The 68256-nt window shown below is 51.1% G+C and overlaps 5 protein-coding genes across 6 annotated transcripts in view; 3 read left to right on the forward strand and 2 right to left on the reverse strand.

Annotated features, from left to right (window-relative positions):
- Positions 1-314: 314 nt before the first annotated feature.
- On the forward strand, positions 315-20260 carry WDR82 (WD repeat domain 82). Its single transcript, XM_082639627.1, has 9 exons — positions 315-783; positions 4838-4935; positions 7696-7762; positions 13849-13948; positions 14357-14473; positions 14716-14871; positions 15689-15758; positions 16312-16454; positions 17451-20260. Exons 1-9 carry the CDS (start codon positions 623-625, stop codon positions 17478-17480), a joined length of 942 nt encoding a protein of 313 aa, XP_082495753.1. The 5' UTR covers positions 315-622; the 3' UTR covers positions 17481-20260.
- Positions 20261-22223: 1963 nt separating this feature from the next.
- PPM1M (protein phosphatase, Mg2+/Mn2+ dependent 1M) lies at positions 22224-26986 on the reverse strand. Of its 2 annotated transcripts, XM_082639220.1 has the most exons (10): positions 26735-26986; positions 25925-26048; positions 25518-25772; positions 24951-25063; positions 24499-24583; positions 24291-24409; positions 24063-24126; positions 23728-23835; positions 23467-23615; positions 22224-23119 (listed from the first exon to the last, which is right to left on the reverse strand). In XM_082639220.1, the coding sequence occupies exons 1-10, from the start codon at positions 26956-26958 to the stop codon at positions 22975-22977; spliced, it is 1386 nt and encodes a 461-aa protein (XP_082495346.1). In that variant the 5' UTR covers positions 26959-26986; the 3' UTR covers positions 22224-22974. The 2 variants fall into 2 exon arrangements, with proteins under 2 accessions (XP_082495346.1, XP_082495347.1); XM_082639221.1 differs by lacking the exon at positions 25518-25772.
- Positions 26987-35967: 8981 nt separating this feature from the next.
- On the forward strand, positions 35968-45623 carry TWF2 (twinfilin actin binding protein 2). Its single transcript, XM_082638495.1, has 9 exons — positions 35968-36154; positions 39871-39948; positions 42189-42367; positions 42781-42876; positions 43110-43214; positions 43363-43488; positions 44187-44337; positions 44454-44575; positions 45017-45623. The coding sequence occupies exons 1-9, from the start codon at positions 36130-36132 to the stop codon at positions 45182-45184; spliced, it is 1050 nt and encodes a 349-aa protein (XP_082494621.1). The 5' UTR covers positions 35968-36129; the 3' UTR covers positions 45185-45623.
- A 2559-nt stretch (positions 45624-48182) lies between these two features.
- TLR9 (toll like receptor 9) lies at positions 48183-53151 on the forward strand (the record flags this gene model as incomplete). The annotated part of the gene is made up of 3 exons (XM_082637698.1): positions 48183-48274; positions 48996-49065; positions 49947-53151. 3 exons carry the CDS (start codon positions 48183-48185, stop codon positions 53034-53036), a joined length of 3252 nt encoding a protein of 1083 aa, XP_082493824.1. The 3' UTR covers positions 53037-53151.
- A 5464-nt stretch (positions 53152-58615) lies between these two features.
- Positions 58616-68256, reverse strand: part of ALAS1 (5'-aminolevulinate synthase 1) — a 14686-nt gene continuing 5045 nt past the window's right edge. The window contains exons 4-11 of the mRNA XM_082637451.1: positions 67440-67589; positions 66818-67040; positions 65587-65771; positions 64558-64737; positions 63851-64015; positions 61033-61301; positions 60153-60315; positions 58616-58930 (exon numbers count right to left, since the gene is read on the reverse strand). Coding sequence (XP_082493577.1) covers positions 58770-58930; positions 60153-60315; positions 61033-61301; positions 63851-64015; positions 64558-64737; positions 65587-65771; positions 66818-67040; positions 67440-67589 — 1496 coding nt within the window. The 3' untranslated portion in view covers positions 58616-58769. The remainder of the gene's footprint in view (positions 58931-60152; positions 60316-61032; positions 61302-63850; positions 64016-64557; positions 64738-65586; positions 65772-66817; positions 67041-67439; positions 67590-68256) is intronic.

Consider the following 68256-nt stretch of genomic DNA (forward strand, 5'->3'; position numbering starts at 1 on the left):
GAGCGCAGCCCACCCCCGCAGTACCTGCTCTCGCTCTGCCTGCGGCCGGGGCGCCTCCAGGGGGCGCCCGCGTCTCTCGGGGGAGTTGCGACCCCGTACAAAGACCCGCGGCTCCCGGGAACCCGGGGCCTTGGGGCCCAAGGCGGGGAAGGACGTGGGAGTCCCCGCCCCTCCCGCCCCTCAGCGGGTCGGGGAATAGCCGCCTCTGGCCACCCAGCCACACCACTCCCCGCCGGCCGCGCTGACGTCACCGCCCCGCCTCCCCGCCTTGCTCCGCCGTTCCCGCCCCGCCCCCTTTCCCGGCTGGCGCCGCGGTGAGGCTCCTCGCCCTCAGCTTCTGCCTGTCGCCCCAAGATGGCGGACACAATGAACCGGTGCTGCGCCGGTTGGCCCTGAGGCGACCGTGAGGAGGACCGGTCTGCGAGACCCCATAGTCCCGGCAGAAGAGTGTTGCACAAGCAGGAAGAGGAAGAGGAGGAGGCGGCCCGACTGTCGGCCGCTCTGCAGCCCGCCGCCGGCGCGGCGCCGCGCCCGCCCCGCCCGGGTCGGCCCCTCGGCAGCCCGCCTGTTCGCCGGGCTCCGCCCCGGCTCTGCGCCGCCGCCGCCTCCAGCAGCCGCCGCCATGAAGCTGACCGACAGCGTGCTGCGGAGCTTCCGCGTCGCCAAGGTGTTCCGCGAGAACTCGGACAAGATTAACTGCTTCGACTTCAGCCCCAACGGCGAGACGGTCATCTCGAGCAGCGACGACGACTCCATCGTGCTCTATGACTGCCAGGAGGGCAAGTGAGTGCACCGGTGGCCTTGGGCCCGGGTCTGAGTCCCTCCCGCCCTCCCCGTCGTGGCCCTGCGCTCCCCCCGCGGCCCGCCCTCTACCCCGGTCTGGCCCGCGGCCTGTATTGCACACGCTCCTGCCAGGGCCGCGTCCCCTCCGAAGCCGTCCGGGAGACCTTTTTTTTTTTCTCTTAAAATAACGATAGCAATAACAGTAATCATATTTTTGTTTCGTCTGCCTTCGGTCTCCTCACAGAGAGCCTTAGCATCTCTGGCCAAACCACACCTTGACCTTGACCTTTAAATGCAGGGTCCGCCCTCCGCTGCCCCAGCTGGTAGCTTTTCCGCTCCTCTGACTCCGTCGAAGGTGCCTGTGGCCCCCGCGCAGAACCGCAGAGGCTGCTTTGCTGCTTCGTTCAGCAGCGGCAGCTCGCTCTCTCTGCCCTCTGCTCGGTGACCTCGATTCAGCCCTGGCACTTCACCCGTCCCCTGCCCCTCAGCTTCCCGCCGCCTTTTTGCCGGAAGGCCGCGTGGGTTGCAGTTGTTAGCTGTCAGGATTTATTTGTTGCCTCTTTGGGCCCCCTGACATTTCCTTTCTGGTCCAAATCATTCTCTTGCTCCCTCAGTCCCGATGCCCACGTTTATAGTTAACTTTTTACCTGCATCCGAAACTTTTCCTTTTTGCCAGACACACCTGGCTGTCGCATCCCAACCTGAATGTGAACCTCCTAGTAGAACAAAGAAAGCATCATCTAACAATTTCGTGTTTCTTCTTATACTTTTTTTAAAAATTATACGTTATGGTCCGCTTAGACTTATCATAATTCCGAGTCTGATCATGACATTTCTAGCTTGTCCCAAGTCCTCTGGAGACTCACCACACCTGTATCTCTGCAAAATCTTAAAAGCACAGCTTTTTGCCTTTTTCCCTGGGGACCTGTCAGCTTCCCCTCACCCCCGCCCCAGACTTGCTTTCTCCAAATCCTTGCTAAATTGTGATCTCCTTTTTGAATCTTTGGGTTTTTCTTTATCTTCTCCAGCTGTTCCTTTTGTCTGTTTTGTTTAAACCAGTGTCTTCTATAAACTTTCTTTTGGAACTTGTCTCTTCGTTTGTGAATTTGGTTATCTAAAGTAGTGCTATATTGTTCTGCCCAATTTTTTCCCATTTGGGCTGTGGAAAAAGTATTATGTAACTGGCTCTGGATCTGCTTGCGGTATGTGGAAGAGTGGCCTATAGTGGTGGTCCTGAGGGAAGAGAGAATTGTTAGCTGGACTGATGCTGAGAGATGTGAGTCAATGTTATTCATTTCATAGATGGGTTTTCGTCCAGGTCCGGCCACTTGCATTAGCCTGGAATAGAGAGTAACGTATAAAGCTAGGGTGGAGATTGGGGTTGTGGGGTCTTGGAGCTAGAAGTAAATTGAAGCTGACTTGCTTGAAATGTTTAGTGCTTGTGCACAGATTAGAACCTCTCCCTGGATGAATTTGAGGATGGAGATGTATATCCTCATTCAAAGAAAATGAAGGTTGTGGCAGCATTTCTTCACAGTTTGTCTTCAAATACTGCATAATTTCTGCGGTTAGTAGGAATGACATTGACTTGAAGGCTGTCTTGTTAAAAGTAAAATGTTAATTTTATAACATAATGCAGTTTATTCATTCATGTAGCATTTTTACATAATTACAAACTTGCAGAAAAGTTACATCATTGTTTCAAAGAACTCCCAGGAATAATTGGTTACATTTTGCTCTGTTTGCTTTGTCATTCTCTGTAGATACATACACACACACAGATATGTTTTTTCTTTCCCTGAACCATTAGAGAGTAATTTGGAGGTATCAAGCCCCTTTATCCTAAACACTTCAGCATGGATTTCCTAAGCACAAGGACGTTTTCTTAGGTAACCAGAGTACAGTTATCCAAATTAGGGAATTTAACATTGATACAATAGTATACAGCATGCTCTTTAAAATATTCGTATGGATTAATTGTGACCTTGTTTCATTGTGATCTGTGGTCAGAGAGCGACCTGATAGGAGACCTGGGTTCTAGTTTGGCCTTGTGACCAGGTATGTGACATTGGTCAGATCACTTCTCTGGCCTCTAGGAATCCGTGATCCTAAGTGGTAACGTGAAGAAAAAATTTGCCACTAGTGTAGGTCAAACCAACATTGGAAGAAAAGTAACATTTTCTTGGAAGGCACAGTATCTTTATTAGATGGTACTAATGTTGGGAGTTTGAAAATGGCTAAAACAAGATTCTTTACGCTTAATATTTTCCATGTGTACTGTTCACTTAAACTTTCTTTGTAATAGAGTTCATCCATTGAGTGATTAAAAAAATTTTTTTTAATTTTAATTTTTTGGCTGCACTGCATAGCATGTGGGATCTTAGTTCCCCAGCCAGGGATCGAACCTGCAGTCCCTGCATTGGAAGCACAGTCTTAACCACTGGGCCTCCAGGGAAGTCCCAAGTGTTTTTTTGTTTTGTTTTGTTTTGTTTAATTTGAAAGTATACAGAGGATATTATCTGTGGTAGGTGATGTGAATTATTCAGAGGGAAGGATTTAATATTATTTATTTGTACCTGATAACCAGAATCATAGTTTGTGCAGAGAAGCTTACCACAATATTCGTGAAAGAATGTTATGCATAAGCTCTGTAAGATCCTCTGAAATGGATGCATTAGGATCTTGCTTTCAAACTAGGAAATGATATGAGGTAAAAGATTTATGTTATTAAGAACAAAATCTCAGGTTAATATTATGGATATATTTGGATATGGATATATTTGAGACAAATAGGCCGTATATAAGTGGAACTGAAAATTTTCCTTTAACATTGGTTCTCCAGGCTCTGTCTTCATTATTATAGGGTAAATACTGAGATAAGTAAGCTTCTGTTTCCATTGGTAGGAGCAAAGTCAACTATCTTTTGAGAGCAAGCACACATTCACACGCACGTTCACTCACTCAGTGGTTACCACACAGTAACTACATGGCAGAACCCAGGGTGGTGGACTTGACAAGGTAGCATTTGAGCTGCTCTTTTTGTTTATTTGATCTTTCAGTAAAGGTAAAAATGTGGAAAATTAAGTGCATTTGGAGTGAGAAGTCTTGTTTGTAAATAGGTTTAATGTAGGGAAACCCTTGACGTCACAAAAATTGAAAGTGCAAATGATTAGAAGTTCCCTGAGTCGTCTGATTGTTTAGCATCTAGGTTTCAAGAGGCTTTTACATTGAGAGGGTGAACTTCTTTTTCATAAATTAAATTCTTGATAAACATTAATATAGGATTTATGAAGTTCTCCTATACCTAGATGTAGAATATTAGGAAGTTTTTGGTTAAATATTTTGCTGAGATCAGTTTCAGCTTGATTTTCAAGGTGCTATAGAAGAAGATAACATTTAAGGAACTTTAACAAATGGACTGATAACCTCTAGCTTAGAAATATGTGATTTTATATTTAAGTGAAGAGAAAAGAATCAATGACTAGTTTTGTTAGGGAGAGTGAGGTTTGTCTTGTAAAAGGCTCAGTAAGTGCTTTGGACCTGTAAGATAGAGAGGATGGAAATACTAGGTTATATTAGGAAAGGCAGTTTTGCATCTGGTTTCAGTTTTGATAAATCATTTCTTCTTAAAGAAAGAGCTTCTTTCCAAGTGTATGGCTTAAGTTCTGGCCTCTTTGGTCTGGCGTGTTCCCATTTTCCTCTTTCTTGTAAGTTATGACTTGTTTTGTGCGTCTTTCTTCCCAAATAGATGTACTTTTTCTCAAAGCTTACTTTTGAACGTTGTAGTTCATTGAACAGGCTGATTTGAGCCATCAGATTTACTTCTACTTCCTAACTTTGGCATTTGGTATTCAGAGGTGAAAGGCTGTTGCACTTGATTGATTCTGTTTGTTTCCACCCTTTTGGAAGAAATTCTGTTTCTTTTCAGTGTTAGAGCTTACCAAGAATCTTCACCCTTCCCACGTCATTCAAGTGCTTCTCTTTATAGGAAGATCCTAGATTTTGGTGATGGAGGATTTTGATGGTTTTCTTTCTCTGTCCATTTCCTCATCAGACCAAAGAGAACCCTGTACAGTAAGAAATATGGCGTGGACCTCATCAGATACACTCATGCAGCAAACACAGTCGTTTACAGCTCTAACAAAATAGACGGTAAGCAAGTCTTCTTTTTAGGAAGTTACGGTCATGGTTTCCTTTGTTAAATTGTTCACGGAATCTTTGTGAGTACTTCTGTTTGGTTGTAGTTACTTTAAATTTTCCTATGATGTTAGCTGTGCTAACATTGTTATGACTGAAGGGATGCTGGAAGCGAGCAAGCCATTAGTACTTTTGGAGGACTTAACTGAGTATGAAAGGTCTCCAGTTTAGAGTGGAGAGTGGAAATAGGAAGCCACGAATTGTATTTACGGTTTGAACTTCTTGAAACTTGAATGCGTTTAGAAGAAGTAAAAGGAAAGAATACTTGACAGCAAGTGGTAAACAATGCTACCTTCCTGTTCAAAATATATAGATTTGAGAAAAGTTTTACAGATGCTTGAGTTATGGTAGTTTAGCAGACCTTAGAAGAGTTTTTGGTGTGTGCCCAACCATTTATGGTCTGTGTCACAAAGGACAGTATGCTGACCTTAGTTATCTTTGATTCCAGGGGCACTTTTTGATTTGAATTTTATCTCTTTTTCCTTTTATTTATTTATCTTATTTTTTTTGGCCGCACTGCACACATGTGAGATCTTAGTTCCCCAACCAGGGATCAAACCTGCAGCCCCTGCATTGGCAGCACGGAGTCTTAGCCACTGGACCACTAGGGAAGTCTCTTCTTTTTTCCTTTTAAGTAAAGTTTATGTCTCTGAAGAATAAAGACTTATTTTTAGAACTTAAACTTGTGAATTTCTTTCTCTAATAAAGGATCTCTGCCTTTACCTGCTTTTCCCCTGGGATAAGTCATTCTCAGTTGACAGATTGTCTTGGAATTGAGCTATAACACTTTCATGTTAGGACTCTTTTTTTTTTTTTAACTTATCTCACTGATTTATTGATTGTTTCATTTTTAGCAGTACGATTTTTCTAATGTCATTCAACAAAGATTGCTTAGACCGCTATTTTGGTTATGCCTATCTCAGAGCAGATGGGTAGAAGTTTTTTTTTTTTTTTTTTTCAATGAGACTTTTCTGCCTGTACTTGATTTTTAGTAAGTATATCGTTTATACTTTTCATGCTTCTATTTCAGAAGTGGTTTTCTAAGTAAGCAGTGCAATTGATGCTTTTGGACGAGAATATAAAACAGGATCTTGAGGAAATATATCTCTGTGATCATCTGAATGAATGGTATATTTCTTCTATTGGGGTATATTTCTTTTGTTGGGGTGTTTTTCTGGGTGATTAAATGAGGATTCTCCAAATATGGTGCAAGATGAGGCAAATGTGTGGCACTTGCAGCTTTGCTGCCAGGCCTCTGCTGTGAGGATGTTGCCTTTCCTGTCTCGAGTGCGTCCATCCTGAAGAGTTCCTCCAACGCTCCGTATCATTTTGCCTGATTCCAGGCTGAGGTAGTAGTTTGTACAGTTTGAGGGTCTATGATACCACCCGGTACAGGAGATAACTGTACAGGCCACTGCCTTGCCAGGAACAGCGCGCCAGCTACCGAGTGGGGCGGAGAGGATGGCGACGCCCTGCTCATCTCTGGGAAAACCAGGTAATGGGGAGGAAGTCTTTTTCTGCTTAGGGCAGGTGAGTAGTTCCTAGCAATAGAACAACCAGGAATACTTTATAGTTGTCATTCGAGAACTTTGAACATGTTTTCAAGGAAAACCATGTTTAGTTTTGGAACATACAAAGAGTGCCTTTTTCTCTCTCCCAGGTTAAATGCCCTCTTATTAGTACCCCTGTGAACCACTGGGATGACTTGGTGCTTTCAGCCTCTTTGTTCCTGTGTTGTGTTTGCCTCCAGAATGTTCTTTCTATGCTTTCCTTTCTGTATTTTGGCCCCATTTCCTATTACCTTTTTCTCAACAATTGTTTCTTATTCCTAGTCTTTTCAGGGGCATTGTACTTTCCAGTTCTGTTCTTTATGGCACTTCATTCCCTACCCACCACCATTATTTTTTGTTTTGCTTTTTCAGAGGAATCATTTGGTTTTTAAGAGTATTTGTCTTATTTTCCCCAAGCACAAATCTCTGGGATTATTTCTTTCTTGGATATTGTCAAATTCTCACTGCTATGACTTGGTATAGTTCATGACTTTGATTTTTAAATGTCTTGCGATCTTTTTAACCTAAATTTTCTCATTTCTTCTTTTGGCCACTTTATAATTCACTTGTCTGCATAAGGGACCATTGGATAGTTGGTTAATTAGAAAAGAAGTAGTAGAACATTACTTCTCTTTCCATTTTATTTAGTTTTAATGTAAATTGTGTATCCAGTTTACATTAAGATGAGGTGAGGGTTGGGTTGACATGCTGTTCCAAAACGCTGGACAAAAGTATCTTATGCCAGAGTCCAGCCTGATCCTCAACTCAGCATGGCTGTTTAATTCTTTGAGTCTGTGTCCTCAGTAGCCATATGTTTTTCTTTAAGGTTTGCCATTCTGTGGGCATTAAAACTGTGGGGTTTTTTGCCGGGTGGGGGGCGCATATTTGCAGGACAGGTTTCATTGTAACTATGCAGAAGCCAAAGATTGGCAGCAATAGTGATTTTAAACATTGCTTTATATGCTGTCAACTTGAGAACTCTGCTTTTGAATTACGTGAAATCTCTAGTCCCGTGAAAAGTAGTTATTCACTATTATTTATTCATACCTTGCTTGGGTTATGGAAAACAATGAATTCTTTGACCTTGTCTTTTCAAGATGAAAATGCAAAGTAAATTCCTTTAAAAATAGTAGGATATCATCATGCCTTATTTATCTTCTTACAGATACTATCCGTTACCTGTCCTTGCATGACAACAAATACATCAGATACTTTCCTGGACATAGCAAAAGGTAAGATGCACGTGTTACAGAAGTAGATAGTTCTTTTATCCCTGAGGTTATCCAGAGAATGAAAGAGTGGAGAGATTTTATTAGTGAACTGAAGCTAGTTTCTCACCACTGTTTGGCATACCTCTTAATCTTCTCTTGTTAACCTTCCCTAAACAGTCAACTCATGATTAATCGAGGTTGTAGAGGCCAGGGGTAGGACTTCATAGATAAACCGAAACCTCAGTTAAAACATTAATAGGAAGAATGTGGATTAAAGATATTCAGTGGAAACCTATATAGTAAAAATAACATTTGGCATTTAGGGATCCCAAATATCAGACATCCCTTAATGAAAGTACATTTGCATGTTTGAGACCTTCCAGTATAGGTGGCCCCCATTTCAGCATGCCCCTGCTCTACATAAACGTGTTCCACATGAAGAGCTTAATGAGTATGTTAAAAAAATTAATAAAATTGTTGGCTTCCCTGGTGGCGCAGTGGTTAAGAATCCGCCTGCCAATTCAGGGGGCACGGGTTCGAGCCTTGGTCTGGGAAGATCCCACATGCCGTGGAGCGGCTAAGGCCGTGCGCCACAACCACTGAGCTTGCACTCTATAGCCTGTGAGTCACAACTAGTGAGCCTGCGTGCCACAACTACTGAAACCCATGTGCCTAGAGCCCATGCTCCACAAAACAGAAGTCACCACAGTGAGAAGTCCGCACACCGCAACAAAGAGTAGCTCCCACTCACCGCAGCTAAAGAAAGCCCGCGTGCAGCAACAAAGACCCAACGCCGCCAAAAATAAATAAATAAATAAATAAATAAATAAATTTATTTTTAAAATATTGTCCTTTCATACTTCTTGAAAGTCAAGAAACTTGTTTCCTTATTTTTTTTTTAAAGGTATATATATATATATTTATTTATTTTTGGCTGCGTTGGGTCTTTGCCGCGCGCGGGCTTTCTCTAGTTGCGGTGCTCGGGGGCTACTCTTCCTTGCGGTGCGCAGGTTTCTCATTGTGGTGGCTTCTTTTGTTGTGGAGCACGGGGTCTAGGTGCATGGGCTTCAGTAGTTGTGGTGCATGGTCTCTAAGGCATGAGGGCTTCAGTATTTGTGGCGTGCAAGCTCAGTAGTTGTGGCTTGTGGGCTCTAGAGTGCAGGCTCTGTAGTTGTGGCGCATGGGCGTAGTTGCTCCATGGTATGTTGGATCTTCTCAGACCAAGGATCGAGCCCATGTCCCCTGCATTGGCAGGCAGATTCTTAACCACTGAGCCACCAGGGAAGTCCCCCTTATTTTGTTCTGTAATGCAGGTTGCTTCTCTCTGTCTCTTATCCCAATTCCCCTGGTACTTTTCCTCCAGTTTTTCAAGTTTGGGCTGAATGTTAAACACATTTCCCTTGGATGATATATTAATCATTGGTGCTTTCCTTTGCAAATGTACAGTAACCGTGTATAGCTTGGAGTGGTTCAGAGCCCTGACAGGAGGTAGACCGAGAGCACTGTTTTCAGCTGCACTTCTGATTGGGCAAGGGCATTTCTGTGTTGCTGAAGTTAAGAGGTGGCAGCTGTTGATTACTGTGTAGTTCAAAGAATGGCTTGTGACAAGTAGATGTTTTTGCTTGTTTATAGTCAAATTAATGTTCACAAATATACTGTCTGTAGTTAAGAGTTGATTGCAGGGCTTCCCTGGTGGCGCAGTGGTTGAGAGTCCGCCTGCCAATGCAGGGGACACGGGTTCGTGCCCCGGTCCGGGAAGATCCCACATGCCGCGGAGCGGCTGGGCCCGTGAGCCATGGCCGCTGAGCCTATGCGTCCGGAGCCTGTGCTCCACAACAGTGAGAGGCCCACGTACCGCAAAGTTGATTGCAGTTGTTTGAAATTCTTTCCAGTCTTCCCAGTTGCCCAATCTCTTGACCTCCTGATTCTTAATAGATGACTTTGTCCCTCCTTTTTTGAGAAAATCAAGGCCATCCAAAATGAGTTCAGCTCCTATCTCTTTCACCTAAACTCCTCTCTTCCTTAGAACACTTTCCCTGAGAAAGAAGTAGCCTTTTCTTCTTTGAGAAAACCAACCCCTCTGTTTTTACTTCTGTCTCCTTACTGGACTTTGCTGCCCACAAACTTAATCGGTCTTCTAAATTTATTTATTTTTATTTATTTTATTTTTGGCTGCATTGCATCTTCGTTGCTGCACGTGGGCTTTCTCTGGTTGTAGTGAGTGGGAGCTACTCTTCACTGTAGTGCGCAGGCTTCTTATTGTGATGGCTTCTCTTGTTGTGGAGCACGGGCTCTAGGTGCGTGGGCGTCAGTAGTTGTGGCACTCTGGGCTCAGTAGTTGTGGCTCACGGGCTCTAGAGCGCAGGCTCAGTAACTGGCGGTGCCAGGCTTAGTTGCTCCATGGCATGTGGGATCTTCCCCGGGCCGGGGCTTGAACCCGGCAGGCGGATTCTTAACCACTGCGCCACCAGGGGAGCCCTACTCGGTCTTCTTTATCTTCCTTATCTTAAATTTATTTCTTGAGCATGTCACCCACTTCTTTTCACCATCAAACATAAAAGAATAATCTGCATATTCCCTTCTCCACCTCCTCATACTCATTCACTGTTTAACTCACTCATCCAAGCCAAGCTGTTTACTCCCCTTTCCCTGCTGCCTCCAGGTAAAATCCACTGCCTGGGGCTTTTTTTGGTGCTTAACCTCTCAGTAAAACTTTTTTTCCTTTGGCTTCTCATCTTGGTTCTGTTTTTGCTATTTTTTGCTTCTCTTTCTCTTTTTGACTCTAAACAAGGTTCTACCCTAGCTTTTTTCTCCTCCTCTTGGTATTTGGTCCATCACTGATTTCATTCACCTCAGATAACTTCCCAAATCAGTATTTTCAGCCCATGATTTCCAGACTCAACTTCTACCTACAGGTCCGATACTCCATCCATCGTTAAATTCCTTGGGCCAGCTCCTCTGTCTGCCTCATGTTTCTTCACCTCTGTCCCTTCCAATTCTCCCGACTCAAAGGCTCTGTTACCTGTTCACTACTTTTTCCCTGCCTTCACATCCAGTGAGTTGTTAAATCCCGTTCATTCTACTTAGGTTTAACCTCATGTGTCATTCTGCTCCATACTCCTTTGCTTCTGTCCTAGCTCAGGTAAATTATTGTCAACTCCTAATCTCCCCGTCCCTCAGCATCCTGCTTCTGCACCCTGCTTTTACAGCTCTGACCACAGCCTCCCTCAAGAAACCTTGGAGTCAGATTCTTTTCCCTCTGCCTGACCCATTTTCCCAGTGTTATCTCCCACCACTCCAGTTGAAGTGAACTCTGGGCTGCTTCCTGAACTGCCTCATGCCTTCCTATATGGCAACTTCCATTGAAACCCTGTTCACCACAGGTGCTGCTTCTTCCTGAAAGCCTTCTCTGACCCTCTCTTGGAGTTGTCTGGACTAGACAGTTAAGCTTCCTTAGAGTTGAAGTCTTGTTTCTCCTTGTATTCCCTCTACTTCTCATCGTAGAGCCTTGTGCCAAGATAGACTTCCTCTGAACTTCGGACCTGAATACTGTGACGTAAAATTACACGTCCATATGCATTCTGCTCACTCCGTTTTATTACCACCTCAGCATTCCCAGGAAATTTTGGCTTATAGTATCTTTTAAATTTTTAAGTTGATGATCTAGTGCAAATGTTAATTTAGTTATATTGGAAGAATTTTTTTTTTTGGTCAAAAACTTTATTTTTAAGAAAAAATACATTTTTCCATTTTTTATTCATGGCATACATTTTAATTCTTTCTAGTGGAACCAAAACTTCCTGAACCCATTTCACAGTCATCCAAAATTTGAACTTCCTCTATTTCTACATTTAAAAAACCCATTCACAAATGAGCTGTACAATTTGATCCGCTTTTTTTACTCCAATTTTTTTCGTCAAAATGAGACAGTATAGGGCTTCCCTGGTGGTGCAGTGGTTGAGAGTCCGCCTGCCGATGCAGGGGACGCGGGTCCGTGCCCCGGTCCAGGAGGATCCCACATGCCACGGAGTGGCTGGGCCCGTGAGCCGTGGCCACTGGGCCTGCGCGGCTGGAGCCTGTGCTCCGCAACGGGAGAGGCCACAACAGTGAGAGGCCCGCGTACCGCAAAAAAACAAAAACAAAAAAGAGACAGTATAGCACCAACATTTCCTCTGTAATCTTCACCTGTGACACCAGCTCCTATGTCTGTGAAGCATTTTTTAGCCAAGGCAGAATGTGGAACTACTCTTCCATAACACCCAGAAGGAAGAGCCATCTGAGTGTCCATTTTCACAAGGGCTTCCTCTATAGGTGGTACTACAGACTCATAGGCACTGTACAGGTCATAGCCCACGGACCTCAAGGATCCCTCTGGTTAGGGCCGTGGCATGCTCCAAGAGGCAAGTAAGGTGGAGTCACATGCCATCCTTCTCCACAGGCTGGGCCCAAATGCTGGGGAGATGATGGGTATCTTCAATGCAGAGCATGGCAGAGCAAGAACATGAGCAGAGGGGACAAGAGAGCTCAGGATGAGGCCTTGGAAGAAGTGTTTTTCAGTGAGTGAATGGTGTAACCATAAGAGCGGACCCATATCAGAAATGTAGCGTAGGCTATTAGCATAGGGCTGTGGCTCTCTAAGTGTGGGGCCCAAACCACCAGTCTCACCATCACTGAGGAGCTTGTTAGAAACACAGATTCTCAGACCTCACCTCAGACCTACTGGATTAGAAATTCTGGCAGTGGATCCCAGCAATCTGTTTTAACCCACCCTCCAGGTGATGCTGGTGCCACTCAGGTTTGAGAACATCAGTATAGTCCACAAACCTCTAGTTAAGGAACCATGCTTTTTTTTTTTTTAATTGAGATATAGTTCAGTACCATAAATTCACCCTTTTAAAGTGTACAATTCAGTGGTTTTTAGTATATTCACAGAGTTGGGCAGCCATCACCACTGTCTAATTCCAGAACATATTCATCACCCCAGATAGAAACCCTGTACCCATTAACACTCCCCATTTCCCCTCTTCCCAGCCCCTGGCAACCACTAATCTACTTTCTGTTTCTATAACTTTGCCTATTCTGGATATTTTGTATAAATGGAACCAGATCACATGCAGCCTGTTGTGTCTGACTTCTTTCACTTCATACATGTTGTAATATGAATCAGTACTTCATTTCTTTCTTTTTTATTTATTTATTTTTGGCTGTGTTGGGTCTTTGTTGCTGCGCGTGGCTTTCTCTAGTTGTGGTGAGTGGGGGCTACTCTTTGTTGTGTTGCGCAGGTTTCGCATTGCGGTGGCTTCTCGTTGCGGAGCACGGGCTCTAGGCTCGCAGGCTCAGTAGTTGTGGCTCGTGGGCTCTAGAGCGCAGGCTCAGTAGTTGTGGCGCACGGGCTTAGTTGCTCTGCAGCATGTGGGATCTTCCCAGACCAGGGCTCGAACCCGTGTCCCCTGCATTGGCAGGCGGATTCTTAACCACTGCGCCACCAGGGAAGCCTCAGTACTTCATTTCTTTTTATTGCCAAATAATATTCTTGTATGACAACAACACGTTTTCTTCATCCATTCATTAGGTGATGGACATTTGGGTTGTTGCCACTTTTTAGCAATTATGAATAATGCTGTTGTGAACATACACGTACAGGGGATTTTTTGGACATATGTTTTCATTTTTCTTGGGTATATACCTAAGAGTGGAATGTTTGGATCATATAGTAACTCTAACTTTTTGAGGAAGTATAAAACTTATTCAAAGCAACTGTACCATTTTACATTCCTACCAGCAGTGTATGAGGGTTCCACTTTCTCCACATCCTCACCAACAGTTGTTATCTCTCTTTTTGATTATAGCTTTGCTAATGGGTATGAAGTGGTATTTCATTATGATTTGATTTGCATTGGAATCATATATTTTTATGCTGTAGCTTTAAGTTGCTTTTTTAGTTATACTAATTGCCTTTGATTGATCCAGATTGCTTGCGTATGTTTCTTAAAATGGAGTTTTTAGGAGAACACATATATATAGGTAGCAGGTAAAGTGGTTTAGAGTTCATATCCAATTTTTGTTAATATTTCGCTTCAACTCCTATTTATCTTGATGCATTACAGGGTGGTGGCCTTGTCCATGTCACCTGTGGATGACACTTTCATTTCTGGGTCTCTTGATAAGACCATTCGGCTCTGGGATCTCCGGTCTCCTAACTGCCAGGTAATGTTACCTCACAGTTACACTTTAAGCGTTTTCACCTCTCCCTCTCAAGGAAGGGGGAAAGCAGTGATTCTTCTCTGGGATCCCATGGTCTTTAAATTTTGGAGAAGATCTTTTCCTGGTAGGTAGCTGGTAATTAAGCTAATACCTTAATCCAGTGCATACTTACTATGATCTGTGACTTAGTGCTTTAAAAGCAGTTTTCCTGGAGCCTTTGAGCTATAGATTTTAGACTCCAGGGATTTGTTTTTATTTGAATTCAGTGTCTATAAAATTATACAGTTAGGGTTGATCTGAAATCAATTGCATGGAGACCTGGTTTTTTTTAACTTCATTTTAGTTAGTTTTGTGTTTGCTTTTGGTAGGATCCTGGGTTCATTAACTTTTTTAAAATTTCTTTTTTCTCAGGGTCTCATGCATTTACAGGGCAAGCCAGTTTGTTCTTTTGATCCAGAAGGATTAATTTTTGCTGCAGGTGTCAATTCTGAAATGGTCAAACTTTATGATCTTCGCTCTTTTGATAAGGTAAATCTTTGAATCTTCGAACTGTCTTGATATTATGGAAGTTTTGAAGGGTGAGATGGACATTTAAGAGCCTTTTTCTACAGTAGAGGAGGTATGTGGTAGAAATTAGAAAGTGTCAGCAGTACTTCATCTTCTGCTTTCCCTAGTCAAAAAGGAATCTAAAGGGATAGAATGAGATTTGGCTCTGGCAGAAGGAATTATTGATGTGCCTTGGGCCTAGGGCTGCTGTCTGTCTCTTGCAGGGGCCATTTGCAACATTTAAGATGCAGTATGATCGGACTTGTGAGTGGACAGGACTTAAGTTCAGCAATGATGGCAAACTCATCCTCATCTCCACCAATGGCAGCTTCATCCGTCTGATCGATGCATTCAAGGGAGTGGTGATGCATACGTTTGGGGTGAGCTGACAACTTTTAACCATGTTTTTTTTTCCATACTCTACCTTTTTTCCATGCTCATCCTTTCTGAGAATTGTGTTAGCTAGTTGGTGGAGAACGGCAGTTGTCCTTGGCTCACTCGTCGAGGCATGGACTTGCATTTTCTTCCTGCACGTGGCATTATTTCTTTTGGATTCTAAGACATTCACTTCTCACCCAGTGACTCAAGTTTGGTGTTTAGATAATATAATAAATTTCTGACCATAAACATTTTCTTGCTCCCTTGAATATGGAGTTGGGGATAAGGGGGTGAATTGTAAAGGGTGGTAGCCGAGTTTGAAACCTTGGTAGCACTGTGCGTGAGGAAGAAAGGGTTTCACAGAAAGGAAGGTGATGTATGTACTACAACATGGATGAACCTTGAAAACATTATGCTAAGTGAAATAAGCCAGACACAAAAGGACAACTGTTGTACGATTCCACTTATATTAGTTTCCTAGAATAGAGATAGATAGTAGAACAGAGATTGCCAGGGAGCAGGAGAAGAGGGAAATGGGGAGTTACTATTAAAGATTATGAAGTTTCTGTTCGGAATGATGGAGAGGTTTTGGAGGCAGAAGATGGTAATGGTTGCATAGCATTTTAAATATACTTAGTGCCACTGAACTGTACACTTAAAAATACTTAAAATAGTAAATTGCTATCTATATTTTACAGGAAAAAATTTTTTTTAATCAAAAAAAAGAAGAAGAAGAAGATGTATGTGCTGGGGTCAGTGTTTGTAGGCCATTATTTTTTGTTAATGGTACTGTAATGAGAATTGTTCTGCTTGTTTTAGGGTTATGCCAACAGCAAAGCCGTCACACTGGAGGCCTCGTTTACTCCAGACTCGCAGTTTATTATGATTGGTAAGCTTCCTTTATCCCCCCGCCCCTTGGGTGTTACTAATCTGGTACTGTGCATTATGTTATTTCTGTTAGTTTTAACTAATTTAAGATATTATTTATTATTCTTTTGAGATAGAGTTTCTCAGATTTCTGTGTAGCACGTTATGTCAAAGGTATAGTGTCTTTAAACTGTCCTGACTTTGCTTTCTTTTCTGGGAATGGGCGTTAATGTTGGTCTTCCCTGGACCATCATAGAGTTAAACTCTATAAGCACTGGTGTAACCCTTCATTCAGTCACCTTAGCGTAGATGTTCATAGGGTGATCGTATTCAGCCCCCTTTTTAAATGAGAAAACTGAAGTTAGAGGGGAAGTGACTTGCCTAGGAACAAATAACTAGGGTCTAGATCAGTTCCCAAAGTGTCTTTTCTTCACTGCCATTACTCCCTCTCCGTTTCTCCTGGTGGCTGGGTCCTGAAGCTTGGCCTCTCTCCAGATGTCAATCCATGTCTCTTTGCCACTTGTCTTTGTATTGTGCCTTGAGCGGTTGTTATATTCCTTGATCATTCTCTTCAGGTTCAGAGGATGGCAAGATCCATGTCTGGAATGGAGAGAGTGGTATAAAAGTAGCTGTGTTGGATGGCAAACACACAGGCCCCATTACCTGTTTGCAGTTCAACCCCAAGTTCATGACCTTTGCCAGTGCTTGTTCCAACATGGTATGTGAACAACGGGAGATGTCCTCCATCTGGGGGCCCTTTCCAGTTGGGGTGGTGGGTCCTTCAATGAGCACAGTGAGCTGTGTTCTAAATAGGTACAATTACAAGCACCCAAGTTCATGTTTCTCAGCTGGTGGCTTCCCTATTTCACCTCTATTATCTGATCTTTGGTTGGGCTGGTCTTTCACTTTTGCTCTTCTTTCCATTACCTGGAATCGCGAGCTCCCAGGAGATCTTAGGCCAGTTTTTGCTCTGGCTCCTGGTTTTATGCCCAAACTACCTGGGGCTATGCCTCACAGCTTTTTGGCTTCTTAAAATACTTCGAACTAGCCTTTTGTGGCTGTAACCTTTCAGTTTTCCATTCCTCTCAGGTTATGCTGAGTTCATCAGAAATTCTTATAGTTGATCACAACTCACCACTTAGAGTTTTCTCCAGGCCCCTGTCTCTTCCGAGACAACACTAGCAGAACAAAGCATCAGTGAATCTCAGCCTCCAGTTTCCTCTTGGCATCTCCTAAACCTACCTGGGTATTTGGGTATGAGGCATTTCATTACTAGCCTACCCAGAACATATTGCTCCATTTCTTTTTTTTTTTTTTTTTTAAACAAAGAAAACAGTGTCAGAAAAAATTGCAGCAAAACCATCCAATCCAGTCCCTCACATTTTTTATAGCTCATGAATGAGAGGGTCTGTCTGAGGTCACCTGGTAGATTAACTGTGAGGCCAAACACCCACCTCCCCAGACAGCACTTCTTCTTTTCTTTACCACTGGACCACTATGGTGGAAGTTAGACAATGTTTACTTTCACATAGATGGGGGAGTGTTTGTCCACAGATTGCCAGAGTCAATTGGTCAGGAGGGAAGGCCACCAGCCGTAACTCCTCCAACTTTGGGGTTGGGTGCCTTGATGGTCGGGGAGGGGTAAGAAAAACCCTCAGAAATGAGGAGAGGGGCTTGGCTTTTTAAAGTTGACTTATGTTCTCCTTCCATCCAGGCCTTCTGGTTGCCCACCATTGATGACTGACCTGCATAGTGCTTGGCTGTTTTCTGTACAGCGAGGGTGGCCAGTAGGAAAAAACTCAGAGGGAACTAAGATAATAGTGAGATTGGATCATTTGACTGGGCTGGAGAGCATCCTTCCACATGGCCTTCCCAAGGATGTGCTGTACATTTGCTCAAAAGAAAAAAATTACTTTGCCAAGCTTCTTCAAAAGGACTCTTGGTGCGGCAGATTCAATCGGGACTCAGATTTTCCAGCTGTCACTGCACCGAGCTCCTCCAGAGGAGTGACCAGACTCGTGACTAGCGTATAGTGGGGCCCTCAAGACACCTTCAGTTTTGAATGTATTTGCTGCTGAGGAGTCGGTGAAGTTGTTAATTCTGCACATCCCTTTGCCCACCCCCATAAATGCGTGGGAAGCCACAGTTCTGGTTTTGAGATGCTAGGGCAGCTTAGTGCCCCTTGCCCTCACCCTGCATGTCTTGTTACTGGTTCTCCCTGTGTCATTGTGGCATTATCCACAACCATCATGTTACTTAGGTGCCAAATATTTACAGAAATAAGTCTCCATATATCTTAGGGTCAGAAAGGGACAGATACAGAAGGACCTTGCTTGCCAGGAAGCCTTGCAAGTTAGTCATGTGAGGGTGGATGATCTGGTTGTGCCTCAGGCTCTGGGTGAGGGAGGAGGGGTAGCAGATGAGTTCCTAGGGCTGGGAGGTTTAGCAGCAGCTTGGTGTGGTGCCCTGTCATCAAAACTAACTCACAGTCCTTCTGGGTGCCTGCCAAGTTTGGTTGTATACAGAAGCAAGGTGGGCGTCTATTTTTGTACATGAGATACATCACGCTTTTCTGTGGGCCAGTATTGTGGAGTGAGTCTGAGTTGTTTACACTGATGCCTTCCCTGCCCACCACAAGTTGTGTACATAGTCTCCAGATGATACCACCCCTTCCCCAGCTCCCAACCAGGAGCTGGCTCTAGGCTTGTGTTATATTTAGCCTTTTTATATATGACTTGGGATTTCTGTTGTTTGTATTTTAGCACAGTGTGTGTACACCTTCATTTAAATACATCATGTCTGTGCATACATACATGTATGTATGCGCGTGCGCGCGCGTGTGTGTGTGTGTGTGTGAAGGAGATAGAGTCCTCTGCCCCAGGAGAAAGACTGCATTCTTGCTAATAGTGTTTGTCACAAGTGTTAGTCTTCCCTATTACCTTTTTCCCTTCGGGAGACTGAACAAAAGCAAAGCTTTTGAGTGTCTGCTGTCCCCATGGCAGCTAAGTGAGGGTCTTGGAATGACTCCCTTGTGTTCCTCAAGCCGCACTTTGGGGCCTTCTCTGCAGTATTAGCCCCCTTTTTGCCCAGTGATGCTCTGTCTGCGCCTGTATGTATGTGACAGTCACTTTTGCATGCCTTTTGTGTCTGGCTCCCAGCATTTGGGGACAGGATGCTGGAACCAGAGCATTTTCAGCTTGTCTGAGGCTTCTTTGCCAATTATAGGTCACTCCTGTTTACCTGGTATGTCTGCCTTCTTAACTTCTTTTCCTTGCCTTCTCCTGGGAGAGGGAGGATTCCTAATCGGGGTTGAGGTGAGCTGCAGGTAGCTCATTGCCTTTTCCCCTGCATGGCCTTCTTAGAGCAGGACAAGTGGCATATTATTTTACTAAGTTCCCAAACATCTAAGCAAGTAACACATTCCCTGCAGATCCAGAAACAGGCTCAACAAGGTTATGATTGACTTGCCGAAGAGTACCTAGCTGCTAGTGGGGAAAGCAAGCCATTACTGCCTCTGTTCAGCAGCAGGAATAGGCTGTGAATTGCTAGCAATTACTGTTTTGTTTTGCTTTTTTAGCAGTTACTTTTTGGCTTGTTCCTTAACCTTAAAAGCAAGGGGCATATGTCTTTCCCAGACATGGGCTGGAATCTGCAGCTTCTGAGGTGCCACACACCGTATAGCTCTGCATTCTCAGAGTGGAGGGACTTTTAGAAACCAAGTGATCTGAGCTGTTACTGCCCACCCCTGGCTTTCCAGGGTAGAAAATTCATGGTAGGACTTACTGTTCAGAGAAAGTACTTGGAACTACAGGTTAATAAGAAAGCCTGCATAATTAACATACCTGTACCCAGAGCAGCCACCACGCATGACTTGTCTATCAGCAGGAAAATGATTTGTACTGAGTTCCTGTGTGTCCAAAGCTGAGGCACCATGTCCTTTGAAAATATGCACTGCACTGCTTCTATTTATGGGGACCTGTGGCTGCAGAGCTGGCTCCTGAGTTGGGAAGGAGAGGGAAAGATGCAGCTGGAAGTGACCGAAGATGATGTGGTAGTGGGAAAAGGCAGAATTAAGGGAGAAAAGAGTCTGTGGGTCAGAGAGGCTGAGGAGTATCAGGGCTGCAAGGACACCCTCAGTAGGAGCCAGAGGTGCTTAAGCTCTCCTGGGGGTGGGGGGCGCACCACGCTCTCAAGAATCAGGGCCAAAGCCTCTGATTTATATGTGACAGTGACACTGCACTGCTCAACCACCAGCCAGTGGGGTTTTTTGTTTTTTTTTTTAAGAAAACCGTTGTGATCATAATTAATGCTTATTAAGAAAAATCTGGGAATTTTAAAAAGAATCAATTTGCCACCCAAATGTTACCACTGCTAATCTTTTGGTGTTTAGTGTTCCTCTAGACATTTCTGTGCATAGATTTCTGGTGTGTTTACATAGTTGTTATTCTATTGTATATACAATTTTATGTCCTTTTTGTACTTAACATATAAACGTTTTTTCCATGTTATCTGTCTTAAACAGAATTTTATGGCTGCAGCCTCTTCCATTGAGTTTTCATAGCACTGTTTGCCTGGTTCCTAGAATTGGAGGGAGGGGGTGGGTTGTCTCCTGTTAGTCCTCCTGGCTCACACTGGGACTCACTGTAATGCTGTGTGGTTGGGTTGTTGGGCTCCCTGGGACTGCCCCTGGTGACTAAGGCCTGTGGGCTGGTGGGAGGAACCCCTAGATCCAGCTCTCAATGCATAGCAATCTGGGTCTCCTCAACTCCAGGTTCTAATAAGCAGCCTTAGGGCCAGAAATGAGTGACCAGGAAAAGGCCGGCCTGAGCCAACCTTGAGATCCTCAAAGACTGCATCTGGCATGTACCTCAGGCTGCCTTTCATCCCCCACTGTTACCTCAACCCTTGATCAAATTGGCAGCCTCTAGGTGGAATAAGGTTCATCCTTCTAGGCCCTGGTTTGTGGGGGGCAAGGATAGTGGGGTGTCTTTGAGGCTCCTGTAACCAGTTCTGGCAGAAGGCCTGGCCACTTGCTTGTGAACCCATTGCCTGGCTGGTAAGTTGGTAACTCACTAGTAGCATCCTCAGCTGCAACACCTTGGGCCTGCCACTTTGCGCATGGTCATTAGAGGTTGGCCAAGGACTCTGGAGGGCAGCAGAGGGAGCGTCCCAGCTTGTGAGTGGTAGGCCATGCATAGGCTCTCAACACGACTGCTCAAGCAGGAAGAGTCCCCCCCTCACGGCCTGGTGGGAAGGCTACTGCAGTGTTTGGCTCTGCTGAGAGACATGAACACGGAAGTCAGTGGCTGCCCCTGCAGTGGTCACTTCTGTCAGTTTGGTTTGTTTGCAGTTGAGAGACCCACTGTTGCCCACTCCCTGGGCTTCAGCCTGGTGGTGTGAGGAGCAAGACCAGGCAGCGGGCCGGGTCAGAAGCAAAGCAAAGCAGACTTGGGGCAAGCAGGCTCAGTAGTTGATGTGGGTGATTGGTTGGCAGGCACAGGATACTGCCTACGCTTTGCTGGGTGGGGGGAAGGAAGGTGAGTGGTGGGGGTGGGGACTGCTGAGGAAAGAGGAAGTAAAACTGCAGGCTGGTAGGGCACACTCTTGTTCTTGCCAGCTGCCTAATTAGAGTCCTGGAGAGGCTGCCCAGAGCTTCTGGGGCCAACCACATTTTCTCAGGACCCAGCTGCGGACAGATGTAGGCCCAGAAGTGCTGGGCTATGGAATATGACTAGGTAAAAAATGAGTAGTTTTGTAGTTTTTCCTATCTCTTCCCTAGAGAACATGCAGGAAGTAGAGTCTAAAATGAGTTAATGGGCAGGAAAGGAGGTCTGAAAGCCTCCCCATTGTGTTAAATAAACAAGTTTAACCATCAGTTTTGTGGCCTACTGGCCCTTGTCCTTTCTGGCTGCAGTTTAGGGCTGTGAGTTGCCTGGTAAGAATTAATCGTAGACCAAAGTAGGAGTAGATCAGGGAAGAGTTAGGAAAGGCTGAGGTCATGAAATTCAACAAATAATTCAACAAACACTTACTGAGCATTTGAGCCTTGGCAAGTGCTGGATGATAAAAACAGTCTTGTGAGGAACATGAAGAACTAAGCTACTCATCAAACAGCAAGCTCTGGAGCTCCAAGTGACTTGTTGTCTCCAGTTGGTAAATTTAGCTTTATTATAAATTTACTATAAACTTTATACTAAAATCACTATAATTTGCTTTAAAAAAAACAAGGCATCCCTTCTGATACCTCAAGCCCAGAGCCCACAGATGGTGGTGGAGACCTCCTTTCTGTTCCTTGGGCAGCAGTTCTCTCACTGGGACTCACCCCAAGCTGCGAACTGGGGAGGCCACAGAGAAAACACAATGCTGACTATAGGCAAACTTGTAAGATGGAGCTAAGGCTAAGAGTGATTTTTTTAAGAAGGGAACAAGAAAAAGCAAAAGGTATACTGTAATGTCAAGCTATACAGCAATTCACGATTCACAAGGGTTCTTCTGCACACAAACATTTAATAGGAAGGTGATGGGGAACAACAAAACGGTGTTGTTGAGGCATCAGCCTAGGGCAGGGCTGGAGCCAGAGAGGAGCAATCGGGAGACTGGGCTACAGGCAGCAGCAGTAATCGGGGCATTCACTACTCAGTCAACTCTGGGGCTCCTTCTTGGCCCTTAGTTCTCCCCCAACTTTAGCCCCTGGGCCTGTGCTTCTCCAGCACAGAGGGGAGCAGGGTAGGACCTGAACTGGTCGGTCTCCAAGGGCTGCTTCAAGATGGCTGTTTAGCAGATATGAGGCTTCCCATAAGGCACTCTGCATGGGCTTTGGGGGTTGTTGAGTAGACAATCTGACATTTATGCATTAGAGACCCGGATCCAAACACAGGCTGTCTGCCCTTCCTGGCATCCTTGGCCAATGCCCTTAGTCCAGCTATCCCCATCTGGGGATAATATAGTGAGCTGTTAAGGATCCTATCTGAGGAGGCTTACATGGATTCCTAAGTTGTAAAGTGACTCTGCCAGACATTATTGACATTAGTGCTCTTTCCCTGCCTGCCAAAGGGGGACCTGGGGAGCTGGACTTGCTGCGTTCTCCCAGTTCTGACTGCCTTGTAGAAATGCTCCCCTTGAAATGGTGGGGTCAGGGCTGGGTCTGGGGGTGGGGCAGGCAGACCTGCTGTTGACCATGGTGGACACTCACAATGCACCTGGCCCGTAAGTGGTTCTGGGATGCGATGTTTGAATCCTCAGTGGCTACTGCGCCCTTGGCCCTGGTTGTGCAAGGGAATCACGAACACAGAGACGTCGTCGTAGGACACCTGCCCTTCCTGTGTGGGACTGTCGTCCTTCCCCTGTGTGCTGTGTATCAGCATTTGGGCCAGCTCCGAGAACCTGTGGGGACCATCCTGCAGATGTACTTCGGGGCCAGAGCAAAGAGGCAAGGCCAGCCCTCAGGGAGAACTTGCACAGTGCTGGACACTGAGGACCCAAGCAATGCAGTCTAACTGTGGGGCCAAACAAGCCACAAGCCTGGAAGGCCACAGGTTGGACCATGGGTGTCTGGACCCAGAGATTTTTGGGACCCACAGTCACCCCCAGGAAGCTTGAGATAGCTCTAGTCCTGGCCAACTGTTCTCAGTCGGACTCATCTGCAGTGTTGTCTTCTCAGCCATGACTACTACTTGGTGTTTCTGCTGGCACCAACTCAGGCCCAGGCAGATCCCCAGCAGCTATAGTACCTGTGTGGGTCCTCTCGGTTGCCAGGGAGGAAGCTCCGCACCAGCCGTGCCACCTGCTCATTGGACAGGACATCCCAGAGCCCATCAGTCGCCATGACAACTACATCCTCTTCCTGCGGCTCCAGCTGGTCCATATCCAGCACAGTCACCTGCAAGTTAAGCCTAAGGTTTCCTCACTGGCTCCCTTCCCAGCTCCTGCCAACCTTGCGTAGTCTGCCTTTCTGGGCAGATAGAAGCTGGTGTAGGCTATTGCCCCCTCACCTGTGGGACAGAGAGCAAGAAGGGCTTGAGCTGAATATTTGTGTCCAGGACTTTGAGCTGATGGTCTCCTAGGCCCCGGGAGACGGCCAGTGTTCCCAGTAACCGAGCCTGGAGACAAGGGAGGTATGAGGTGACAGCAAACAGCCCCAGCAAATGTACAAGTAAAGCACACAGAGGTGGACTGTGGCCCTGGGCACCTGGGCGGAGGGAGAAACATCCTCTGACCTTGGAGCAGTCCCTAGGACCCCAGCCAAAGCTCCCCAGAAGGGACAAAGGAGCTCCCACCTCTACAGGGGGCAACTTAAGAGAGATTCTTGGAGGCGCCATTCACTGACCTGCCTACCCTGTCCATGAATCAGTGGGTACTTGAGATCCGACTGCTCCACGCACTTGTAGCTCCTACCAGGAGCAAACCCAGCATCAACCCAGGCCCTACTTACCACCTCACCACCCCCAACACAGGGCCCACCCTGCGCAGGTGGAAGGGGACTGCCCCAGGCCACACAGCTGAGCCTGGACCCCAGGGCTCTCCCCACTGTGTCCCCCAACCCCACCTCGCTCACCAGCCGCTCATGTGGTGATCCCTGAACAAAACCTTCTGCCCCAAGTCATCCCCCTTCAGTCGCCGAGGGAACTCCAGTCTGGTGAACTCGCCAGCCAGCAGCTCAGGGTAGAGAAAGGCCTGGAATAGGGAGGCCATGCTTAGATCAGGCTCCCTCTGGTGGCCCAGGAGTTGGGGCTCCACAGCCTCCCTCTGCCAAGGGCACCTACCAGCTGCTGGATCCGCTGCCGCTCAGCCTCCGGGGTGAACTCAGAGCTCAGGGGCCGTACCTCATCCCTCCGCACCAAGATGGCCCTGGATGAGGTTTTAGAGGAGAGGGAAAAGTCTGTGGGGCAGCCTCCATCCTTACCCATAGCCTCCCTCCTGCCGGCCCCTTCTCCAACCACCAGGGGCCAGTTCTGCCCATACCAATCCCTTGCTCAAAGGCCCCCATGACTGCCTAAGGCCTGCAGGGTAAAGCCTCAGCCATCTGGCCTGGTCCCTGAGGTCTCTGACCTCCCTGGTATCTGCTGTCCGCCCTCACACTCGACACATGCTAAGTACACAATTCAGCCAATCTTCCCCAATTCTGTCTCTCGACTTCCAGCCCCCTTTCACTGTCCCCACTGCCTCTGCTGCCTGTCTGCCCACCCCACCCTGCCCACCCTCCGGGCTCACTCACCTGCTATCCCCAGCATTGGCCACATACAGCTTTCCTTGCAGGGTCACAGCCACCAGGGCTGTGCAGCCACCCACCTGGCCTGAGGCCTCCAGCTCTCGCCCGATCACCTCATCCTGGAGCAAACCAAGGCTACTTTAGCTGCTGCTTGTACTGCCAGCATACCACTGTCCCCAACCCTCACCCTACAGTTTACTTCCCCACTAGCAAGCATGGCAGTCCCAGCACAAAGTCTAGCTATGACTCCAGGATCCCTGTAGTCAGGAGATCTAGACGTATCCCTTTGGAGGTAGGGAAGTCCTATTCAAAACAGTGAGGAAGGGAAACCAATGACCAACAGGGTGTGCAACAAGATGATACAGGAAAAGTACCTAGCATATAGTAGGCGCTGGATAAATGGGTGGGGTTATGATAACTGTTTAGTAACAAACCAACCAACCCAATCTTGTCCTCCCAATCCAAAGATCCAGGGTGATCACCATCATGTGCAGGGACACCCCACAACCCAGAGTCCCTCAGGTCCCTGAGGGTAAAACCCTCCCTCCTTTCCCAGCCAAAGGTCACACTCACACACTCCTGGAAGGCACTCTCCAGAGCCCCGACCACCAAGTCTTCTGCCCTAATGCCCTTTTCTTCCACAAACTGGGGGTCACTAGGGCAGATGCAGTGGCCGCTGAGGTGCATGGGGGGCTGAGTGGCCACCATGCCCTCTACCACGGCTTCCAGCTGCCGGCGTAGGCAGGAGTGCAGGGTGTTGGCAGCCAGGATAGCTGCAGCTGGACCACCGTGACCATCAAACAGTGCCCAGTAATGACCTGTCAGGAACTGCACAGGGAGGCTTGGCGTCAGGCTCTGCCTGGCCTCCCCAGTTGTCCCCTGGCTGAATGTAGGGCACTAGGGCAAGAACCTCAGTCTACAGTCCTGGCCCCAATGTTGGCCTCAGCCTGTAAAAGGGGCTCAGGCCCAGTTGCACTCACCTCCTCTGGGCACAAGGTCAGCCATTCCTGGTCCTCTTCAACCCCAAACTCAAATCTCCGGATGCACAGCTTCCCACAGGCCGCCTGATCCTCATTGAATTCAGATTTCTCTGCATTGATGATCCTGAGGCCAGGAAGTGATCAGTGACCCTTTAGGGACACACCTATGCCCCCATGGGCACAGAGAACAGATTTGGAACACAGAGAGGAACCCTCCCTCTGGAGTAACAGCCCCCATGCTGTCCCTGACACACACCTGGACAAACAAATGCTGTAAATTTGCTAACTGTTCAGTAACCTCACAGCTAAAGCAAAACTCAGGGCCCAGCCCATCTGGAGCTTACCTGCTGACCTGGGCTGGGAGGTAAGGGCAAGTCTGCCTGCGGAGGTGTGGGGCTTCCTTGCCTATCCCCTGTCCCATCTCAGCCAGAATCCCTGTCCAATGCTGCACAGGCCATAACCCAGGGTGAGATGTGTGTGTGTGTGTGTGAGGGATGGGGGGGAGTCTCCAAAGCCCAGAACGCTGGAATTCTACCCAGTGTCCCTACCTCTTTTGAAAGCCCCAGGGGGGCAGGTCCTTCCCGACCTAAGGTGGAATAGGGGAGGTTGTCAAGAGTGCGGAAGTGCCGACAAGAGGGAGTTATCCACAAGGTTGGGGAGGCGTGATTCCTCACTCAGCTTGGCCTGTTTTCTCGGTCAGCACGGGACCCCAGGCAGGATCACAGGGTGGGGGTCGGGGCCTCAGGACTGAGAGTCGCAGGGAGCGGGGAGTGTCGGGGGCGGGGGCGCCGCTCGGGGCCGGGCACTCACTCGGCGTAGCCTGCGTTCCAGGGCAGCGCGCGGCCCCGCACCGGGCTGCGCACTGGCCGGGCGTCCGGGCGGCACGAGGCGTCGGCGGTGCCGGGGCTGGAGCCCGAGCCGCGCAGGAAGCGGGGCCGCCGGTAGGGCACGGGGCTGGCGCGGGGCCGGGGCGGCCGCGGCGCGGGGAGCGGACCCCCAGGCAGGAAGCGGCGCCGGAACCAGTTGGCGGACATGGCGCAGCGGCCCGGGGCTGCCCGCGGGGCGCCGGGCAGGAGGCTGGGCCGACGGCACCGCCCGCCCAACCCGGGAGGAGGAAGCGGGGCGGGGCCGGCTGGGCGGTGACGCCCCCAAACCCCAACCTCCCGCCGCCCCGGAGTCTGTGAGCGGCCTGGGTGCCATCCGACTCCTCAAGCCTCCTAATCAGCCAACGCTGTTATCAACCCCACTTAACAGGCAAGAACACTGAGGCCTAGATAGACGAAGACGCTGGCCCGGCTCACACAGGAACCTGAGCAGGCTGACGTTCACCCACACATAAGGGGCACGAGTCTTTGAGAGGGAAAAGTCCCTTCTCCCCACCCAGGGAGGCTGTAGGGGTCGATGAGAGCACACCTGGGCCTCCGGGCTGGATCAGTGTCCATGGCAGAGCCTCAGGCCTCTTCTTGCTGGGCCCGGACCTTACGCAAGGGCAAGATGGGAACAAGATGTCCTTGGAGGTGTCAGACTGACACATTGAGTAAGAGTCTCAGAGCACAGTGTTCCCTCAGGAGACCTCCATGCCTCACCCACTCGGCCTGGCACCCTCCACTCCCAGATGGGGCTTGGTGGTCACCCTGGCCTTCCTTATCCTGAGAAGCAGCTCCCACCCTCAAGGCCAGGTCTCCTAAACAGCTGCCCCTCCAATCAAGATGTCCTATCTAGACAGACAGCAGGGGCCTCATTAGAGTGCAAGTGACTGATGGACAAAAGGAATCCATGGTCCCCAAAAGACTCCAACTGGTCAGAGTTCAGACTTGCGCCTAAGGGAAGTGAAAGACTTTCATCTGGGTTGGAGGCAAGATGTTGCAGCCTCTTAACTCCTGGTTACCTATCACCACTGGGTCAGCGGGGTCAGCAGCATGTTAACAGAGTGCTTTGTCACCCTCTGTCACTGAAGCCCAACTCCCTATTCAGGGCTGTTATTTCCATCTCATAACGAGGGGGACTCTGAGGCCCACAGAAGGGAAGTGTCCTGACACCCAGGGCTGTGCTGTTTCCATTATGACAGTGCAGCTGACTCAGAACCCCCAGAGGGGATTTCTCTTCCCCTTCCCTCCTCTGGGAAGGCAGGCTTGACAACTCAAAGCCCCTGAGGCCCCACAGCCCAGGGCCCAGGGAGGGCTGCAGGATGAGTCCTTACCTTCTCCTCCACACCCAAGCCCAGCATATGCTCACTAGGCTTTACTTCCTCCAGGAGGCCAGCCCTGCCCCATTGGGAGTTCCCTCCACCCAAGGAAGAAGGTTCCTGGGGCAGGGAGCTGTGCCCAACAGCCCCTCCCTCAAATGACTCAGTTCCAGGGTAGCCTGGGAGCTAATTTACTGACCCCACCATGTGTGTCAGGCCCCAAGCACTGGGCACAGGAGTACAGTACTAATGGAAATGAGCTCCCCTGCAGTGATGGTGGAAGTCCTGGTGGATGGTGCTTGATCCAGCTGGCAAGGGGGAGGGGGAGAAGTCAGAGAAAGCTTTCCAAAGGACACCTGAGCTACAACCTGTCATCAGGACAGAAATGGACCAGAGACCCAGAGTGGGGCAAACCCAATTCTATCAGTGGGGTAAGCTACTCATCCCACCAGCCAATGGCTCAGAAGGTGTTAAAGTCTAAAACTAGAGGAAACAATGCAAACACAGTTTATTCCCCAAACTCACCATCTTGGACTCCCCTGGGTAGATGAAGATCCTGTCCTCTAGGTGTATTCAGAGAAGCTCCTGGCAGCCAGGTGTCACAGGTGGTCTGTTGCCCAGCTTAACTATTTTAAGTTTTCAGAGCCATGTGGAGCCCTATGGCAATCCCATCCTCCCTGTTCCAAGCTGACCTAAGTGTTCCTCCGGTGCTACCAAGGCTCCTCTGGCTCCCTAGGCTCCTGGGAGCCTCTGCTCTTGCCTGGATCCCAAGCCTGACTTTCTTGGTTTACTCCGTCATTTTGCTGAAGCACATCCTCTAACAACTTTCCAAGAAGGTATGACTGGGTCCTGGTAATTTTCTGGGTCCCTGGAATTCTGAAAGTGTTTGTATTCTGCCTTTGCTTTTTTTTTTTTTTTTTTTTTTTGCCGTACGCGGGCCTCTTACTGTTGTGGCCTCTCCCATTGCGGAGCACAAGCTCCAGATGCGCAGGCTCAGCGGCCATGGCTCACTGGCCTAGCCGCGCCACGGCATGTGGGATCTTCCCAGACCGGGCACGAACCGGTGTCCCCTGCATCGGCAGGTGGACTCTCAACCACTGCGCCACCAGGGAAGCCCTGCCTTTGCTTTTGACTGATATTTTGGCTCAGAACTCTTTCTGACTGTTCTGTTCATTGTTTTTTGGCTGTAGCTGCTGCTGAAATCCAGTGCCCCTGTCATTCCCAGGCCTCTGGATTGGCTTCTGTTTGCCTTTTTTTCTCTCCAGAAGCCTCCAGGCTCTTCTGTTTCCTGTGTCTGAAGTTGTAGGTGAGGTTCCTTGGGGTGGGTCTGTCTTCATTTCTGGGTAGAGTCCTCCCTGGAGGCCATGCAACTCCTCACTCTCCAGTTATACCCTTATCCTGACACCCTTCTCCCAACTGCTCGAAGGAACCCAAGCCTGCCCCCTCCTGGCCGGAGACCTTGCCTAAGCTAACTCAGTCAACATGTGAGGGATGGAGGCGGGGGAAGGAGCAAGCTTAGAAAAAGGAAAAAGATTTTTATGCTATGTTTTTTTCATTCACCATGAAAAGAGCTTTTGTTGAGTCCCATATCTGTTCTTTTTTTTTTTTTTTTTTGTGGTACGCGAGCCTCTCACTGTTGTGGCCTCTCCCGTTGTGGAGCACAGGCTCCGGACGCGCAGGCTCAGCGGCCATGGCTCACGGGCCCAGCCGCTCCGCGGCATGTGGAATCTTCCCGGACCGGGGCACGAACCCGTGTCCCCTGCATTGGCAGGCGGACTCTCAACAACTGCGCCACCAGGGAAGCCCCCATATCTGTTCTTAACAAGATTTATTTTATATTTAATTCAAAAAACTTAATACATTTCACTGTGGCTCAAACAGTTCCCCTCTCTGAAGACAACCAATATTACTAGTTTCTTGTGGATCCTTCCAGAGATGTCGGGGTATTCTGTGCAAGTTCAAGCAAAAAAACAAAAACAAAAACATGTAAGACCAGAAATAACAAGTGCTGGCAAAAGAATGTGGAGAAAAGGGAACTGTTGTGTATTGTTGCCGGGATGTAAGCTGGTGTAGCCACTATGGAAAACAGTATGGAGGTTCCTCAAAAAATTAAAAATAAAACTACTATATGATCCAGCAATTCCACTTCTTGATATTTATCTGAAGATTTATCTGAAGAAAACAAAATCACTACCTCAGAAAGATATCTGCCTCCACCATGTTCACTGCAGCATTATTTACAATAGCCAAGACATGGAAACAACCTGTGTCCATCAATGAATAAATGGGTAAAGAAAGCTTATATATATATATATATAAAATATAGAATCTATATTATATAGAATCTATATATTATACAGAATATATTTATTATATATTCTATATACTATATAGAATACATGTTTAATTTATTATATATATTCTATATATTTTATATTTTCAGCCATAAAAAAAGAAATTCTGCCATTTGTAACAATGTGGATGGACCTTGAGGGCATTATGCCTAGTGAAATAAGTAGACAAAGAAAGACAAATACTGCTTGATCTCTCTTATACGTGGAATCTATGAAACAAAAAACAAAACCCAAACTCATAGATACAGAGAATAGATTAGTGGTTGCCAGAGGTGGCGGGACAGGAGGTGGTGGGAGATGGAGGCAAAATGAATGAAGGGTGTCAAAAGGTACAAACTTCCAGTTATAAGATACATAAGTCCTGGAGATGTCCTGTACAGCATGATGACTATAGTTAACAATACTGTATTGTAGGGCTTCCCTGGTGGCGCAGTGGTTAGGAATCCACCTGCCAACGCAGGGAACATGGGTTCGAGCCCTGGTCCAGGAAGATCCCACATGCTGTGGAGCAACTAAGCCCGTGCACCACAGCTACTGAGCCTGTGCTGTAGAGCCCGCAAGCCACAACTACTGAGCCCATGCTCCACAAGAGAAGCCACTGCAGTGAGAAGCCTGCGCACTGCAACAAAGAGTAGCCCCTGCTCGCCACAACCAGAGAAAAGCCCGCATGCAGCAACAAAGACCCAATGCAGCCAAAACAAAAAACAACAAAAAAACTGCATTGTATATTTGAAAGCTGCTAAGAGAATAGATCTTAAAAGTTCTCATCACAAGGAAAAAAACTTGTAACTCTGTGGTGATGGATATTAACTAAACTTATTGTGGTAATCCTTTCACAATATATACATATATCAAATCATGTTGTACACCTTGGACTAATACAATGTTATATGTCAGTTATATCTCACTTTAAATAAATGGATAAATAAAAATTATATAGATATATATGTTAAATCTTTCCTCTTCCCCTACTTTTCTTTACCCAAATGATAGCATACTCTACACTGTATCCTGCACCTGAAGTTTTCACATAAGATACCTCTATCTTTTTGTATCAGTCCTTGAAGAGCTGCCTTGTTCCTTGTGAGGGCTGCAGAGCAGTCTCTGCAAATATGCAGACTTTATGTAGCTAGCCCCCCAATGATGAACATTTAGATTGTTTTCAATTTTTTGCTTTATAATTTTTTGTGTGGGCATATTGGTAGGATCAGCCTAGTAATGGAACTGTTGTGTCAAAGGCATTCATTGTTCATAGCAACACTATTCATAATAGTCAAAAGATGGAAACAGGGGCTTCCCTGGTGGCGCAGTGGTTGAGAGTCTGCCTGCCGATGCAGGGGACATGGGTTTGTGCCCCGGTCTGGGAAGATCCCACATGCCGCAGAGTGGCTGGGCCCGTGAGCCATGGCCGCTGAGCGTGCCCGTCCGGAGCCTGTGCTCCACAATGGGAGAGGCCACAACAGTGAGAGGCCTGAGTACCGCAAAAAAAAAAAAAAAAAAAAAAAAGATGGAAACCCAAATATCCATCAACTGGATGAATGGATAAACAAATTGTAGCATATATGCACAATGGAATACTATTCAGCCATAAAAAGGAATGAAATGCTGATACATGCTACAAGGTAGATGAACCTCCAAAACGTTATATTAAGAAGTCATATACAGGACTCCCCTGGTGGTCCAGTGGCTAAGACTCCATGCTGCAAATGCAGGGAGCGCAGGTTCGATCCCTGGTCAGGGAACTAGATTCCAGATGCTGCAACTGAGAGTTCACATGCCACAACTAAGATCTGGTGCAGCCAAATAAATATTTAAAGAAGCCATACACAAAAGGTTGCATATTTTATGCTTCCATTCATATTAAATATCCAAAATAAGTAAATCCATAGAAAAAGAAGAGTAGCCCGTGCCCGCCTCAACTAGAGAAAGCCCACGTGCAGCAACAAAGACCCAATTCAGCCAAAAATAAATAAATAAATAAATTTATTTAAAAAAAAGAATGTTTTGGAACTAGACAGAGGTGGTGGTTGTACAACTTAGTGAATGTGCTGAATTGTTCACTTTAAAATGGTTAATTTTATATTATGTGAATTTCACCTAAATTTAAAGGGGGGGAGGGAATATACAATAATTTTGTAGATATTGTCCTACATGAAGGTTGCACCAGTCTATTTCCCCATCCTTTGACCATTGCAATTTTTTATTAAAGTTTTTAATCTTTACCTATAAGTAAAAAATATGCAAGTCTAGTTTGATTTCCATTTATCTTTTTTAAATTAATTAATTAATTTTTATTTATTTATTTATTTTTGGCTGCATTGGGTCTTCGTTGCTGTGCATGGGCTTTCTCTAGTTGAGGCGAGCGGGGGCTACTCTTCGTTGCCACACACAGGCTTCTCATTGCAGTAGCCTCTCCTGTTGTGGAGCACAGGCTCTAGGCGGGTGGGCCTCAGCAGCTGTGGCATGTGGGCCCAGCAGCTGTGGCTCGCGGGCTCTAGAGCACAGGCTCAGCAGTTGTGGCTCATGGGCTTAGTTGCTCTGAGGCATGTAGGATCTTCCCGGACCAGGGTTCGAACCCATGTCCCCTGCATTGTCAGGTGGATTCTTAACCACTGTGCCACCATGGAAGTCTCTGATTTCCATTTATCTTAATAGGAGAGGATAACCAACTTCTCACAGGTCTGAGAGACACTATTTGTAGTTCCTTTTCTGTAGATGGTCTTTTTGTATCTTGTGCCCAGTTTCCTACTGGGCCATTGGTCTTTTCCTTATTGATTATGAGAGCTCTTTATATATTAGGGAAATCAGCTCTTTATTTTGAAATGACTTGCCAGTACATTGTAGCCAGTTACAGTTTTATGTTTGTTTTGGTTTTTTTTTTTTTTTTTTTTTCCGGTACGCGGGCCTCTCACTGTTGTGGCCTCTCCCGTTGCAGAGCACAGGCTCCGGATGCGCAGGCTCAGCGGCCATGGCTCACGGGCCCAGCCGCTCCGTGGCATGTGGGATCTTCCCAGACCGGGGCATGAACCCGTGTCCCCTGCATCAACAGGCGGACTCTCAACCACTGTGCCACCAGGGAAGCCCTGTGTTTTGGTTTTGATGGTGGGTTTTTCCACCTAGACTTTTTATTTTTAATGTAAATAAATGTTTTTTTCTTATGGTTTCTGGGTTGGTGACATACTCAGAAGGACTTCTCTATTCTAAGATTTTACAATCTTCTCCCTTTGTTTCTTCAGTATTTTTATAGTTCACTTTAAAAAAAACATTTAAATCTTTGATCCACCTGAAAAATATATGTTCCAATAATTTCAATGGCTGACTCTTTGTTGAGAAACATCAGCAAGAAAGGAGCAACCAACCTGCTCCTGGACACTCTGATCATCCCTAGACTCATTTGAGGAGCTGTGTGCAGCTTTCTCATCTTTCTGCCTGAAACCAGATCTCAGCCAGAGATGGAGTCTGTTTGGATATTCCACTGGTCCTTAGGCTCCTCGCTTGCATCCTAGGCTCTGAAACTGCGCAGGACTGGGCTCCAATCCCAGTCTCCCAGGAAGTTCCTTTCTCTGGTTAAACCCTCATCACTCAGGTGTGAGACAGTGATGGAGGTGATGAGGGCCACTGCCCAGCAGGATTTCTCATCCTTTGTTCCAATTTGAGTAAAGGAAACTAAGGTTCTTGGGGACACTCACTACCTTATGACTTTGATCAAATCACTTTCTCTCTCCAAGCCTCAGATTCTTCATCTGTAAGGAGACAGTAACACCTACCCTGTAGGGCTGTCATGAGGATTAAGTAAATGTGCCCAGTCATAGTTAGTGTGCAACACAAAGACTCATAGTTCATTCAGACACTTTTTTTATTTGGCAAATATTATCGAGCACCTACTAATCCTGGGCACTGTTCTAGGTGTTGGGGATAGAGCAGGGGCAAAAATTTAATGACTGGTGGGGGGAAGACAATAAACAAATAAGCAAGTAAATATATGAATCAGGTAGTGATAAAAACAAAGAGAATGATGCAGGGTGGGGCCAACCAGGTATCAGGGGAGACCTTGATGTTAAGGTCTTGATGTTAAGGCCATGTAGTTCACCCAGTGATGGACATTTTAATAGGGAACATAACCTTACTATTTTTCATCAATCTGTTTTCTTGGTTAAGTCCTTTTTCCAAGAGGTCAAGGTTTTTATGGTTCTGTGGAATTGCCAAGTGTTCTTGTGGAGGTGGCCAGGTCTGAGAGTTGATGTAACCAGTGGCTCTGTGTTGTTGGCCTCATCAGGGCTGTGACAGATCTCAGAGTTGGGGGCACTTGCCTACGAACTGTTCTCCCAAGGGCTGGCTGCAGGGCCGCACATGGTTTTTATGTTCCACTGTGAGTGCTAGGGTGGCCATGGTGAGCCTACTACACAGGCCCAGTCCTCAGGGCGTGCACAGGAAGATGAACAAGAAAACCTTTCAATTTTGTGTGAGTTGGACTCTCAGGAGACAAGAAACCCAGGGTCTGGGGCACACAGAGGAGGGCTCAATTCTGCCTAGTTAGGGTGGGGTAGAGGGAAAGGGAGCAGGGAGCTCAAGCTGGGGCTAGATAACAGGCAGGCCACATCATCCATCATCAACTCTCAGCAACCCCAGCCCCCAAAGCCCGCCTCCTTTCTAATCCTCCCATCCAAAGTCCCAGGACAGGCTCTGATTGGACAGACTGGCGTCATGTGCTCATCCTGACTCAATCACAGTGGCCTAGAAGATACATTATGTTGGTAACAGCAGACAGGGGCTGATGCCAGAGAAGGCAAGTCTGCTGTGTATGGAGCCAGAAGTTGATTAGGAGTTGGGAATTTTCTCAGACTCATCAAGCTCTGACCCTCCTTCAACCTCTGGGCCTTTGCACACGCAATTCCCTCTTCTCAGAAAACTTTTCCCTCGCTCTACCAGGCTTTCCTCCAGGTCTCCGCTCAAATATCACCTCCTCCTAGTGGTCTCTTACTCTGCACAGGGCGCTCGCAGCCACAGACACAGCTCATCTGCTGACTGCCTAGTAGAATGTCGGTCTGGGCTCCCACTGCTAGGGCAGGGCCTGCGGGCCGGGACGCCTCGAGGAGCCCAGGCCCCCCAGGAGGCGCTCAAGAAACGTTTCAGAGGAAAGGGATGCCACTCAAACACACGCGCGCCCATGCACACACAGACCACACCCGCCCCCCGCCCGCTTTAAGGCCACAAGTTGGGGTACGCGTGGATCCCACCCACCTACAAACCCACCTGGCCGGAACTCACGGACACACCCCAGCCACAGACCACTCGGATCACGGTGCACATGCTCAAACACGCGTGCGCCCACACACGCTCGGTCACACGCAGGCCCTGTTCTCGGCTACAAACAGGGCACGCGCAAGCGCGCGGACAAAGCGATCAGCTCTGTCGTGGGCCCACCCGAAACCAGGCGCCCACTACGCGCACGCGCGGCCCCGAGTCCCCGCCCCCTCCGGGTCTCGCCCGTCAGGGGCGGGGCGCTCTGGGGGCGGGTCTGCGGCACCGCCCGGGAAGCTGCGCGAGGCTGGGCGGCCGCCACCACATCTTCCTACTTCTTTTCCTCCTCCGAGTCCAAGCGAGCCGAGCCGGGCCGGGGCCAAGCCGAGGGCTCCGAGGGCGCGGGCGGAGCGGGGCACAGAGTCATGGCGCACCAGACCGGCATCCACGGTGAGGGCGGATGGCTGACGGGCAGGGGGCCGAGGGTCAATGCTCGCGGCTGCGCCCCCTTGCTGGCTCTCGGCCCCTGTTTCCTCCCCGGCACCAGCCTGGGGAAGCTTCCTGTTCTCTTTTGCAGCCGCGGGTCGCCTGGGGTGGGCACATCTTGGTGGGATGCGCACTTACTGTGCATAGTTGAGGGTGGGCGTACATGTACGCACACAGCTGGGGTGGAAGTATCGGTGTTCGCATCTGGGGGTGGATGTGCCTGTGTGTGCCCATCTATGTATTTTTGTTCTTTTCTGGGGGTGGGTGTACCCGGATGTGCACATCTGAGGGAGTGTGCACGCATGTGCGTTTGTCTTGTGTGTACAGTCCTGTGTGTGCACATCTGGATCTGACTGCTTGTGTACATCCAGTGCACATGCACTAATGGCTGATTGGACACTGTCGCATGGAATCATCTTTAGACATCAGTGTTTCGTGACTGTGTGCACATGTCTGTGGGTGTCTGTGTGCGTGTGCACAAGTTGGGTGCATTTCAGTGTTCATTTGTTACCATGGATGCATGTATGGCTCGTATTGGTTTGTCTGTGTGAGGAGGGGGCCCTGACCTTGGGCTCCTCCTGGGACCCTCACAAACTAGGCTGGGAAAAACCTGGGACAGGTTTTTTTCTAAGTGGGATGTGGAGAGTCGCCAATCTGACCTTGACCTCTGATCTCCCTGCCATTTTCCACTCTGATCTCCTGAGTCTGCCCCAGCCAGTGCTGGAAGGCTCCTGCTCCAAGCTGGAGGCAGGGAAGAGGGTCCTGACCCTAGAGATTCTAGGCTAGCTCCCCCCACCCCAAGCTTCTCCAGCCCAGAGCATCACCCTCCTCCCGCAAGGGGCCGGTTTCCTCCTTATACAGGATGGGGAAGAAGCAGTGGCCAGGAGCCAGGTGTCCTGACCCTACCTGGGCCTCAGTGTCCTCCTGTGTCACTGGCCTGGGAGGGCTGCCTGGCCTGTGGGGAAGGCCCAGATAGCCCAGTGGTTTGGCTGTCAGCCACTCCTCCCACCACATCAGGATCCCCTGCCCTGGGCCATCACCATCAACCAGCCTGACCGCCTGGATCTCTGCTTGTGGTTGTGGCCGCTTGGTGGCTGGCCCTGAGAGGGTTTCCCTGGCCACACCCCACAGGACCAGAAAAGGCAGGGGCCTGGGTCTGGGCCAGCCATTCTCCAAGAAGAGCTGGAGGGGTGGCTTCATGACTCAGCCCCACAGAAGGGAACAGCCCCTCACCCAACCTGCCCCTTCCTTCCCCTTTGTCTGATCATTGCTGCTGCCTCCAACTGAGAGGGGATCAGAAGTTAGGGCTCCTCCTCCCCACTGTAGCCTGACCGGTCCTGTGGCCTGGGCCCTTCCTCACTCCCTCATTTCCCATATGCTGCGATGGGCCTGCCTAGGGGAATCTGAGGGCCGAGCCCCCCTCCCAGCCCTCCTTCTGCCTGGGAGCAGCCCACTCCTTCCCATTTCTGTCCTGAGGAGGCCGCAGGAGAGATCACCCTGGATGCCCAGGTGCCAGCCCTGACCTGGCCATAGGTGTGGATCTGCTGCCTCAGAGTTGGGCAGGGGAGGGACCTGTAACCTGAGGCTTACTGGGAGGGGGGTGGGAGGTAAGGCAGCGGGGGGTGGGAGTGGGGGACATGAATCTTTGATGATAGAGGCTCAGGTGTCCCAGGCCTGGCCTCTGGATTATTGATGGTAGCTGAGGAGGCATGGAGGGGGATGTCTCTTCCACTACTGGGGTGTCACTTTGTCCTGGTAACACTAGAAGGGGCGTGTCAGCCTCTCCCTTGGGAGAGGTCTGAGCAGGTGGAAGTGACAGCTCAGCACGGCCTGTCCCACCGTCATTACAGTAATAATAATTAATAATTTCTGGGACTTCCCTGACAGTCCAGTGGTTAAGACTTCACCTTCTGCTGCAGAGGGTGCAGGTTCATTCCCTGGTCGGGGAGCTAAGATCCCACATGCCTCAGGGCCAAAAAACCAAAACATAAAACAGAAACAATATTGTAACAAACTCAATAAATACTTTTAAAAAATGGTCCACATCAGAAAAAAATCTTAAAAAAATATTAGTAATTGTTATTAGGAGAGGCTCTAACCGTGTGAGGGGTATTAGCTCCATGTTATAGATGAGTTTGAGGTTCAGTGAGGTCAGAGGTCACAGATAGCTATGGGAAAGGTGGAGCCCCCGAGGTCAAGCTCTTCATCAGGGACCTGCTTGGGGTCCACTGAGGGGCAGCTCTGTCCTGGCCCAGTGGGGCTGTGTCTCCATGCCATGCTGCTCTCAGCCCCAAGGGCCTGCCGGGCTTAGCTGGGACCCTGCCCACCCAGTGGCCTTGGAGGGTGGTACACAGCATGAGGTCTCAGGCTCAGGGTCACCCTGCATGATGGGCACCTGAGGACATGACCAGAGTTTGTTTTCCTAAAGGCCCCCCCCACCCCGCCCTCGAGCTGCCGGGTCTGGGCCCTATAAATATTCTCTGACCTCAGCCGTCCAGCTGTGTTCCTGCAAAATTCTCCTGACCCCTGGGCAGCCCCAAGGTCATGCTGGCCTGGCCCTGTGCACCCAGAGACCCAAGTAGGTCCTTCCCAACTTGGACCTTGGTTTCCCTCTCTGAACCACCAGTGGATCTGTGACTTCCATGGTTCCCTAGCTCTGACCATGATCCTCACTTCTGCACTTGGGTCCTTGGTCACTGGCTGTCACCTTTCAGGTCTGTGGCTCAGGGACCAAGACAGGGTCTGTTTTGGGGAGACCTTGAGAGTCACTCCTCTTTCCAGCTGCCTGGGGGTGGAAGCTTATCGCCCCCTGGCAGGGCTGTGCCAGAGCTGGCCTGGCTCCCCAGGGCCTCTCAGGGTTAGGCAGCGTGGCTGGTGGGCTGGGGCTGGGTGTGCATGCATGTGTGTCAGTGTGTACCTCTATTTCTGTGTACACTTTGTACAGCCACTTGCCTGTACAAACATGTTAGCCATGCTCTGCATTTGCCTGTGTGTGAATTTATTAGCACCCTGGGGACCTTATCTGTGTGTGTGTGTCTGTGTGTTTGCACGTTTAAATGTGTGTGTCCATTTATGTTTGACCAGCTGAGTGGTGTGTTCATGTATGAGGGCGTTTGCATTTCTGTTCCTCTCTCTGTCACATAGTGTTTATGTGTTTCGTTCACACATGCTGGACTGAGTATGTACCCATTGGCACGTGCAACATGCAATGCATGCGTGTGTGTATGCGCGTACACGTGTGAGTAGATGTAGTGGGCAGTGCGCATTGGGAGCAGTTGTTCTTGTATTTCTGTCTGTGGACATGACGGTGCTGGGAGTGTCCCAGGCCAGCTCTGTGCTGGGCCTTCTTGGGGGGCAGGGGACAGGAGGGGGCCGTTCACTCTGGCTGGTTTGGCCTGTCCCAGAGCCCGCCCCGTTCTCGGGTGGGCTGTCCCATCCCCGTGTGCCCTGTCAACAGAGCCATCCCAGCCAGCAGGCTGCCCGCCTGCCACCTCTGCTGGCTAAATTTGGGAGCTTGTGTTCAGCGGCTGTCTCAGGTTCCCAGTCACATGGGGGGCCGTATTTAACCCAGCTCCCAGCTCCGCCACCAGACCCCCAGGACAGAGCGGGCCCTGAGTGTGTTCCTGCCCACCGTGCTCCCTCTGTCTGCTCATCCTCCACCATGTTTCTTGTTCTGGTAGCTACCGAGGAGCTGAAGGAGTTCTTTGCCAAGGCGCGGGCTGGTTCTGTGCGGCTCATCAAAGTCGTCATTGAGGACGGTGAGTGCTTCCTGCAGGCGAGGGTACAGGCTGGTGGCTGGACCCCGCTGCTTCTCTGGGAGGTGGGGGACATTGGCCTCCAGCCCCCTCAGGACCTCAGTTTCCCATCTGGAAATGGGAAGTGTCTTGTAGGAGAGCGTTGGAGGTGGGCATGGTCATTCTGCCTGTTACACTGAGCAGGAAGCTGAAGCTGGGGGGATATCAAGGAGAGCCCTCCCCGGGGGGTCCCGCCCAGCCTCCCCAGAGGCTCTGTAGTTGGCTGTTGGCCTAGTCAGGGGGCTGGGCTGGGTTAGGGGGTGGCAGGGGATGAGTAAGGCCAGGCACTGCCCCGTGTGGCTAGTGCCACTCACCTCCCTGTGTGATCGGCAAGCCTAGCCTCGCTTGGCCACTGGCTGGGGGAGATTCCTAAGGAGAAGCCAGGGCCCTGCCCTTGGGAAGTGCCCTCACAATGGGGAGAAGGGACTCGTGTCAGCCTCTTTGAGAGCAGGACTAGGGGAATCCGGGCTTGGCTAGGCCTTGACCTGGACCTGGGATTCCTGGGGCTTCCACAAGGGGAGGTGCTGGGGATATAGGGGTTGGGGGGCAGGTGAGCTTGAGCTGAGACCTGAAGTGGGGAGGGGCTTTGAGGAGGTAGAGGATTAGACTGAGGCCTGGGGGGACCTGGGGTAGAGGACAGCTGAGGGGCTGGCCCTGGAAGTAAAGGGTACAGACTCCAGGACTGGGGGTGGGCCGGGCCGCCACGAATCCTTCCAGCCCTTCTTGGTAGCCATGCAGTAGTGGGCCCTGCTGGGGGCTCCCCGAATGGGCTTGGTGCCCAGCTGACTTTTCACACATTGAATTGGGTCAAAGCAGAAATTCACCCCAGGCTTTAGGGCCAGAGTTGTGCTGGGCTTTGTCCAGGGTCCCCAAATTCAGATGCCCTCAGAGGCTGGGTCAGGGTCATTGGGGTAGGTCAGCCCCCTGGACCCCTCCAAAGAAGTAGACTCATGGACCCCAGTCCTCAGCCTTCCCTGTCGCCTCCCAGACAGGTCGTCCCTGTAGATGTTTACCAGGAGGAGTCTCTAGGTGAGCCCTTACCTGCATTCAGCATTACAGCTGTTGGGGCACCTGGGAGTGCCCAGGAGGGTCCAGGCCTCCTGACAGGCAGCCATTGCCCAGCTCCCACTGAGTGTGGCTTGATCTCCTGATTTTTCTAGAGAAGCCATGAATTCCACTTCTTATGTGAAACTTCCCAGTTTGAAAAATGTTGGCAACACATTAAACAACTTGGGCAGTGCTGTTGGGGTCCAGTCGGCCCATGACTGCTGGTTTTCAGCCTTGATCCCATCTGAGCTCTGGGAGGATAGGTGAGGAGGCCAAGGCCAGAGGGAGGTGGCCTGGCTTGTTGGGACTCCTGGACAGCCAGGCCCCTTGCCCCCATCAGGAGGGCCTGGTGGTCAGGTGCCGGTACCCCCTGGCCAGGCAGTGATTGTCCCCTTGCCCCAGTTCTTCCTCTAGCCTGGGCCTGTGCACATCTGGGCTGGTGTTCAGTGCCACACTGAGGCCCTGTGGGCTGATAGGTCAAATGTATGTCCAGCCTCGATACCCCATTCAGCCACTTGGCCCCAGGCATTTAGAGATTGGCTGCTTTTGATTTGTTACTTTTGGGGAAGCTGCATCTGGTGGGGGGCAGCAGGGTAGCTGTTTATACAGTGTCTGGTAAGAGCCCCTGTCTCCCTCTTGCCCATGTGCCTTTGCGCCTGCAGATTCCTGTGGCCTGAGGCTGTGATCCCACTTCCCATAGCACATTTGTTCTGAGAAGGGTGTTCTGGGGGGTCTGCTGGAGCCCCAGGCTGAGGGAGGAGGGGGCAGGAGGTAGCCCAGTGGGGCTGTGTGCTGAGGAGCTGTGCAGTGGGTCTGAGTGTGTGGGTGTCTGTGAGGGGTCGCGTTGTCGATGGCTGTGGGCATGTGGCTGTGTGTCTTGGTGCGGTTGCCTGTGCTGGGTCAGCTGTGGGCATGTTCTCGAGACCATTTCTGTGTGTGTGTGTGTGTGTGTAGAGGGAGCGACCTTGGGCTGGCGGCTGTGTGTCCTCATTCACTCATGACTGAGTCACACAGACAGCCTTCAGGGATGTGGTGGCTCCAGGGGACGGTGGGGTGGGTGGTCAGTGGGTCTGAGTCACCGCCAGAGGCCGAGGCCCACAGTCACAGGTGGGTGTGGGACATGGCTACTCCTTGGCTCACCTGGCCTCTGCCCCCAGAGCAGCTCGTGCTGGGTGCCTCGAGGGAGCTGGTGGGCTGCTGGGACCAGGACTATGATGGGGCCGTGCTGCCGCTGCTGGATGCCCAGCAGCCTTGCTACCTGCTCTACCGCTTGGACACGCAGAACGCCCAGGGCTTCGAGTGGCTCTTCCTCGCCTGGTCACCTGATAATTCCCCTGTGAGTCTTAGGGACCCCTGCCCAGCCCCCAGATTGGAGGAGGAGGGAAGCTGGGTCTGACTGAGATAACACAGCCCTGCCCCAAGGAGTCTGAACAGGGGAGACATCAGATCCTGCTCTAGAGGGTACGAGAGCAAGGGATGAGGTCCTGCGCTTGGGGCCTCGGGTCTCTGAGAGCCTCCCAGCCAGATCAGCCTGGCTCTGGGAGGCAGAGGTTGGGCTGGACAGCGGCTCCCCCTGCTGTCTGAGCCGCCCTACTGCAGCCTCGCCCCCTCTGCTGGGTGCTCTGCTGCGCCCTCTGCTGGGTGTGTGGGCACAATGAGGTGACCAGGTCCCCACCCAGAGGCTCCTGCCTGCTCCTGGACGGGCAGCCCTGCCTGGAGGGGTCTCATGGCTTGGCCCCCACCCTTCAGGTGCGGCTGAAGATGCTGTATGCAGCCACACGGGCCACAGTGAAGAAGGAGTTTGGGGGCGGCCACATCAAGGATGAGCTCTTCGGGACTGTGAAGGTAGGCCCCCTCCCCTGGGCGCCCCTCACCCCTTCAAGGCCAGGATCACTAGGTTGCGGTCATGGACCCACAGAGGGTGAGGTGTTATACAGGGTCACAGAGTAAGTGGGTGCCAGGCTTGGGGATGAGTAGGGAGGGCTGCAAGGGTCCAAGGTCTGCAAGCTGGGGTGCTTAGTGGGCTTCTGCCAGCCCACCCCAAGGTGCTCATTTGTGCCTCTACATCCACCGGCCAGGATGACCTCTCCTTTGCTGGGTACCAGAAGCACCTGTCATCCTGTGCGGCGCCCGCCCCGCTGACCTCAGCCGAGAGAGAACTTCAGCAGATCCGTATTAACGAGGTGGGTGCGCTGGACAGGGTGGGCAGAAGTCCTGGCCCGAGGCCCTCGAGGTCACATCAGGCTCTGCTGGCCAAGCCTGTGCTACCCAGGTGGGCTAAACCCTGGTTTGTGCAGGTGAGGGCCTCACTCAATGTTCATCTGTCCCCAGGTGAAGACAGAGATCAGTGTGGAGAGCAAACACCAGACCCTGCAGGGCCTGGCCTTCCCTCTGCAGCCTCAGGCCCAGCGGGCACTTCAGCAGCTCAGGCAGAAGACAATCAACTACATCCAGCTGGTGGGTGCCCGTTCCCTGTCCCAGGCACACACTCAGGGTGTGCTGCACCTCCACCCTGCTCCTGCGCACACGCATGAGCTCACTTCAGCTCACCCACGTACTGGTGGGAACACGCTGCCCTCCATCCCTGCCTGTTCCCTACAGTCGCCACGTGTGGTGGCTGCACTCTGTTCCCCTGCCCTGCCCTGCCCTGCCCGGCTCACCCACAGGGACTCCTGTGAGACACTGTCCCTCAATCCGCCCTCCACGCTGCGTACACACATCACCCCTGGGTTCACCCCTCAGCCCTGAGCCCCTTCCTGTCCCAGACTCCCTCAGCCCCCTGACCACCCCCTTTCCCCAGCCAGGGTCCCTCTGCCCCAGTGGTCCAGCCTGCCCCCTTTCAAGCAGAATGGGTCCTCAGCTCTGAGGATAGGCTGGCCCAAGGGTGATGCCTCCTTGAGGTGAAGGCCCTCGCCACTGTCCTGTCCATTGTCCTTGCTGGGACTTGCTCCTCTAGCAGAGTGTTCAAAGGGGCAGAGTTGGGGCAGCGCCCAGGAGTGGCCTCTTCATAGGGACCCGCATGGCAGGATGGGGGAGGGGAGCCCCGGGAGAGGGAGATGACAGCAGGTTCCCACCTCAGGGAATTCTTGTTGGCGAGGGTGGGCCTGGGCCCTCCCCCGCGTGGTGCCCTCACGTCTCCCCCTGCCCCTCGGCAGAAGCTGGACCTGGAGCGGGAGACCATCGAACTGGTGCACACAGAGCCAACGGACGTGGCCCAGCTGCCATCACGGGTGCCCCGAGATGCCGCCCGCTACCACTTCTTCCTCTACAAGCACACCCATGAGGGTGACCCCCTGGAGTCTGTGGGTGAGTGGCCACAGCAGGGCTCCCGCGCTGGCCCACAGCTGGGTGGGCCGCCTGCAGGGGCCATGGGGCAGCGGGAGTCCCAGGCCCGCTGCGGCTCACCTCCCTGTTCTCCGCAGTGTTCATCTACTCGATGCCCGGCTACAAGTGCAGCATCAAGGAGCGCATGCTGTACTCCAGCTGCAAGAGCCGCCTCCTCGATTCCGTGGAGCAGGACTTCCAGCTGGAGATCGCCAAGAAGGTGGGCACCCATTCCCTAGGGCCTCGCCTCCCAGGGCCCTGTCACCCCACCCTCCACGTGGGGCATCAGGGTCCCGTGACAATGGCAGAGCAGGGGCATTGTTGCCCTGTTGGTTGGATGGGGAGACTGAGGCCCAGGAGATAGTGTGCATAGCCCAGGCCGCCCAGGTAACTGATGTCTTGGAGAAGCCCCAGCTCTGACACCCATGTCTCTCCTTTTCCTGGGTCTGAAAGGCAGGTAGGGGGTGACAAGGCCTGCAGGGCAGCAGGCCCTAGGCTCTGTGCTCCTGGAGGTGCGTTTCAGGTGGGGATCTGAGAGGACACCCCAGGGCTAGAGTGAGAGAGATCAGGGGGGTGCCCCAGGAGTGGGGGGTGACCAAGGGTGGTGTGTGTTAGGGCCCTCCACCCTTGGAGTGACCGACCACTGCCTTGCCCTGCACAGATTGAGATTGGCGACGGGGCGGAGCTGACGGCCAGCTTCCTCTATGACGAGGTGCACCCCAAGCAGCACGCCTTCAAGCAGGCCTTCGCCAAGCCCAAGGGCCCCGGGGGCAAGCGGGGCCACAAGCGCCTCATCCGTGGCCCTGGCGAGAATGGGGACGACAGCTAGGTGGCGGGACCCGAGCCCTGCTGGCATGTGGAACTGTGGGGCTGCCCCTACCCCACCCCGACCCCATCCCCGCGGCCACCTCCCTCCTTCCCAGCCTGGGATCTGGGGTGACCTCCTGTGGGCAGGAGGGCCGGTGAGTGAACATTCTTGCAGCTTCCGAGGACCACTGGGCTGGCATTTTGCGACCCTCCCCCCCGCTGTTCCTGCCTCTCTTCCATGTGCCCAGGGCATCTGGGGACCCTGCCCAGCTGGTTCAAGGGGCTGGGTGGGGGGCCTGGCATGAACCTGGCCCCCAGGGGAACTGAGACTAGGGTCCCAGCATGGCCCAGAAGCCTTTGGCCACAAGGGGTGTGGTCATTCGGGGCTGGGGCAGGGGGTCATTGCAGGACGAGATGGTTGAATGCTGTATTTTTTAAAGAATAAAATATTTTTAAATCAACAGCTGAGTCTGGCCCTGAGGGGCCATCTCTGGCACCGGGAATGGGGAAGCCCTGAGCATAGAACTGTCCCCTCCCAATGCAGAAGGGGCCTGTTGGCCTGCTAGGTGGAGCCCCAGCCCTCCCGGCTGCAGATGTGTGGGAGAACCTGTGTTCCTGTGTATGAGGGCACAGCGTGAAGAGGCCGGCTTGTCGATGGGAGCTCCATCCAAGAGGCAGGCACACCTCTGTTGTGATATAGGGGATCTGGGTGGATTCATCTTCTGTGGCTGCTGTAACAAAGTACCACAAACTTAGTGGCTTAAAACCACACATTTATTCTCTCACGGTTCTTAAGTCTGAAATGAGTCTTACAGGGCTAACGTCACAGTTTTAGCAGGGCTGTTTCCTTCTGGAGGCCTCAGGGGAATCCATTTCCTCACCTTTTCCACCTTCTAGAGGCCGGTTGCGTTCCTTGGCTTGTGGCCCCTCCATCTTCAAAGCCAGCGGCATAGCATCTTCTCTCTGATTCTGCTTCCCTCTGCTTCCGTGGTCATATGGCCATCAGTAGTCAAATCCCCTCTGCCTCTGTCTTACAAGGACACTGTGATTGTATTCAGATAATCCAGAATACTCTGCCCATCTCAAGATCCTTAGCTTAATCCCACCTGCAAAGTCTCTATCACGTAAGGGAACATATTCACAGGTTCCGGGAATTAGGACATGGACCTCCTTGGGGGCCTGCCACACTGAGTAAGATCTGTCCACTAGGTTTCCCGGCTGCTGTGGGGCTGAGGCATGGTGGCTGTTTCCGTGGACCTCTGGATCTTGGTGTCTCCAGCCCGTGTGTGCATGTGCAGACTTCACCGTCAGCTCATTGGCCCTCTCTTGGGTACCTGCGTTCTGCCCCGAAGGGCCTGGGTTTCTGGTCCCAGGGAGTCTGGGAGAATCTCCCTCAGGCTTGGGATTCAGCAGGAACCAGAACTTCATTCTCTGCCTCTGAGAAGTGGGTGGAAGACCCCTCCCATCCTGGGTGGGAGTTGTACAGGGGTGGGGACATGTGGGGCTGATGATGGATTCAGCTGCTGGATGGGCACCGTCCTTTTTCTTGAGAGTGCATCTTGGGCTGGGACTCAGGGCAGTCCCCATCCCTGGGGCCTCTCTCAGCCCCTACTAAAGCCCTTATTTATTTATTTTTTAAATTTATTTATTTATTTATTTTTGGCTGCATTGGGTGTTCGTTGCTGCGCGCAGGCTTTCTCTTGTTGCGGCGGGCAGGGGCTACTCTTTGTTGCGGTGCATGGGCTTCTCACTGCAGTGGCTTCTCTTGTTGCACGGGCTTAGTTGCTCCAAGGCATATGGGATCTTCCTGGACCAGGGCTCAAACCCATGTCCCCTGCATTGGCAGGTGGATTCTTAACCACTGCACCACCAGGGAAGTCCTAAAGCCCTTAGAATTGTAGGGAGGAGAGCTGGAACCCTAGCCAGAACCCAGAGAAGGAGACCTGTCCTTTCTCACCCCGAACACTGGTTCTCAGGTGAGCAGGAAGACAATGCCATCGCCCTCAGACTGCTAAACCACCTGGGCCTGTGCACCAGCTGGACGCCTGGCAGCTTGGTGCCTGCCTGCCATGACACCCATCCAGACGTGGGCACAGAGAAGCACAGAGAAGCTTCCCCCTTCCAGCAGAAGCCCTATTTGTTCTGTCATTCACTCATTCATTTAACCATCACTCAGAAACACTCTCTGTGCCTGCCCAGGGCTGAGTGCTGGAGACCCATGGATTCAGCAAATATTGAGCACCTACTCTGTGCCGGGTAGGGCTCTGGGGACACAGACAAAGAGATCCTTGCCCTCAAGTAGCTGACATTCCAGCGGAAGAATAAGAGAATATACAAGAAACCATGAAAAATCAGTATTACGGTGTGTTAGCAGGTAAAAACTGTTAAGGACAAATTACGTAAAAGAGCTCAGGAATACCCAATCTGGGGTAGGGGGTTTATAAGAATGTCAGAGAAGGCCTCATTGAGACGGTGATGTGTGAGCAGAGACGTAAAGGTGGTGAGGGAGGGGGCTATGTGAGTATCTGGAAAAAGCTTCAAGACAGAGGGAATGGGGACTCCCTGGTGGACCAGTGGTTAAGACTCCATGTTCCCAATGCAGGGGGCCCAGGATTGATCCCTGGTCAGGGAACTAGATCCCTCATGCTGCAACTAAAAGATCCCACACGCCACAACGAAGATCCTGTGTGCCGCAACTAAGACCCAGCGCGGCTAAATAAACAAACATAGCATATTCAAAGGCCCTGGGGCAGGAGAGTACATGGGTGTGTTCAAGCCACAGCTAGAAGGCCAATGGCCGGAGACTGGTCAGGGAGGCAGTGGGAGGGCAGCAGATACCATAGGACCTTGCTGGCTATGATGTAGACTGGCTTTGACCCCAGAAAGGGCCATAGAGGCGTCTGAGCAGAGGAGGGACCTAATGTGACCTAAGGGTCTAATGAGAATAAGCTTTGGGGCTTGAGAGCAGAATCAGGACAACCCTGAGGAGGCGATGACTGCACTGGTCTAGGCAAGAGGTGATGGCGGCTCAGACCAGGCTGGTGGACGTGAAGGTGGGGGGCAACGGGCAGATTCTGAACCTGGAGCCAGCAGGACTTGCTGAGGGTCCCGGGTCACCTTGAGGCTTTGGGCCTGAGTGATCTGTTACGATTACCTGGGTCAGAAGGATCATGTGAGAAGAGCCTCAGGGGAGGATGAGCCAGGAGGTCTCAGCTGGTCCAGCCATGGGGTTTGTTCTCTGATGGTGTGTTGGGAATGCAGAGGAGGCCCTGCTTCTAGAGGAAGTGGCAGCTACAGTGGGGCAGGTGAGCCTGGGCAAGGCCAGTGCTGCCCTCCGACCCTGTATGCCAGGCCCGGCATGGCACACAGCCCTGGGGATGGGGCTGCAGGGCAGGAAAGGGCAGTGTGGGAGCTGCTGGCCTGAGAGTGCTGCCTGGGGGCAGGGGCTGAGCAGGCCCTGGCATGGGTGTCAGCAGCCCACCCAGGTCTGGCACTGCCCCTAATTCCACTCTCTCACTGACCTTAGACTGGGCTCTGGGTGGTTGTTTCTCCCCAGACTTCTCAGAGGACCAGTGTGAGGCCCATGTGGGATGTGGCAGATTCTTAGGACAGGCTGTGGAGAAGAGGGGTGGGGGGGAGAGTGGAAAGAGGAAGAGGTGAAGGGGCCGGCTGCCACCTGACTATGCAAATGGCCTCTGACTCATTGCATCCCCCCCCCCAACACCCCTGCCCTGGGCATGGGGTGGGGGAAGGAAGGGGGCTAGGTTATTGCGAAATTCTCACTTCCTCTGTTCCCCAAGCCATCACCACGGCAAGGGGCTGTGAGTGCGAAGCATCCTTCCCTGCAGCTGCTGCCTAGTCTGCCAGCCAGACCCTCTGGAGAAGCCCCCATTCCCTGTCATGGTAGGACAGCAGCCCTCAGTCCCCAGGGAAGGGGACAGTGGGAAGTGGTAGGGAGAAAGGTGGGTTTGGTGGCTGCAATGGTGAAAGGGACAGTCACCCAGGTGACCCTGGGGAAACTCACTGAACCCTGAAGACATCAGAGCAGAAGACCTTCTCTGAGCCATGAGACACAAACCCATTGCTTGGGTGAGGAGGCTGGGGCCTAGGGCTGCGCTCAGTGGTGGTGCTGGGCTGTGAGCAAGGGGAGCACCCAGGCTGGGCCCTGTCTGCCCTTTGCTGCCCAACCTCCCCTCCAATCCGTTCTGACCCACAGCAGGTTGAGTGCTTGGGCTGGGTGAGGTGGGCAGATGGGGAAAGAGCTGGGCAGTGCCCACCCTGGCCAGGGCCCTGGGTGGTAGACAGCCTGAGCCCCAGCAGGAGACCCTCATTCCCACCTCTCGGCCAAACAGAGAGGGAGGGCTGGGGGAAGCCTGGTAGAAAGCAGAGGGAGATTTTAAGGGGGCTGGAGGGAAGGGAAGATGCCCCCTCGCTCAGGAGGAAAGAGAAACCTCTGAGGAACGGAAGGGGAGAGTCAGGGAGAGCCTGGGGGGCCTGTTGACCACCTACCTGGCTCTCCTATCCAGTTGGGGTTTGGTTGAGTGAAAGCTCTAGATCATGAGTCTGGATTCCAGGTCTCAGAACCAGTTCTGATTCCCCGTTCTGAGTCAAAGGCTGGGCCTCAGACCCGAGTCCAAGTTCCCTTTGGGCCTTGGAGGTGGGATAGGCACTGGGCAGAGAAACAGGAACCTTCCTGGAGGGCTGGGAGCCCTGCAGGAGACCCCGGCGGGGGGGCAGGAGAGGTGGAGCTGGGGCCGTGCCCTCACACGGTGCCCACCCCACAGGGCCCCTGCCGTGCCCGGCACCCCCTTTCTCTCCTGGTGCAGGCAGTGGCACTGGCTGCAGCCCTGGCCCAGGGCACCCTGCCTGCTTTCCTGCCCTGTGAACTCCAGCCCCACGGCCTGGTGAACTGCAACTGGTTGTTCCTGAAGTCCGTGCCACACTTCTCGGCCGCGGCGCCGCGGGCCAATGTCACCAGCCTCTCTTTGCTCTCCAACCGCATCCACCACCTGCATGACTCTGACTTCGCCCACCTGTCCAGCCTGCGGATCCTCAACCTCAAGTGGAACTGCCCGCCGGCCGGCCTCAGCCCCATGCACTTCCCCTGCCACATGACCATCGAGCCCAACACCTTCCTGGCCGTGCCCACCCTCGAGGAGCTGCACCTGAGCTACAACGGCATCACGACCGTGCCCGCCCTGCCCGGGTCCCTCGTGTCCCTGTCGCTGAGCCACACTAACATCCTGGTGCTAGACCCCACCCACTTCGCCGGCCTACACGCCCTGCGCTTTCTGTACGTAGACGGCAACTGCTACTACAAGAACCCCTGCCACCGGGCACTGGAGGTGGCCCCGGGCGCCCTCCTTGGCCTGGGCAACCTCACGCACCTGTCGCTCAAGTACAACAACCTCACAGAGGTGCCCCGCCTCCTGCCCCCCAGCCTGGAGACCCTGCTGTTGTCCTATAACCACATTGTCACCCTGGCGCCCAAGGACCTGGCCAATCTGACCGCCCTGCGCGTGCTCGACGTGGGTGGGAACTGCCGCCGCTGTGACCATGCCCGCAACCCCTGCATGGAGTGTCCAAAGCACTTCCCCAAGCTGCACCCCGACACCTTCAGCCACCTGAGCCGCCTCGAAGGCCTGGTGTTGAAGGACAGTTCTCTCTACAGACTGGACAACAGATGGTTCCGTGGCCTGGGCAGGCTCCAAGTGCTAGACCTGAGTGAGAACTTCCTCTATGACTGCATCACCAAGACCACGGCCTTCTGGGGCCTGGCCCGGCTGCGCAGACTCAACCTGTCCTTCAATTACCACAAGAAGGTGTCCTTCGCCCACCTGCACCTGGCGCCCTCCTTCAAGGGCCTGCTCTCCCTGAAGGAGCTGGACATGCACGGCATCTTCTTCCGCTCGCTCAGCGAGACCACGCTTCAGCCGCTGACCCACCTGCCCATGCTCCAGATTCTGCGTCTGCAGATGAACTTCATCAACCAGGCCCAGCTCAGCATCTTCGGGGCCTTCCCGGACCTGCTCTATGTGGACCTGTCGGACAACCGCATCAGTGGAGCTGCAAGGCCGGCAGCCACCTTGGGGGAGGCGGACAGTGGGCCGAAGTTCTGGCTGCCGTCCAGGGACCTCGCTCCAGGCCCACTGGACACCCTCAGCTTGGAGGACTTCATGCTAAGCTGCAAGAACTTCAGCTTCACCTTGGACCTGTCACGGAACAACCTGGTGACGATCCAGCCAGAGATGTTTGCCCGCCTCTCGCGCCTCCAGTGCCTGCGCCTGAGCCACAACAGCATCTCGCAGGCGGTCAACGGCTCCCAGTTCGTGCCGCTGACCAGCCTGCGGGTTCTGGACCTGTCCCACAACAAGCTGGACCTATACCATGGGAGCTCGTTCACGGAGCTGCCGCGACTGGAGGCGCTGGACCTCAGCTACAACAGCCAGCCTTTCAGCATGCAGGGCGTGGGCCACAATCTCAGCTTCGTGGCCCAGCTGCGCTCCCTGCGCTACCTCAGCCTGGCGCACAACGACATCCATAGCCGTGTGTCCCAGCAGCTCTGCAGCGCCTCACTACAGGCCCTGGATTTCAGTGGCAATGCCCTGAGCCAGATGTGGGCTGAGGGAGACCTCTATCTCCGCTTCTTCCAAGGCCTGAGAAGCCTGGTCCTGCTGGACCTGTCCCAGAACCGCCTGCATACCCTCCTGCCATGCACTCTGGACAACCTCCCCAAGAGCCTGAAGCTGCTGCGTCTCCGTGACAATAACCTGGGCTTCTTCAACTGGAGCAGCCTGGCCCTCCTGCCCCAGCTGGAAACACTGGACCTGGCGGGAAACCAGCTGAAGGCCCTGAGCAACGGCAGCCTGCCATCTGGTACCCGGCTCCGTAAGCTGGACCTCAGCAGCAACAGCATTGGCTTCGTGACCCCCGGCTTCTTTGTTCTCGCCAAGCGGCTGGAAGAGCTCAACCTCAGTGCCAACGCCCTCAAGACGGTGGAGCCCTCCTGGTTTGGCTCCCTAGCGGGCACCCTGAAAATCCTAGACGTGAGCACCAACCCGTTGCACTGTGCCTGTGGGGCAGCCTTCGTGGATTTCCTGCTTCAGGTGCAGGCTGCCGTGCCCGGGCTGCCCAGCCGAGTCAAGTGTGGCAGTCCGGGCCAGCTCCAGGGCCGCAGCATCTTCGCACAGGACCTGCGCCTCTGCCTGGACGAGGCCCTCTCCTGGGACTGTTTTGGCCTCTCCCTGATGGTGGTGGCCCTGGGCCTGGCTGTGCCCATGCTGCACCACCTCTGCGGCTGGGACCTCTGGTACTGCTTCCACCTGTGCCTGGCCTGGCTGCCCCGGTGGGGGCAGCAGCGGGGCGCAGACGCCCTGTTCTACGATGCCTTCGTGGTCTTCGACAAGACGCAGAGCGCAGTGGCCGACTGGGTGTACAACGAGCTGCGGGTGCAGCTGGAGGAGCGCCGTGGGCGCTGGGCACTCCGCCTGTGCCTGGAGGAGCGTGACTGGCTACCTGGCAAGACGCTCTTTGAGAACCTGTGGGCCTCGGTCTACAGCAGCCGCAAGACCCTGTTTGTGCTGGCCCACACGGACCGGGTCAGCGGCCTCTTGCGTGCCAGCTTCCTGCTGGCCCAGCAGCGCCTGCTGGAGGACCACAAGGATGTGGTGGTCCTGGTGATCCTGCGCCCCGACGCCTACCGCTCCCGCTACGTGCGGCTGCGCCAGCGCCTGTGCCGCCAGAGCGTTCTCCTCTGGCCCCACCAGCCCAGTGGCCAGGGCAGCTTCTGGGCCCAGCTGGGCACAGCCCTGACCAGGGACAACCGCCATTTCTACAACCGGAACTTCTGCCGGGGCCCCACGACAGCCGAATAGCACAGAGCAACAGCCCAGCACGCCTCATCCCCCCACCTCGACTTGCCTTTCTGCCTGGGATGCCCCAACCTGCCTTGCTCTGCAAGACCACTTCTCTGGCTCCCTCTCCCCCGCTGGCATAGAGCAGGCGCTTAATAAATGCTACCGGAGGGCCAACAGCTAACCCTGAGCTCACTGGAGGTGGGAGTGGGAGGAAAAGGGGACAGTGCTCCAGGCCTTCCTAAAATGAAGGGGAGCAAGAGGTGATTTGGGGGTAATTGTCATGGAGAAAGAGGGAGGGCCCACGGGGCATGGGTCCGCAGGGGAGGGAAGATGCTAAGGGCAGTTGTGTTCACTGGCATCTTTTCAGGGGAGTCTGAGGAAGGTCACCGAGTGCGGCCTTGGTCTTTCCCAGAGGCAGGCTGGGTCTTCTGCCCCTGTCAACCCCTCCCCAGATGCCCAGGCCTGCCGAGCTCAGCATTCCTCTGGAACTGGTCTCAGGATCTGCCTCCCTCACCAGATGGAACTGAAGCTGCCTCAAGGGCAGAGAACCTGCAGGCCCCCTTCATTTCTGACTGGCGCCAGATTCCTTGGAGGCGGCGGCCCTGGGGAATGTTCATTCCTAAAGAGATGGGGAAGATTGGAGGCAAGTTCAGAGGGGTGATTGCGCCCTCTGGTGGCCATTTCTGTGCTGCACCCAGGAGGCTGGTCCAGGCTGGGGAGAGGAAGGCCTGCGGGTGAATCCTGGCAGCAGTGAGCTGAGAGTCAGGGAAGATTCTAGGGTGAGCTCACAATCCATCCCTTTCTGTTTCCACCTAGAGCACATGCTGAGTCTCTCTGTTCTGACATCAAATGGACACCTAGATGAGCCGCCACCTCTCACAGCTGATTGCACTTAGGTGAGGGTTGCAGCCAGGATGGAGTATGTGTGTGTGTTTCTAGTTTTGATACTAGATTTCAGTGTAGATTTTGGGATACTGCCAGGAGCCTTGATGCCCACATGCCAGTGTTTGGAGACAACCTGCTCACGGTCTCCACAAGTGTTCGGGGAGTTGTGGGTCCTGTCAGGCCCAGAGTTCTTGTGGTGCTTTGCCCGGGCCAGCTGCCTCACCAGCCCCACAAGTCAGTCTGCCCTTTGAGGAGCAGAGGAGACACTTGCAGCCTCTCAGTCAGAGCCGGGGCCTGGGGCGGTGGGAGAGTGGGACCAGCCGAGCTGGCCCAGGCCAGCTTGGGGCAGCTCACGGCCTCTGGGATGGAAGGTTGGAGCTCATGCAGACTTGGCTAATCTTGCAGCCCTGGTGGGGCTGGGAGGCTGCTTTTGCCCTCCCTCCAGGCCACAGCTGGAAGAGAAGTATAGGTTTCCTTCTCCTTTCTGACCTGGGTATAGGGGCTCCTGCAGGGGGCTGGCATCCCCTATTATCTGCCTGCCTGAAAGAAAGAGGAGGATCTCTGGCCCACCTATCAGAAGCCCCACAAGGGCCCTGACCCAATCCGGCTTCTGGAAGGGCAGGCTGAAGTTATAGCGTGGCCCCATGAGCTTCCGTGGCCCATGCCTGGGGAGAAGAGAAAACAGGAACCATCCTTCCCCCAGGCTGGAGTCTTGGGGGAGGCCCTGCTGAGTGGCTCTGAGACAGCTCTGGCAACATCTGGAGCAGGAGGCAGGGCCCTGTCCAGGGCACCACATTTTGCATGTGGGAAGCACAATTTGCCTGTCTCAGACCAAGAGAGTCTGCCCTCGGGTAGTTCCCAGCTAGAGCCTCCACATACACGGTCACTCACTCATGCTCCCAGACCTGGTTCTTTTGGGGCTGAGGATTCAGAAGAAGAGCATTTTGGAGATGAAGCATGGGGGCTATGTTAGGAGCACTGTTGGGCTCCGCTTAAGTGAGTCTACGGGTCCATGGTGCTTGGTTCAATCTGCAGGGAAAGGCTCTGCTGCTGTCTATGGCGTCGGGGCCAGAGCCACTAACCCAGGCCCCACAGGGGGCGCTAGGAGCTGGGCGGGAGATACCGTGGTCGGGAAGGGCACTCGTGGCTGGCTCCCAGCCCTCTCCTCCACACTGCTGGACATCCTCGACACTACCCACGGCGCAGCTCTGCAAGGCTGTGGAAGAGATGAGCCTCAGGTCAGATTACCTGGGGCGATCACCAGCTCTGCCATTTGGGTTATCCTGTGCAGGTGACCTCCCTTGCAGAGCCTGTTTGCTCATCTGAAAATGGGGATGGCCAGAGTTACTCTGCAGGCTGTTACAAGGGTTTGTGGTAATGTGTGTAAAGTCTGGGAAACCTAGCGGGTCCTTGGTGGTCATTATTAGGCAAGGGACTTATGCTGAGGACAACTAGCTGATGTGGCTTCAAGATTTTCTCTCTCCACCCAGAGATGGATCCTCCTGAATCAGGGCCCCTGCCCAGAGCACTGAACGGGGTTTGGAGGCGAATGTGGTTGAATCAGAGGCTCGTGAAGCCGGGAGGAGGACCGAGGTGACTGCGGGCCCTGGTGTTGCCTCCCTGTGCTTCTTTGCTGTTGGGGAGCAGTGTGTGCTAGATAAGTAGAGGGCATGAGACTCAGGACAACTTGACGGGAAGAAGTGCTGCTAAGATTCTAAGCTACAGCTCTCCCTTTCCCCTCTAAGACATTTTATTTAACACCCTAGACTTCTAAATATTCTTGGGAAACTTCCATGACATCATACATTTTCACACTTGGATTCTTATTAGAAGCCAAGCTTCTCCTGTGTAAGCAGTTGATAAATCCATCCACTCCCTCCAGAACATTCCATCATCCTTTGTTCTCATAACCACCAGCAGCAAGAAGTTGAGCTCATGACCTTGTTGACCCAGCTGGCTCTGAGTCTTAATGAGAAGGAAGGTGGGTCTCGTTAAGCGTTCAGGGAGAAACAGGACCCAAGGTAGAGGGGAAACCACACTGGGCGGAAAGGAGGTGGAGGGAGTTCCAGGCGTGGGAACGTGTAGGACAATGGAAAGGCCCTGAAGGCTTTCGTGAGGGAACAGAGCTGGGAAGGCTGAGTGAGGCATGTTTCCTGAGCAGAAAGGAGGCGCGTGGTTTTTCCAAGGGGACGTGACTTCCATCACGCCCAGCGGCCTGCCCAGGTGTGTGGCTTTATCTGATGGGACCAGGACTCAGGGAGCTCTTTCAGTGCCTGGGCTGATTAGGGGCGGGGGGCCACCCCCAGCCGCCCCTGGAGCTGAGAGAGGCCAGCGAGGCCAGGAGGCTCTGTGTCCTCCGGCTGCTTGGTTGATCTTCGGCTCACCTATTCTTTCTGGTAAAGTAGCCTTGGGTGTTCTTACTGGTGCCTATTATGGGCTGAATGTTTGTCCTCCCATGGGTTGAAGCAATAACTCCCAGGTGATGGTGTTTGGAGGTGGGGCCTTTGGAAGGTAATTAGATTTAGATTAGGGCAGGAGGTGGGCCCCTTGTGGTGGGGTTAGTGATCATATAAGAAGAGGAAGAGGGAAAGGTCACGTGCATTTATAGTGCGAAAGCAGCTGCGTGCAGGCCAGGGAGAGGGCTGTCACCAGGAACTGAATCTGCTGGCACCTTGACCGCGACTTCCAGTCTCCAGAACGGTGAGAAACAAATGTTTGTTGTTTGAGCCCCGCAGTCTGTGGTGTTGCATTACAGCTGAGACAGTCCCCTTTTGTTCACTCAACACATTTACTCAATGTCCACTGTGTATGTCAGGTACTGTGCACAGCATTGGGGAGAGAGAAACAAGGAGAATGACAGGGAAACGGTCAGCAGGGGTGGTGACCAAGGCTTTGAAGGGAAGCCCGGGGGGAGGCCAAGTGATGGTGAGAGCACAGGAGGGGCTGTCTTATTCCGGGGGCTCAGGGAAGGTCTCCTCGCGGACCCTTGTCCTGTGTGAAGAGAGGCATCCACACCATGATCCAGGGAAGAGAAATCCAGGAGAGAAACAATGGCTAACACCACCAAGGTCTGGAAGCTGGTGAGAACGTCCGTGGGTATTTGAGGCCCAGGAGTACGCTTCCACATGTGAGGCAGAGTGAACAGGTTGGGGTGGGACGGGAGATGAGGCTGCAGAGCTGGATGGGATCCTGATCCCAGAGAATGTCATCAGTCTGTGTGACAATCTAGAATTTAATGAGTGCAATTCGAAGACCCTGAAAAATTTTCTACAGGGGAGGGACAGGATGTGATATATATATGTTTTTTAGGCTGCACTGCACGGGATCCTAGTTCCCCAAGCAGGGATCAAACCCGGGCTCCGTCAGTGTAAGTGCCGAGTCCTAACCACTGGGCCGCCACGGAACTCCGTTTTTTTAAAAAGCTCTCTCAGGCTGCTGTGTGGGGTAGAGGCTGGGGCGGGTGCCAGGATGATGGTGGCACGAGCAGGATGGTAGCAGTGGGAGGTGACAGGAAGTGGCCTGAGGTGTATCTTCGATGTAAAATGTACACGACTTGCTAACAGTGTCACGCGTGGGCAGGACAGAGTTGTTTTCCACGAGAGGCAGGAGTAACTGGGTAGATGTGGGAAGATGAGGAGAAGGGCAGGAAGGGGAGGAGTGGGCAGACCCAGGGCGCCCTCAGGAGCTGCGTGGTTCAGGTGCTTGTTTGCTGGCCCTCAGTGACGTACAGCTGGAACTGGAAACCCGTACAGCTGGAACTGGAAACCCGGGGCTGGGGGAGATCTTGTGCAGGGAGGGGAAGGGTTACATGCAGTTAGAGATGAACCCAGGGGGCGCTCAATGTTCAGAGAAGGACCAGTTCAGGAAGGAGGAGGGCAATCAGGAGAGGTCAGTGGCACGGAAGCTTAGAGTAAGCTGTAAAAAGGCCAAGGACAACCACCTCAGACACCACTGGGAGATCCAATGAAAGGAAAACAGGAGGCCACTGGATTTGGCAAGAAGCAGCAAGACGTGGCAAGAAAAGAGCGGCCTCCACAAGGAACAGGCTGAAGGACCAAGTGGGGAGGGCTAAGCAGAAAAGGGGCAGAACAGAGGCAGCAGCTAGATGGGGGTCGAGACTGAGGGAGAGCGTTTTATTTTTAGGATGGGTGAGAGCCTGCTGCAGGCCAATGGGGAGAAGGCAAGAGATAGTTGCAGGAATGCACGAGAAGCCAGGGGACCCAGAACACAAGGGGCACGAGTCAGAGGAAGGAGCACAAACGCCTCCACTTTGAGGGGAGGGGCACAATCACAGGTGCAGCTGGCACTGGAGGACCTGCTGGTGACAGACAAGCCCGACTGCCCAACTTTCACAGGGAAGTGTGAGGGGGAGGCAGTGGCTGGGAAGGGAAAGTGGGAAGGGAGAAGCCACTGCAGCGCGGACTGCGCGTAAGGTGTGGGGAGAGGCTCAGAGTGAAACAGCCGCCGTGTGGTGCCCTGTGGTGACTGCTCTCAGAACTGCTCAGGCTGGGGCGCAGCTGGGCCACCACCTGGCTCGCATTAAAGACATGCTAGCTTCCTGCGGACTGGGAGGTCCTGCCATCCCAGCAGGGTCTGGAGCCACTACCGGAGGACCAGGATGTTTTTATATACTTCATACATCTCAACAGTACAGACCAAGTTTAAAGGGATGAATGATTTTTTGATTCAGGAGCCAATGAAAAGAGGACCCATGATTTAGACAAGAATTTATTTTCAGGACTACACGTTTACTACAGATTAAAATTTAATATAATTTAATTCACATACAAAGACAACTCTGGAGAACTGACTACCTGGATACAATGTGGCCTGGGGTTAGGTGGAGTAATTGAGGGTGTGACACACTCAGGCCTGAGCAGACACCAACTTGCTCATACCAAAGAAGTAGGATTTCTCTCTTTCGCTCATCACTTCAAAATGCAGCGGCCTCCTGCAGAAGTTACACTCGGCTGAGGAATGTGGCTTGAGTTCCAGCCCAACTCGCTTCCACGTGGCCAGCAGATTCTCTGTGAGGAAGAACAGTTTTTAAAAATTAAAGGCAGTACATACCCAAGACGAATGGAAACACATGCCCCCAACAAAAACTTGCACACAAATGTTCACAGCAGAATTATTTTCATAATAGTCAAAAAGTGGAAATAACCCAAACATCCGTCAATTGATGGATAGACAAAATGTGGTATATCTGTACCAAGGAAGATTATTTGGTAATAAAAAGAAATGAAGTGCTGATTCATGCTACAACATGGCTGAACCTTGAAAACACTGTGCTGTGAAAGAAGCCAGGCATAAAGGGCCATATATTGTACGATTCCACTTACATAAAATGTAATGTATAGGCAGAAAGTGGATCAGGGCTGATGGAGGCTGGGGATGGGGAGTGGCTGCTAAGGGGTGTGTGGTTTCTCTTTGAGGTGACGAAAATGTTCTGGAATCAGAGTGGTGACGGTTGCACCACATTACCTAAAAACCACTGAATTTCATACTTTGAAAGGGTGGAATTTGCGGTATGTGAATTCCATCTTAATAGGCTGTTATAAAAAAAAAAAACAAAAAACAAAACCCAACTCTGGCTTTCCTTTACATGCCTTCAGGAAAGAAGTTGCTCCCACATGGCTCCACTGTGTCGGGCTGAGCACTCCTAGCAGAGCAGCCCTAAAGGCTCCAGGCAGGGGAAACACCTCGGACAGGGGTGGTGGCTCAGGAGGAGAACGCACCTTTGAGGCAGAGGCAACCAGGAGCAGCCCATTGGTCTCTGCCTTTAGGTGGACGCGGGGTGGGGGGGGGTGAAGGACTGGCTTCTACAGAACTATGAGAATATAAAATGCTGAACAGTGACTCTCATCAGAAGGGGTTCGTGTGGAGTTGGTTCAGAGAACAGAGGGAAGTGCAGAGCTGAGCTCTGGAGGCCCGGGCAGACTTAGGCCCTCAGAGGCATCTCTCCTGCAACAGCTGTGACCGGGCATCCTTGAGTCACCCAGACAGGGGCATGGGAACAGTGAGTGGATGAGCAGGCTCCCTCAGCACTTCCCAAATGACTGCACCCTCCTGAAGTGAACGCAAATGACTAAGTGTCTTTTACAGTTTTATACCATCTGAGAACATTCTGAATTGCTTGGAAGAAGAAGAGACAAATCTGAATGACTCTGAATGGCTTCAATTATAGACACTGAAAAGACAGCTTCATGCCACTCTCCCATGAGGTGCTGCGGCTCCCCGGCTACTCACCCACGAAGTAGTTCATCATCTGTGGCGTGTGGTGGGGCGTGGGGGCGATGCGCAGCAGCTCCTCCCCCCGGGGCACCGTGGGGTAATTGATCGCTTGGACGTAGATGTTATGTCTGCTCATTAGCTCGTTACAGACCTCCGTGTTTTTAGCAGCATCTGCAACCTAAGTTTGATAACAGAAGGTGAGACCAGAACTGGATGGACCACCTCTTAGCAGAGACTAGTGACACGCGTGCCCACGTGGCTCAGGCTGGAGCCGCGTATGCAAGCCTGGCACAGAGGTAAAGTGCTGCCCAGACACCTGAGACTTAAAGGGTCCAGTGTTGTTCACTACAGACCAGAGGACTGAAACCATATTAGAAGTAAATTTCACACTGATCTCCCCACCCAGACTCCGAATGGGGGAAACGGGAGCTTCTGTGACCCCAGTATGACGGTAGTTGGACGTGTGCATCCTGGGGATAAGGCAGCTTTTATACCAGCTTCACTACTCAGATGAATTCAACTGTGACAGCAACAGGGCTACCCTTTGTAGTGGGCAAAGCAAGACCCATTTCAAAATTAAATGAATAAAAAGCCATACTTCAAAGCTAGCCAAGCTCAGGCTTCCGGAGCTTTCCAGATACAAGCTCTGTGTTTACCCTGTCAAGGCTAGTGCTCTGGAGAAGGAACCTCTGCTCCAGCCTGCTGGGTTCAAAGGCTTCATTCTCATTGTGAAGTCAACCAAAGGCGGAAACACGGCAGAGGGCCACTGGCTACAGTCCCTCGCCCTGGCAGTCACACTGCCACAGCCCAACTTCAGGAGGGCGTGAACCAGGACATCTCCCATCAAGTGCGGAGCCCCGGCCCCCAGCGAGTCCAATCACAAGCCGCTCATTACCCGGACGGGGATGATGTGACTGGGGCAGTGGACGACTGGAAGGCTGGCGTCCATCAGCATCTGCCTCATGAGCTTGACGTTGCGCTGGTGCTGGCGGCGAAGCACCCGGCCCTCGGTGCTCTTCAGGATCCGCACAGACTCCAGCGCTCCAGCCAGCAGCATGGGTGGCAGGGAGGTGGTGAAGATGAAGCCCGCTGCATAGGACCGGATGGTGTCGATCAGGGAACTCGTGCTGGCGATGTACCCTCCAACACAGCCAAAGGCTTTGCCTGGGAGGAGACAGGCTCATTTATTACAGCAACTGCCCTAAGTGTGCACAGCCAGGTGCTGCAGAGCCTCAGAGCACTCACTCTTCTCTTCCTCATCTTTATTTGCCCTAAGACTCATATCAAGCCCATTTCTGAACAGGAAAAAGCTGAGAACGTTATGAAAGGGTCTTGACCAAAGTCACAAGGCCAAGCTGGTGTCTGACCAGGATCAAAGCGCAGGTATCCAGACCAGGCCTGGCACCGGCGACTGATCACAGCGTGCCTGAACCCCACGTGCCACCTCCCTTCCCACCCAGGCTGGCTGCATCCCCCCTCGCTCTGCACTGCGCCTGCTCCAGGACAGGGTCTGAGCGGGGGGCTCACTGTGAGAATTACTCTTGAGGCCGAATGTCACCCAGCTAAGACATTAACTGTTTTGGCAGGGCTGGTATTAATTTCTACTTAAGTAACCACAAAACTCTGACAAGGAGTGTTTGCTGGATAAATATGAAAACTCAGACCCTGTTAGGGTTGATTTAGGGCCGGCCTCATTTTTCAATTCTTGTTAAGTCCCCTTGTATAATCGGTATCTCGGGTTTCAGGATTAATGACTCCAGAAGAGTCCTCCTCGATCTTAACATTATGTTCTGTAATTAACAGTCTTGCTTGAGCCCCACGCACTGCTGGGTTGGTATAATCTCTGACAGTGGAAAATTTCTCTCTCCAGCCCTTTTCATCTCACAGTGACCATACCTTCAAAGAGCCCATGTCATAAAAGCTCTTTACAAGAAAAGGGCTGCTGGAATTAGGACACATGAACAAGAGCTTTCCTCTTGGCAAGGCTCTGCCCTGCGAGGCCCCAGGCTCTACTGGTCTGCACGATGTTCTCACGCCCCTTCACGGTGCTGAAGGACGCTCTTTTTTTTTTTTTTTTTTTTGCAGTACGCGGGCCTCTCACTGTTGTGGCCTCTCCCATTGTGGAGCACAGGCTCCGGATGCGCAGGCTCAGCGGCCATGGCTCACGGGCCCAGCCACTCCGCAGCATGTGGGATCTTCCCAGACCAGGGCACGAACCCGTGTCCCCTGCATCAGCAGGCGGACTCTCAACCACTGCGCCACCAGGGAAGCCCTGAAGGACGCTCTTTTTTGCCTGTCCTTTCCTTTACCAACTGCAGGCTGTAAAGTGGCACTTTAGCTAACTACTACATGGTCTCCAGCTGCCTTAGTAACTTTTGAAATTCTCAGATTTGTACAGTTGGACTTGCCTGGTGGCACAGTGGTCAAGAATCCACCTGCCAATGCAGGGGACACGGGTTCGAGCCCTGGTCCGGGAAAATCCCACATGCTGTGGAGCAACTAAGCCCGTGTGCCAAAACTACTAAGCCTGCATGCCACAACTACTGAGCCCTCGTGCCACAACTACTGGAGCCCGTGTGCCTAGAGCCCGTGCTCTGCAACAAGAGAAGCCACCGCAATGAGAAGCATGCCTACTGCAATGAAGAGAAGCCCCTGCTCGCCGCAACTAGAGAAAGCCTGTGTGCAGCAACAAAGACCCAATGCAGCCAAAAAAAAAAAAAAAAAAAATTGTACAGTTTACATTTTTACCTCATAGACAAAAGAATGTCTACAGTAATTGTTTGTATACAGTTCATTTATCTTCTCCAAGCTGAGGTGGGTTCTATTGTTACCTCCATCATATTGATGAGGAAACTGAGGCACAAGGAAGTTAACCACAAAGCCAAGGTCACACAGCTAGTGAGTTATTAAGCATGCAAGATTTACACCCAGCAGGCAGCATGGCTATGGAGTCTGGAACAGTCTGGAGTTGCTCCAAGAGACATGGCCTCTCTATTGGGAGGAGCAGAGGAAATACAAAGTAGCCAGGTGAACTGGAATGTTCCCACCCGATAGGCACAGAGCTCAGCGCTTCACAACACAATGCCTGACCTGCAGCTCTAGGAGAAAAGCACTAAAATTCTTCTTCTTTTTTATTCTTTTATTTTTTTTAATTTTTTTTTTTGCGGTACGCGGGCCTCTCACTGCTGTGGCCTCTCCCGTTGCGGAGCACAGGCTCCGGACGCGCAGGCTCAGCGGCCATGGCTCATGGGCCCAGCCGCTCCGCGGCATGTGGGATCCTCCTGGACCGGGGCACAAACCTGTGTCCCCTGCATTGGCAGGTGGACTCTCAACCACTGCGCCACCAGGGAAGCCCTATTTTTTTTTTTTTAATATAAGGGAAAAATCTGACGCACAGAGAGTAAAGGCTGTTGCCACGGCGTATACCTAAAGCCACAACTATGTTTGGAATGAGCTCAGATGGCAACAAATGGTACTTCTATCACGTTAGGCTGTGAGATTTACTTTGATTCTGGGGGCCGTGCCATGACTCAAGGGATTCTGATAAGCTGTGCCACCACTCACTGAGGAAAGAAAACTCACTCAAAAAAGTGACCCAGGCTTTAGATGCTATCAGACCACCTCCTCACCTGACCTGTTAGACCAGTAGTCCTTGGCCTTGTTAGGAGAATGTAATTTTAGTGCAGATTACAGACTGTGCAGAGTGTACATACCAAGCGTTCCAGAAATGATGTCCATTTTTGGCATAACTCCATCCCGATCGCCAATCCCTCCTCCTTGAGCCCCGTACAGCCCAACCGCATGGACCTCATCCACAAAGGTGATTGCTCCAAACTCATGGGCCACGTCACACAGCTCTTCCAGTGGGCACACTGCCCCTAGGAGAGACCACAGACCGCATTGAAGTGCTTGCTATTTCACGAATTTCTGTTTTGGTAAGAGTTAGAACACAGCAACGTACGTTCTAAGATATTTTTAACATTGGGGAAACCAATTAACTTCCCCCAGTTTCTGGATTACCTTGGGGTTTGGAGCCTAGTAAAAGCCAGAATAGAATATCTACATTCAGCCCAATCTATACAGTGTCCTGCAACTACAAAATCCTGGCAAAGTGAAAAGAAACTACAAAAATGAAATAAATATCACACTTTTAAGAAGTTCAGGCCTTGTTTTCATTTAAGATTTCAGGGCCTCCCTGGTGGCGCAGTGGTTGAGAGTCCACCTGCCGATGCAGGGGATACGGGTTCGTGCCCCGGTCTGGGAGGATCCCATATGCCGCGGAGCGGCTGGGCCCGTGAGCCATGGCCGCTGGGCCTGCGCATCCGGAGCCTGTGCTCCGCAACGGGAGAGGCCCGCATACCGCAAAAAAAAAAAAAAAAAAAAAAAAAAAGATTTCAGATTGGCCTCTACCTAGACTTACCGTCCATTGAGTGGACAGTTTCAAATGCGACAATCTTGGGGACGGCAGGGTCAGACCTCTGCAGCAGTTCTCGGAGGTGGCTGACATCATTGTGGCGGTAGATGTACTTTGGCACTCGGCTGTTCCAAATCCCTTGGATCATGGAGGCATGGTTCCCAGAATCAGAGTAAATCTCACAGCCTAACAAGACAAAAATGCTATTTATTGCCATCTGCACCAAAGACAAATTATTTCCTCGACAGTCAAGGACAACAGACTTTGACCTGAAAATGCTGCTTTGCCCAGTAGGAAAAAGACCCTGCGTGCCAGTTTCTTTCTGGAAAAATAACTAACTAGTTATTCTCCTCTGAGAGGGCCTATAGGTGTAAAATAACCCAGTGGCATGCAACTAATCTGCTTTTAAATCTGGCTGTCTCACTCCAAACTCAATGGAAAGATAACTTTCCAGCGAAAAGGGCTTTCCAATGCAGGGGACACAGGTTTGATCCCTGGTTCGGGAAGATCCTACATGCTGCGGAGCAACTAAGCCCGTGTGCCACAACTACTGAGCCTGGGCTCTAGAGCCCACGTGCCACGACTACTGAAGCCAGCGAGCCACAACTACTGAAGCCCGCGCGCCTAGAGCCCATGCTCCACCATAAGAAAAGCCACCACAATGAGAAGCCCGCGCACAGCAACGAAGACCCAATGCAGCCAAAAATAAATTAATTAATTAAAAAAAAATTTTTTTTAAAAAGAAAGATAACTACACATAATTAAGAGAATTCTCCAAAGGATTTTCTTAGAGTACAAAGCACACTGGAAGCAATTAGCTTAAAGACAAGCACTGCAAATCTGATTCTTCATTGTTATCATGTTCTACTGGCATTTATAATGTACAGTTAACACTTTATGCTCAATTCAAGAACAAATGCTCCCAGTTACTATCATAACTCTTGAGTGGTTCTGGTAAGCTTTCTTTGTTGTCAATATTCCTGTTACTACTAAGAAAGCCAGAAAACTCTAAGGCACCCATGACAGGCTTCCTACCTGGCATCATCTTAGCCAGAGTGAAGAGGGTCGAGTCGTTGGCCACAAAGCACGAGGAAAACAGGAGTGCTGCATCTTTCCCGTGGAGGTCAGCCAGCTCCTGCTCCAGGTCCACATGGAATTTACTAGTTCCAGAAATATTTCTAGTACCCCCTGCTCCAGTACCATGCTGTTTCAAAGTGTCCCTTTAAAAAAAAAAAAAGAGCAGACAGAAAATAAATCTCATGGTTCTGAATACAATGTGAACATTCCTCCAGGATCCAGGAGGCTGAAACTGATGTTGATGTAGCACCTCTCTCCCTGTGAATGAGAAGTTCATACAAGTTTCAACCCACTTCATCTCTAGACTGGGCGGGAGAAGGTCTCAACACCAGGGTGATGAGGCCTCTAGGGAACATCAAGAGCAAGTGTTAACAATCTTAGTTGAGTTTTAGTTAACTTACTGAGATTTCTTTTCTCTGACAAACATCTTTTTCTCCAATAACACGACCTCAGGCTCTAGAGGGACATCTTGAATGGTGGTTACCTAAACCCTCTGTGAACCAGTCCCATAATGTTAGGCTATCTCTATTACTAAACCTCAGACTGGGCTCTCTCTATCAAGCCTCCTTGGAGAGTTTGACCAGCAACTCTCTCAAGTGTTCCTAGTCATGGCAAACTTCCTGAAGGACATGAACGACAGGCTCTACCAGCCTTTTTTTTTTTTTTTTTTTAATATTTGTTTATTTGGTTGCACTGGGTCTTAGTTGCAGCAGGCAGGCTCCTTAGTTGTAGCGTGTGAACTCTTACTTGCAGCATGCATGTGGGATCTAGTTCCCTGACCAGGGACTGAACCCAGGCCCCCTGCATTGGGAGCATGGAGTCCTAACCACTGTACTACCAGGGCAGTCCCTCTACCATCCAGTGCTGCTCGATTTGTATTTCTCCACCCACAGCCACAAGCCAGGAAGCCTCTGTCCAAGACTTGCCTGTGGAGGGGTAGTAAGTGAGTGGACATGTGTAGTCAATGAGCCCAGAAACTTAAACTCTCACAAAGGGGCTTCACCAACTACTTACACGTTAGAGTTTCTCTAAAAGTAACCTGTACATATTTTTAAAGGCTAAAAAGAGCATTTTGCTATGGCACACTTTCAGCTGCTGAATATCCCCCCCATAAAAGATCCAATTTCTATAAATCATCAGTGTCTTGCTAAGTCATGCCAGTGATATCTGAAAACTGAAGGCTACTTACATGACGGCTCCACACACCCGTGGGTGGCAACTCATTCCTAGGTAGTCATTGCTACACCAGACGGACACCTGCTTTTTGGTGATGAGAGAGTCTGAGTAGTCATCTGCCATGGGGAAGAACTGCGCCCTCCGGTTCACAGTTTTGAAAACTCGATAGGTATGGTCATTTTTTTTCTCATCAATTTTCTTCTCAAAGAAATGATCATACTGAAAAGTGGAAACAGCTAAAAACCGAACAAAAGATGGTACAGTTTGATGGTTAAAAAGCACATCTAGGCTTTGGTGTAAGACCTAGTTTCCAATCCCAGCTTGGCCATTCGGGACCAAGGAGATTCTGGACAAACTAACGAAGTACTCATCTGGGAAAGTTCCTTGACATCCTTATCTTGAGTCTGTGTATGTCTCAAATGACACTGTCTGACCCCGTGAGCAGACAGTAGGTATTAAGAGAGATGAGGCAGGCTATCAATAGGATTGGCATTCACTATAGCCAAGAGCATCTACTTGCATCAAGCAAGAGACATGGCTTTTAATCCACAACTCACCATGCAATTATACATTTAATCTGATGTATGTTTAAGTTATAAACTCTCCTGCATCAGGCAAATAACGAGGAGACTCACATTTTGGCAAGTTATCTTGAAGAAGGTGGGACACTCCTTCTGGTCGTTGCTTTCGCATGATATCCTGAAAGTTCTTCAGCAAACCACTCAGCTCCCCTCCATCCGTCTTCACACTAATCACACTGGGATTCACTGAGGTTTGGGCAACCTCTGTAACAAAAGTAACAAGAGGCGAAGGGGACCAATGTTCTATTCTGAGTTTACAATACCTTCCAGTCATACTGTTAAAAATGGCTTACTGCCTAGTTCACAAAAAAAGCCCATCATAACGAAAGTGAGATGTAACTGAGTGTATGAAGCTTCTCTTCTTTAGTTACTGTTTGGTTTTGTTTTCAGAGCTACCAGTCAGCTTTGAGGAACGTTAAAGTCCAAAGCTTTTTTTTTCTGGCTGGTTTGCCTTCCCCATCGTACCCGCCCTACCCTAATTGAGACAATTTTCTTCACAGAACACAATTTCAGCCACTTGTATCATTTCTGCTGAGGAGAATTTCTGGGGACCATGGATACAGCCACAGGTGGAATTAAGGTTGCCACTCAATGACCACCACTAAGACACAGCTTGGGAGTCCTAAAACTAGCATTTACTGCAGTAACACTGTTTTTCACCTTTTATCCAACCAAATGGTGGGAAAGAAACAAAGGGCAACTGGCAATAGTTTACGCCTAAGGGGTATTTTCAGAAATTAAAGAATTACTGTAAAAGCTGGTCACATCCTACACACACACAGAAAAAAACTCCCACATTTTGCCATACAGTCCTCTATCTCATGACCTTTCCTCCTCAGCCCTAAAACAGGAAGGTGCTGACACAAATACT

The sequence above is a fragment of the Mesoplodon mirus genome (assembly GCF_964341445.2).
Source record: "Mesoplodon mirus genome assembly, chromosome: 12".
In the NCBI taxonomy this organism is placed as follows: Eukaryota; Metazoa; Chordata; class Mammalia; order Artiodactyla; family Ziphiidae; genus Mesoplodon; species Mesoplodon mirus.

What these genes read in the sequence shown, in the direction of transcription:
- PPM1M (XM_082639220.1), bottom strand. Translation starts at nt 26,958, where the DNA reads ATGTCCGCCAACTGGTTCCGGCGCCGCTTCCTGCCTGGGGGTCCGCTC. An exon ending in TGGAACGCAGGCTACGCCGA is followed by an intron (nt 26,049 to 26,734) that starts GTGAGTGCCCGG and finishes TCCTGGCCTCAG; the next exon opens with GATCATCAATGCAGAGAAAT. An exon ending in TCTTGCTCTCTGTCCCACAG is followed by an intron (nt 23,616 to 23,727) that starts GTGAGGGGGCAA and finishes CTTAACTTGCAG; the next exon opens with GTGACTGTGCTGGATATGGA.
- WDR82 (XM_082639627.1), top strand. Translation starts at nt 623, where the DNA reads ATGAAGCTGACCGACAGCGTGCTGCGGAGCTTCCGCGTCGCCAAGGTG. An exon ending in CAGCTCTAACAAAATAGACG is followed by an intron (nt 4,936 to 7,695) that starts GTAAGCAAGTCT and finishes ATCTTCTTACAG; the next exon opens with ATACTATCCGTTACCTGTCC. An exon ending in TCCGGTCTCCTAACTGCCAG is followed by an intron (nt 13,949 to 14,356) that starts GTAATGTTACCT and finishes CTTTTTTCTCAG; the next exon opens with GGTCTCATGCATTTACAGGG.
- TWF2 (XM_082638495.1), top strand. Translation starts at nt 36,130, where the DNA reads ATGGCGCACCAGACCGGCATCCACG. An exon ending in CAAAGTCGTCATTGAGGACG is followed by an intron (nt 39,949 to 42,188) that starts GTGAGTGCTTCC and finishes CTCTGCCCCCAG; the next exon opens with AGCAGCTCGTGCTGGGTGCC. An exon ending in GGTCACCTGATAATTCCCCT is followed by an intron (nt 42,368 to 42,780) that starts GTGAGTCTTAGG and finishes CCCACCCTTCAG; the next exon opens with GTGCGGCTGAAGATGCTGTA.